Raw genomic sequence first — 71,112 nt, 5'->3', positions numbered from 1 at the left:
AACGACAAGAAGCACGAAAAATACCGTGAATAACTTCATTTCGAGAGTCGATTCCTGAAGATCTCTTTGCGAAAAGTTCGACGCCAAGACCGGTTGCTGTTGCAATCGCAATTGGTCTGAATGCGTGTGTGAAATGGATGCGTCTTTACATAAAAAGAAATTTGAAAGTGTGCCAAATAGATAAACAATCTCAGCTGAGAAATATGACACAACAGAGAGCAAAATTCTGCTCTGTCAAACAAGGTGAAGTTTTGTGATGATATAATCTTTCATCAGCTTAGCGATGAAGATTGTTGTCATGCTCATTCGTTTTTCTTCTTTTCCCTTCCCTTCCCCCCTCCCCCCTCATTCGCTGTTTCGTATGACCTTCAAACTGTCTGGCGGATGTCCTTTTAATAAATGTATGAAATAGCCATTGTTTTGTAGACTCGACGATTGAAAATGTCGTTTTCATTTTTTTTTTAAAAAAAGAAATATTCATTTTAAAACCTTTCTTGTCTACTAATAAAAATTAGGCTCGATTTCCGCCGCCTTCTCAAGCTCGGTCTTTGTTCCTGGCTCATTTTCCCGAAAAGTTTTTTCACGGTTCTCGCCACCATAGCAATCCCGCTTCTCGCCCTTCCTTCTCCCGCTTCCCGCCCCTTTTCTCCCGGTCTCTCTCTCCCAGTTTGCCGCTTTTCTCTTTAAAGGAGAAGTTCACTCCAGAACGGCCATTTATTTTCTTTACGCTAATAAAAAAGTTTATATAAAGATATGTTATTCACCAAAATTTCAGCCTCCAACGTGCGCTATAACCCTACGAAATCTTTCCCAAATCTCGACAACTGAACGCCGCCATCTTGGAGCTGGTTGTGTATGCGTGACGTCAAAGAGCCCAGCCTGAAGTTTGGCGGGAAAATTTAAATACTCGAAACTCCTTGTTTCTTCGTAGTGGCTTTTGTTTGTCAAAATACCTGTTTGTGCAGCTCCATTTTGATCAAACAGAGCTCCAAGAAATACAAAAAAAAACGAGTTTCGACTATTAAAATTTTCCCGCCAAACTTCAGGCTGAGCTCTTTGACGTCACACATACATTACCAGCTCCAAGATGGCGGCGTTCAATTGTCGAGTTTTGGGAAAGATTTTTTAGGGTTATAGCGAACGTTGTAGGCTGAAATTTTGGTGACTAACATATCTTTGTGTAAACTTTTTATTGGCCTAAAGAAAATAAATGGCCATTCTGGAGTGAACTTTGTGGCTCGTGAAAATTAAAATTTTGCCACATAACGCGGTCATTTATCTGCCTTTGAATGACCTCGAAATGTTTAGCCAGAAGTTCTTCAATGGATGGAATTAATCTCAGGATCTAAAATAAGCACCCTTCTGAACTCAACAAGAACAAATGTATCTCCATTGTATCTTCGACGTACAATTATTTTAATTTTGCGGAATTTACTGAGATTTATTTCGTGGGCAACATTTCTATATTGTGATCAACTCTACCACGTAATCACTTCCCACGCCAATTATTTTTTCATCTTGAACACAGATTTGCATACGCATGAGATAGCGATATGCGCGCGCGTGAGATAAATGTACGTGTGCCAAGAAAGTTGAGTATACGCGGGCTTACGCGGGTGTACGCGTCGCGACGTAACGCATTTGTGAGGACAAGATTAGAGCGATTTTCGTATGACCTTCAAAAGCAGTTTCCAAGAGTGTTCGAAAGTTGTTTTTTTTTATTCGCCAATAGTTTTTGAGTTCAGAACAAATTTCCCGCTAATGGCGCGTTGTAGCGCACCTAATAAGGAAATGGTATTGTTCAAAAGACCAATCATAAACGCCGTAAACTGATTGAGCGAGGGGTATTGTAGTTTACGCGGTTTTCACCCGAACTTACAGCAAAACCTCTACTTTCGGCATAGACTTTCAATACAAAATCTATACCTTTTTGCATCGGATAAGCAGCACCGAATTTACGAATTCCCTCTTTCTGGTTTTCTCTCCAGTCTGGCAATTTACCGTCTAGTTTTTATCGCTCGAAGTTGCAAAAAAACAGAAAATCACTCATTTATAGTTCGCTGAGATGCGTTGCGTGTTCGCAAGACCAATAAAAAGCAGCACGCGCTTGTGTCTGTTCGATAAACGAATCAAGCTACAGGATTTTTGTTCGTTTCTTGTTTGCGTTCTGTTTACGCGTAACCATTTCAAGGTCAAACGAAAATCGCTCTAAATGCGCGTGCGTGACGTGACGTGTATGTGCGTGAGAAAACTTATGCGTGTTTGAGTCGCGTGAATGTAATACGCGCGAGGAAACTGTGCGCACGCGTAGGATAGCTGTTTGCGCTGGGGTTTTATCAATTTGGCTCACTAAGGAAGAATTGTTTTTTCCCACTGTTTCTCGGGTGGAGAGGGGACTCTGCCCGCATGAATTTAAAACTTTAATAGCTTCTGTCTATATTTAAACAAATGCCTGAATCTTTTTGAGTTTCTGAATTTTATTTTATGTCAGAATTTTAACATAGCTCGTGAATGCAGATGGATTTCCGCTTGATGTTCCCGCCGCTCAGACACAACAGGCGGTCTGTGTCCGCAGGCTCAGTTTGTCACATATTCAAAATTATTTTGTCGCGCGTTTCCTCAGTTGATCACACCTCACTTTCAACAAAGCTTCAAGAGAGAATGTATTGAAATTTTCAAGTTATTAACCACCGAAGATCTTGTACCTAGCGGAACGACAGCGTTGAACATGAAGTTATCAACCGTGATTTGCGTTGTTCTTGTGGATTTCTTGATCTTTCAGTTTGGAAGTTCACTGTGTGAGGCGCCCTGCGGCACAACAGGAACTGTGCGATCCGACAGAACTGAGTAAGTTTTTATAGAACAAACCATAAAATGAATAGTTTTTAGTAATTCTTTCGTAAGGAAAATAAGCACCAGTTTGTTTTGGGAACCTGTTTGTTGCGCGCGTACAGCTCGCTTTTAACAATTTCGGATTTTTTGCTGATCTTGCAGAATACCCACTACTTCAGAACCAATTCACTTGCATGTATCGCAGGTTTTTGTAGATTTTTGTAGAATAAGACGAACAACAGTAGGAGCAGTAGGAGCACTTTCGTAGGACGGTTGAAAGAAAGCTAAGGGTTGAAAGAAAGTAAGAATGCACATAGACTTTCTCAAAGTCGTTCGCTTCTCGTTTCCGGTTTGGTGGTAGTAGACTTCGACTTGTAAGCAAGTCTAAAATATACATTGCGTCGTGATCTGAGTGGTCTGAAGTGCACATGCTGTAATATCACGGTTACCATATGTGTTGTGTTTTGTTGTTTGCAGATCCATCAGAACCAAAAGTAGTTTCGAAAGCGTTGTTCCACAAAAGGTATGTTTATAATTGTCATTTCTCATAACCGCAAGTAAACTTGTCACCATTAATATTACCCCTGAAAAAATTTATATTTTTCCAATGCAAAAACTACCGCGAAAAGAAAAGACAGAACAGCGCTTTAATTACAATTGTTATAAATGATGGGCTGAACAAATCAACTGAGTTGCTAGTTTTGAGTAATGACTCTCTTTTTCCTGAATATTTGTTTCTGTTTTTGCGCGCGGCACTCATTGAACGAGGTGTTACTTTTTTGAAATAGCTCATAACTCGCGGCGATATACTTGGCGTTTGGGCTTCTGCAGCAAGTCAGAATTAGAAACACTAGAAAAGAGATTTCACACAAGAAAATTTATTATTGTCCTACTACTTTAATGCGCATATATATCAATGCTGATAATTTCTCCGATGATCACTCGTGAACTTTTCGACAAAGCCACAAGAAAAGTTTAAAATATTCCCCAAGTGTCACATACAACAAAAGGCCAATTGTGTAAGACCATTTTTTGACACGTGGTCTGTTATGGAATGTGATAACAAAAATCTCGCGCGCATATAGATAAAGGTCCTTTTGATTAAAATTCATTTTTTTGTTCTAACAAGCATATAAAGGGTAACAAATGGTCTTTGCGAGCATTTGCGAGCATGCGAGCACAGCGTTTTTCTTTGCGAGCACGAGCATTGACAAAAATTAGCCTTGCGAGCAACGAGCATTTTCAAAAAGCTACCCCACTAAAAACCGAGCATGCGAGCACTTGTAAAAACGTGCGAGCACGAGCAAACGAGCACCCACAAAAATTTTGCGAGCATTCCGAGCAAAAGCTCAATTTTGCGAGCACTGCGACATTTTGAGGGACCATTTATGACCCCTATATAACAATCATATTGACTCGAACGTTCCAGGTTGATAATCTGTCGTGGACATCCCTCGCTACCCTTGCGATTACAGGAGCCCTTCGCGGACTACAGGAATGCCAAAAGCTGTTTAACAATGAGATGTGGACTTGTCCATCGAAAGTGTATAAGAAGTTACCAATCTTTGATAACACAACACTTGCTGATGGTAAAGTACAATGTTTCTGCTTGGTGTAGTAAAAAGAGCTAAAGAAATTAAACCAGTCAGTCAGTCAGTAGAATGTTCACAGTCCCCTATTTATCCGTAAAGTCGTAGAGATCGATCGTTAAGTTCGACGGGCCGCCATCTTGGTTCCTGAATCGTTCCTGACCCAAAACGCTAGCGAAAACTGGCACTCTCCCCAGTTTTTGCACGCGTTCAGGAACCAAGATGGCGCCCGCCCAACCCGCGAAAGTTAACAATCGATCTCCACGTCTTCACTGAAGTTATGGATATAGCTCTCAAAATTACACATCTGCATGGATCTCGTTCTATATTTATTCATAGCTTTTAACATATTTCTTTTTCTCGTCTTTTGTGAACAGTTATTAACCATGATCGTGAACACCTAGCGTGGTCTGCCTGTGATCTCACCGGGGGACATTTTTTCTCGGAGTCTTATTTCTTTAAAGTCTATAGCCTGATGTCTTTCTTTTCAACTGAACTCGCTATTTTCGATTTCTTGTAGCTACTCGAGAAACAGCATTTATCCACGCCATTAGTGCTGCCGCCATTACACACGAAATCACGCATCAATGCCGACAGGGAAAAGTCCCCGGATGTCGGTGTATCGAGGTAGACCTGGAAAAACAACGAGAGGAATTTGGTATTTGGGCGCGCCCTGACGGCTGCAGTGATAACATTGAGTTTGGAGAGAGGGAGGTTAGGCGCTTCCTGGACAAAATAGAAAAAGGAAACGACGCTAGGGCAGCTGTTAACAGACATAACGATCAAGTAGGAATACAGGTAACATGATTTATGTTTGGAACATTTCCCACAAAGCGAGTAACGATTCGTGGAAGTGTGGTCAAGGTCCCTACTGCTTAAAAGCCATCCCCTGGTGTGTTGCCATGGTAACCAAATTGTTACGTTCATATTGTGAAACACAACTAGCAGCGTGTTAGTGCAAAACATCAGAGACTTCCGATACAAATTTGCTAAGATATCACTCTCTTCATAGTTTATCAAAATTTGGTCGAGTCTAACCTCGTTCCCATGACTTTTTCCGTGGTAATTTGGAACGGGCGTTCCAAAATATCAAGGGAAAAGCCTTGGGAACGAGGTTGGGTTGAGTCTATGACGTCATCACTTTGCTAATTTGCATATTTTACAAATTTGAATGTCTCTGGAAAGAAAGGAGATATTGAAAAACAATAAACGGCACTCTTCGTTGTCCCGTTAAGTTTTTCAAGGTTTTTTTTTTTTCATTTCTACGTAGTGTCAGCCTTGCAGTTCTTGTCTTTGTATTTTTGTTTTTGGCTAATTAGAGCTGTCGCGGGCTCCTACGTACACCAGTCCGTGTTCCCTTGCTTTCAGTTGTCACTTTACGAAAGGAAAGATGCAAACTTCATCGTAGTAGCACTTTAAAAAAAAACAGTTGATAAACCCATCCAAAACCCTTACGAAGTTGAATGAGCCCAGGGCATTTAAACAGTATTTCACGGTAGGACTGACATGGACGGGTCAAAATTCTGCTTATTATTTGAAATCCATTTCCTTACTATACAATGCAATACTGTATATTATTTAGTTCCTCCTTAAAATTTAATGGTTTTTCAGAAACTAATTTACATAAAATTTACAATGCTGTTATGTAATTAGACTGTTTCATTTTCGCTTTCAGACTAGTAGTATAAGACGGGGGGTTCTGCGCCAGGGCGCATGCGTAAGGGTGTTAGGGGCGTTAGGGGCGTACATGACGTCACAATCCCCCCTGGGGATGACGTAATTTTCCTTTTCGGAGGATGAAATCATCGGGTAAAGGGGTGTATGCGCAAGGGTGTAGGGGCGTTGATGACGTAATGGGTGACCAATTATGGAGGATGACATCATAGTTTAAAAATAGATCGGATGATGTAATTAGATATTTATAGAACATGACATCATGCAATGTTCCCTCCCCCCTCCATTCTGGTTTATTGTCAAAAAATAGTAGATATAAATATTTTGCAAAAATTATGATTTTAGTAAGCGGACTTCATAACATGATAAAATAAACGTATAATTTTATTTTATGGGGAGAAATATCAATGTGACATGTGTATTCTCAATGGAATGTGTCTGTAAACTCAGCAAAGCAAAAATTTTCCTTCCAAAGTTGTGTAGTGAAAATGCGAAAAGTCTTTTCTCGCTATCGATCAGCAAATCGGAAAAAATAAAGCAACGATTCTTGTAATCCTTTCTCGTACGCGTGTATATTGCTCTTTACAAACAAAAAGAATTCAGTTATTAGCACTATTGTTTTTGTTTTTGTTTAATAAACGATCCTTAGTTTACTGACTCCAAAGTGTTTATTTCAAAATATGGCTTACCGGCCTTAATCCCGCTAATTAAAATAAAAGTTTCAACGCTTGACAAGTAAAAATGAGAAGTTCTGTCTACATCCTGAGGTAACTGAGCTTGATATTTAAAAATAGTTGTTTCAAGGCTGTCCTTTGCAAAAACCGCGAGTTTGTCTTTGAACGAGAGCGTAAACGATATTCTGGATGTGGAACACAGAACTCTTTTAAAGTATTCAAATCAGCCCATTAAAAAAGAAATCGAAATGTTAGTAACGACACAGTTCCACAACATTCAACATGAATTCCGCCCGCAAAAGTGTGCCACGCGCTGTTCTTTCTTACCAATATACCGATCATTTTAGGGAAGGCGAGGTGGAATTGTCTAGTACTAATTGCGGGGAAGTAATTATATATTAAAAAAAAAAAACATAATATTGTATATACTTAGCGTACGGGGGTCTGCGACTTTCGATAGTTTTTTTTAAACCTATCGTATTTGCTTCTGTGCCATTTAGCGCATCTGTGACATATTTACCGTCTAATTGTTTGTAACGCCAATTACGGAAACGGAAACAACAGTCTGTGGTGTTGATAAAGTAAAAATTGATCTTTATACTTCGTGTGGCGATTAACCATTGATTTCAGCGTCGTCACTAATATTACTCGTTGGTTGGTCAATAGGGTTGTGATTAACGGATTAATATATGAAATTACTTTTTGAATATCACTTGGTTTCTGTAATCTATAAAACAACTCGTGAAAAATATAATACAGTAAAACTGAATACTAAAATATAATAGTTTTAGAGAAACTTCTCGGAATAACCCTAGTTAAAAAAAAAGTTTGATAAAAACCTTCAAAGATTTTTTTTTTATATGTTGAAAATGTCTTCCTAGAAAAAAAATATTACAATTTTCCATGTTTTTGTCTAAAGGTTAAATTTTAACTTAAAAAAAACTTGGAGAAAGAAAAATGTTGATGTTTTTATTAGGTTGTTTGTTCTAAACAATTTCTTCGTTCTTTAATTGAAGTTTAAAGTACAAATATCCGAACTTTACCACGGAAATCTAAACGACTGGCGTTTTAATCAGTGATTTTTACGAAGAGAGAGGATAAGGTAATTTGATACACGCGTGCTCCCTCTGCGCGTGTTTCCACGCGCGTTCGCAGAGAAACTACAAAGCTAAAATGTCCCGCATGTCTCCTTTTGTCCTTTTTGTCCTTGTTTTGTCCTTTTTGTCCTCATTTTGTCCTTTTTGACCTTATTTTGACCTTTTTGACCTTCAGTAGCGTCTATATAACACAACGATATTAAAAACTCTGTCAGCGTCAATATTCCATGCCGTTAACATGGTTAGAAGAGTTTGTCGAGACTGTCCGGTTCCGGGATGTGGAGCAAAATATCTCGTGAAATTATCTAATCATCTTACTAATGTTCATCAGCTGGATCACAATCAAAGAAGAAAGTGGCTACAGGAAGCAAAACTACAACCTAAAGTTAAAGTAATCGTCTATCAAAACACTGAGAACAAAAAAAATTTAAAGCGTGTTCCATGCCTCCTTCTACCCAACAGCAAGGCACTGACATTAACTACCAGTTATCCACACCAAGAAAATCAAGGGATTTATTGAAAAACAAAAGTAAAGACATTAGAAAAACAGAGAAGACTAGCAAACGGTCTAAAATAACAACACCTCAACGTCCACGGTGGCTTTCTCTGTAATGTTTGTGCATAAATATTTAAAAGTATGCTCTTTGATGACACGTACAGTATAGGCTTAAGTCCGTTTTTGCGATCTTTTTTTGAAGGAATGTAACGTCGATGGCTATTATATTAAGAATAAAAGTGCATTAAGAGAAGAAATTGAGTTATTTTCTTCCGTTTATTTCCTTAAAAAACTCTAATTGCGTACTTACTGAGATATTCAATTAACGTTTCCAGAATTAGGGGTTTCGCACACAAAATCCTTACTAACTTGCTTTTCCCAAGGGTTATTATCAGAGCGAAAAATTCACACTCAAAACCTTACAACACTTTATTTGCATTTCGTTAAAGTAAATTTTCTTACTGTCAAAATGTTCTAAACGTTTTCCATTTTAAAGTTTCGAATAACGTTAAGATCAGAAGATCAAGAAATCATTTAACAATTAATTACAAAGAGAAAAAAATCGTAGATTTACAATTGCGCTTACAATGACCGAACCATTTTAATTTCACTTTGACTTTAACAATATATGTTGAGTCATTACTTAGTAGACCGTATTTTCTCTTTATTTAGTTGGGTGCGAAAACCGTACTTTTATGCAAAACAAATCAGACAGCCAGCTCATTTTCGCTTTTTGTTGATTTAAGAAAACTTTCTTACTGTCGAATGAGTCAAATACATTTCCATGTTAGTTGTACTTATCAATTCAGTTCAGTCGAAGAGTAAACAGCGACAAACAAATCGAATCAAACGTTATAACAAACTACAAAGAATTCGTAGATTTATAATTGGACCTACATTCCAGTTCTTTTTCTATGCTGATTAAAATAATCTTTTCATACCTTAAAGGCGCGTTCCGTTTTCTTCAAGCGCTGCAAAAAAGGAATCAGCAAATTCCATTACCTCTCGCTCTTGCAAATATCTTTACCGCTTTGGAACACTGTCCTGGACAAATTTCGGTAATCTCTTGTCGTAAACTTGGTTTTTCGCTCAGGGCAAACCATTCATTGTATTAAGAAATCTCAACTCGCGATTGTAGAAACTAAACGGATTTTAACAGTGCGCCTACATGTGTTTGAAAGTACAGTAGCTACGCTTTTGTTTAAAGGCAAACACGGTTTCTCAAAGGACATCAAACAATTAGGCGGTCAAATATGTTCACAGATGCGCTTCAATGATTTGGCACAGAAGCTTTATAGATGTTACGTTATAGGTTTAAAAAAAATTGCTATCGAAAGTCGCAGACCCCCGTACGCTCACATTACTATACACATATTAGGTGTTTAGTTTTATTTTTCATAATCATTATAAGTTATCTTGCCCCGCAATTAGTAACTAGACAATTACAACACACTCGCCTTCTCACCTTAAAATGATCGGTATATTGGTAAGAAAGAATAGCGCGTGGCACACTTTTGCGGGCGGAATCTCATGTTGACATGTTGTGGAACTGTGTCGTTACTAACATTTCGATTTCTTTTTTAATGGGCTGATTTGAATACTTTAAAAGAGTTCTGTGTTCCACATCCAGAATATCGTTTACGCTCTCGTTCAAAGACAAACTCGCGGTTTTTGCAAAGGACAGCCTTGAAACAACTATTTTGTAAATATCAAGCTCAGTTACCTCAGGATGTAGACAGAACTTCTCATTTTTACTTGTCAAGCGTTGAAACTTTTATTTTAATTAGCGGGATTAAGGCCGGTAAGCCATATTTTGAAATAAACACTTTGGAGTCAGTAAACTAAGGATCGTTTATTAAACAAAAACAAAAACAATAGTGCTAATAACTGAATTCTTTTTGTTTGTAAAGAGCAATATACACGCGTACGAGAAAGGATTACAAGAATCGTTGCTTTATTTTTTCCGATTTGCTGATCGATAGCGAGAAAAGACTTTTCGCATTTTCACTACACAACTTTGGAAGGAAAATTTTTGCTTTGCTGAGTTTACAGACACATTCCATTGAGAATACACATTGATATTTCTCCCCATAAAATAAAATTATACGTTTATTTTATCATGTTATGAAGTCCGCTTACTAAAATCATAATTTTTGCAAAATATTTATATCTACTATTTTTTGACAATAAACCAGAATGGAGGGGGAGGGAACATTGCATGATGTCATGTTCTATAAATATCTAATTACATCATCCGATCTATTTTTAAACTATGATGTCATCCTCCATAATTGGTCACCCATTACGTCATCAACGCCCCTACACCCTTGCGCATACGCCCCTTTACCCGATGATTTCATCCTCCGAAAAGGAAAATTACGTCATCCCCAGGGGGGATTGTGACGTCATGTACGCCCCTAACGCCCCTAACGCCCTTACGCATGCGCCCTGGCGCAGAACCCCCCGTCTTATACTACTCAGACTGTACGAGCAAGTATAACCAAGAGAGGTCTTGGTATAACGTGTTCCTACAAAATGTCTTTTGGGTGGGATTGCAGTCCAAGCTCTGATAGCCCGATGATACTGTCGCCGTTTGGAGTTGTCGCATCAAAGCTAAAGCAGAAATACCACAATGCCGTGCGAGTGTGGCTTGTGAATAACAAGCTTCAAGAACGAGTCAACAACCAGTTCAGACCTGTCTCCAGCAAGGACCAAAAGCTGGTTTATCTCGACTCCTCCCCAGACTACTGCGTGCGAAATGACGCTGTGGGCTCCCGTGGAATGCTGGGACGGTCGTGTAAAAGCGCTGTCACCACAGACAAATGCAAACGTTTAATTGATCTTTGTAACTCTTGTAATCTGAGAGTTGAAACAGTAGAGTATATCAAGCAGGTTGTGTGCAACTGTAAGTTCGTGTGGTGTTGTACTGTTCAATGCACAAAAACATGCCCAAGAAAGTATTTTGTCACAACATGTACCTCTGAGCTAACTATTGCAGTACGGCCGTAAATATGTCTTTGGAATCTCGCGAACAAAAAACTGACCGCTGAATAACTGTTGAAGTTTATTATTTTCAGATGCGGCTGACCGTATTTGTTAAAAAAATGTTGATTGTTATGAAACAATTGTTTATTTGATTCAGTGTCACATCAAGCTTTATTTTGCTGGAGTGTCTTGTATTAAGTTAAAAACTCATTTCATTATCGGAATAAATGTTGGTTATACGAGGCTGTTTTGAATAACTTGTTTTTTTTTTTTTTCATGTTCGACACTTGCGTAGTGCATAGCTACTGAGGAGGCCGTCTGGAATCTATTTTTTTTTTTTTTTGGAAATTGCGGCATTGTTCGTAATACCACAAGCTACAACGTAAAATATTTTGCTTTTTGATTCGCGTAATAGCGTAACTTGTATAGTGTAACCAGGGTCACTTTAGAACCGAACGGTCAAATGTAGTCACCTTATCTATCCAGCCCATCCTCGGAGACCAGGGGCAGTTAGTGGGGGCGACGAGCAGCTTATCGGGACGACGGGATTTTCGGGCGCCCGAAAATCCCGTCGTCCTGATAAGGTGCTCGTCGCCCCCACTACTAACTGCCCCTGCCATCCGGCCCAGCCTCATGTCTTTTACAAACATACCTTGTTCTGCCGTTTTAAGCAACGAAAGTAACATTTGCTCTACAATATCCGAGATACTTTCGTCCTTTTCCATTTCATTGTGAATATTTCGCGCAAAATAATCCTCAAAATTCGCACCAAAAACAATCAATAAAACTTTGGGACGGGCCATTACAACTCTTCCCCCACCCTCTCCCGGTGAGAAATTTCCCACAATCCTCTCAGCGACAGCTAGTTTCCAGGTTATGCCGCGGATTTCGAAAAAATTTCGTGTCTCGTGACTGACACGAAGCACAGCTTTCCAGCTGTTGAAAGCAGATAATTCTCCACGATTTTATGTAAAATTCTGCTTTTCAATGGAGGAAAGCGTGCCTCTTCTTGATAAAAGCCCTTCTAAGTCTCGCGGGGAGTCAAGATGTTACCTGCCTTGTCGATATGTGCTGGCGATCTTGTCTTGTGCAGGTTTCTGTGTTGTGTATCTGTTGAGAGTGAATTTGAGTATAGCACTGGTCGCTATGGTTAACTCAACTTATGCCAACGCAAAGGCTTCAGCACATGACCCAGAATGCCAAAGAAATACATCAAATACGTCTCCAGAAAAGGTAAGCACATTGGACTTTAACAACATTTCCGCTTTCCTCTTCGTTTCTTTTCTTATATCGAGAAGACTTACCTGTACTGTACTTGCCTGGAACAATGATCCTTCCTGCATGCTTAAGCCTTCTTCTAGTCTTCTCAAGCAGCCAAAACCTCCGAAATACCAAACAAGTGTGCAAATATAAGCTTACATTTTCCTCCATATCCTAACTGACCAAGGCAACTGCCAGATGGATTGTGACTCACTGACTAAAGCAACTGATTGATTGATTGATTGACTGAATGAATACTTGACAGATTGATGGACTGACTGACTGATTGATTGACTGACTGACTGACTGACTGATTGATTTTTTGATCGATCTCGATTGTTCAGTCGATCAATTGATTGACTGATTAAAAACGACCAATCACAGACATCGCATGGACCTATGTTGGGCAATACTATCAGTCTGACATTTTTTTGGTAGAAACCTTAGATGCTTCAGACCTGGGGTTCATGGAAAAATTGTGATAAAAAATTATTTCCTGATTTTAACTCATTAAATAGTATAAATTTGTGTTGTTCAAGCACACATTGTCAGTTAACTACCTGTTTTGTAGATTGGAGAGTTTAAATGGGACCAACAGACTCAAGGTAAAAAAATATATTAAATAACATACTGAAATAGGATTGTTTGTAGCGAAGTTCAACATACAGTCAACTCTCTATAAGACAGACACCGTCGGGATCGCCCCAACTGTCTGTCTTAGGGAGGTGTCCACCTTATAGAGAGTCGAGGTAACGTGACACCAGAAATTTTGAGATGATAAAGCTACATGTAAATATACATGTAGTTATGCACAACGAAGGGACCATCACAAGGTGTCCGTCTTATAGAGGTGTCAGTTAAAGAGGGTTGACTGTATCTCAATAGTCACACTGTGCTTTTCACTCTATCTCAATATCTCAATGTATATTCAACTCTCGCCTTGTGGACATGTCGCCATTATGGACACCCCAATATTACAGTCGGACAGAAGTTGAAGTCCCTATGAGTAAGAATTACTGAAAATTACTCTTGCAACTTTGGACTTCCTTTATTACAGACACCAAATTATGGTCCCAAAGGGGTCTGTTACAACTAAAGGGAGTTGACTGTACATGTAATAAAGAAATAGAAAACGCGCCCGGGTGCATTTTTGAGTTACAGTATATAAGCACGTGGGAATTTTTAAGAACATGAGAGAAGTGCATAAAGAAGCAAGAGGCGCAGCCAAGTGCTTCTTGCACTTCTCAAGTGTTCTTAAAAATTCCCTAGTGCTTATATAACTCAATAATGCACAAGGAGAAAGTTTTTTTTTGTATGAAAATTAATGTTAAAGAAATTGTGCGTGCTAAAACTCGTGATGTAAGCATCATGCATTATAACTCCATAAAGCATGCGCGTGAGTTCGCACGTGAGCATGAGTTTGAATTGACCAATCACAGCATGCGCAATTCCTCAACCATTTTATAATAGACAAAAATGTAGTCTCACTGACAGATGAGAAAACAACAAGGTCAGCTACCTTTACTGTCAAGTGAAAAGTTATTGGTTATTGTTATGATTTGGATGAGTTATTGAGGGCTATAATTTTGATCCAGTACTCTCTTAGTTCCTTGCCCCCTGGTGGGGGATAGGGCCGGACATCAATGTTCGCCATCTGTCCCTATTCTTGGCCACAGCTGCTGCTGCAGCCCACGATGTTAGTCCCAGCTCAGCGCGTTCCTTCTCCACCGTTCTCCGCCATGTTTCCCTTGGCCGTCCTCTGCTTCTTTTCCCGCTTGGTGCCCAGGATAATGCCACGTGTGGGTTTCGGTTTGGTGCCATACGCAGAACATGACCTATCCACTTCCATCGCCTTCGTCGTACTTGTGAACTGATCTTTTCGATTCCTGCTCTTCTCCGAATTTCATCATTAGACACGCGCATGGGCCAATGGACTTTCAAGATTCTCCTTAGGCATTTGTGAAGAAAGGTGTCAAGCCTTTTTTCGTCCGCTTTTGTCATTCTCCAAGTCTCACATCCATATAACAGGACAGAAATGATGTTTGACTTGAAGATCCTCATCTTAGTTTCTCGGCGGAATTCACCTGTTCTCCACACCTTTGAAAGTCGATGAAAAACACTTCTAGCTTTACCTAACCTACTCCGAATGTCCTGTTCGGCACCACCCAAATTGTTAACAGTGGCCCCTAGATAGACAAAGCTGTCTGTATCCTCTACATCAGTGCCGTTTATCTTCATAGGATCTTGTCTTCTTGCATTGAGTCTGAGCACCTTCGTTTTATCGATGTTTATCTTCAAACCCGTACCTTCACTGTTGCTCCCCAGTCTTTCTAACTTCGTTTGTGCTTGCGCCCATGTGCTGGAAATGAGCGCAATGTCATCGGCATAGTCTAAGTCTTCAAGCTGTCTCATCATCTTCCATCGAATCCCCGTATTACCTTGCTCTGTAGTCCTACACATAATCCAGTCTATTACCAACAGGAAGAGAAACCCTGACATTACACAACCTTGTTTTACACCTGCTTTCACGTTAAACCAATCCGATTTGCCTGCTCCATCGATCACTGCACACTTGGTGTTGCTGTAAAACAGTTTGACCATTCTAATGAACTTTGATGGTATTCCATAAGACTGCATTATCCTCCACAGTGTTTCGCGGTGGACACTATCAAATGCTTTCTCATAATCTACAAAACAGGTATACAGACTTGCATTCCATTCCAGCGATTGTTCGATGACATTTCGAAGCACAAAGATGTGTTCAGTCGTGCTTCGCCCCCTTCTGAAACCTGCCTGTTCTTCCCTTAACATCCCATCCACTGCATCGTGCAGTCTAGTAATAATTACTCTTCCCATAACTTTCGCTGGTACAGATAACAACGTTATTCCACGCCAGTTACCACAGTCAGTAAGATTCCCCTTTTTGGGAAGCTTAACGATCAGACCACAATTCCAGTCCTCCGGGATTTCCTCTGTCTCCCACACCGTGCGAAATAGGTCTTCTAGCACGCACGCAGTTGTCTCTATGTCAGCCTTCAATAGCTCTGCTGTGATTGAATCCATTCCAGCTGCTTTGCCATTCTTCATATTCTTCAGAGCCTGCTTTATTTCCTGTCGGGTGATACATTCGTCGCTGACATCTATTTCGTTTGGCTGTCTATCATCAACAACTGCGGGGGCCACTGGATCAGGCCGGTTCAGGACACTGTCGAAATGTTCTTGCCACCTATGTCTGATCTCCTCTTCTGTTGTTAATAGCTTTCCATCCTGGTCTTTCACCATGTTCATTCTTCGTGGCCGGTCGTTGCATAACGTCTTCGTTACCTCATACACCTCTTTGAGGTTGCCATACCTTGCAGCCTCCTCGGCTTCCCTTGCAAGCGCATTTGCCCATTCCCTCTTGTCCGCTCTCAAACTTCTCTTTACTTCCTTGTTCTTGTCATTGTATTCTATTCTCCTTCTATCTCTTATCCTTTCTGATCTTGTCTCCTCCATCTTCTTCTTCAATTTCTTTCTTTCGTCAATTTTTCTCCAACTTGTTGCACTTATCCAAGTTTTGCTCTTCCTTTGTCTATGACCAAGAACTGATTTTGCTGTTTCGCTGTAGGCCTTCTTGATGTTCGACCATTTCTCCTCGACGCTTTCGGCATTCTGGGTGTCATCTTCTCCTGTTTCATCTGACTCAGTTCCTGCCAAGCAGCTAAATCTGTTCTTAAGCTCTAAGACAAACCTTTGTTTAATCTCAGGCACCTTTAACTTGCTCAGCTCATATTTCCGTGCAGTCAGTTCGCCTTGCTTTCTAACCACCCCACTTAGCTTTAATCGAATATTTCCAACAACCAAGTTGTGATCACTTCCTACATCGGCTCCTCTGAAAGCCCTGACGTCCTGTACCGATCTCTTAAATATTCCATTAACAGCTATATGGTCGATTTGATTCCTTGTTCTTCCATCTGGAGAGGTCCAAGTGTACTTATGGATGTCTTTGTGGGGGAACATGGTCGTTGTGATGGCCATGTTGTTGGCCGCACAAAACTCTACGAACCTCTCACCATTATCAGATCTGTCGCTTCCTAAACCGTGCTTACCAACCACTCCGTTTTCGCCCTCCAACTGGTGCCCTAACTTTGCATTCCAGTCGCCCATAGTTATTATGATGTCATGTCGAGGTGTTCTGTCATACACCTGTTGCAGTAGATCATAGAACCCGTCTTTTTCATCGGTGTCAGCGTCATTGGTTGGTGCATAGACTTGAATAATAGTTGTTTTTATGTGCTTGGAGTTGAACCTGGCTGTTATTATTCTATCGCTCACAGGGTTCCAGCTCTCCAAGGCCCTAGATGCCTCCTTGCTCATCATAATGGCCACACCGCTTTGGTGTTGGTTGTCGTTTCTGCCGGCGAATATTATATTCTCTCCTGTTTGTGTCCTAACCTGCCCAGACCCTGTCCATCGACACTCACTGATCCCTAGGATCTCCACCTTGTACTTTGCCATCTCTCTGCAAACCTGAGCAGTCTTTCCGGTGCTGTACATAGTACGCACGTTCCAACATCCCACTCTCACTGTCTTCTTAGGGTGAGTCAACGCCCTTATCCGCATGCAAGTTTCCTTTCGGCTTTCACCTGCATTCCTCATACTGCTGTCCATCAGGATGATGGAGTCGTCTCCCGTAAGACAGCAGGCCGCTGAACTCGCTCCTTGGTAGTTATGGGTACATAAATTTCCGGTTTCCGAAATCAGCTTGGTTTTACGGGATGGGGTGATTGGCCCCATGCCCAACCCCCAACCTGGAGGACCAGGGATTTTCTGTCGGGGTGTCCTTCCCTTAGCCACGGGTACCAGATATTTAAAGGCGCTGGAAGCTCGCCTTTCGCCATTGTCACTCAGCTACATCGTATTACCAGGGTCACCAAACGTGGAGGTGTGACATATGACTTGCTGGCAGAGCCTTTTTGAGACGGTAGGCATTTCTCGGCACTTACGAGAGCTACCTAGTGGCAACAGTAGCTCTCACCGGGACCTTTTACCAGCCTTTGACCCCAATCAATCTGCATAATGACACAATCAAACCAAGAAACTTCATCTTCAAACCAAGAAAGTTTACAAAATTAATCTGAATTTTGATTTCCCTCTGTAGGGTTGATCCTTGGTTCATTTTTCTATGGATATGTCATCACACAAGTCCCTGGTGGATGGTTAGCTGCACGATTTGGTGCAAAGTTTTTATTTGGTTTTGGAGTGCTTTGTACATCAGTACTGACAATGTTTACACCTGCCGCAGCACATCACAGTGTTGGGATGTTAATTCTTGTCAGAATACTAGAGGGCCTTGGAGAGGTCAGTTTTTGTCTGAATTTGCACTTCTATTAAATCCTATTGCTTGTGGCATGCTTAGAAAGCATTTCACTGGTTCCTCATAATATTATTTTACATACATCCCATCACAATTTCTAACTACATGTAGAATGGGATACCTGTCCTGTCTATCACATAAATCTGGAACACACTGGCAAAATAAAAATGTTTCTTAAGTTTATATTTTCACAAATTATCAACACTGTTATTATCGTGGTATTTAAATTATACTAAGTCATTGATGCATTAAAATTGGATGGTCTGTTCTTCTTTATCATCTTTAATTTTCCTGGCAAACATTGTAGATATGTACAACCATCACTGATATCATTAAACTAAATAATTTGAACCCAGGAGTACATGTATGTATCAGTATTGTATCTCATTCTGTTCAGAGGTTCACTGATTTAGTGTGACTGTCCAGGTAAGGGTAGTCACAGAAGTACGGTGAGCAGCATTGTTGATGACTTGGTGTTGTTTTTTTTCCTGCAGGGGGTCACATTCCCAGCCATGCATGCAATGTGGAGTAGCTGGGCTCCGCCTTTAGAGAGAAGCAAACTTTGCACCTTGTCTTATGCAGGTATGCAAGTTTTGCATGAAAGTTTAATTTACATGTATTTACTATAAAAAATATTATGTTCTCATCAAGACTTAATTATTGAGCTGCAGGCACTTTGACAATGTTATAAGTAATAACTAAATTTATCATCAATAAGAGGACAATTACATAAAAAAACTGATGTCAATTTCATTGATTAATGTTTGCCTGTCAGTTCATTCACATTTAAAAGTCTCCAAGAGCCAAACTCCTTAACAATACATGTAACTATGTACATGTACATTCCCAGGGGGGTACTCCGGCTTGGAAATGACGGGGATGATCGAAGGATTTCTTTGGGTTGGAAAATTAGGCAGTATTTTTTTGGGTGACTTGATTTAAATAGGGGATTTTTGGGGGGTATTAAAAACGAACTAAAGTGCCTTGGCACGGCCTTGGAGTATTTATGGTATGATGAATAAACAAGCACGAGCGTTCAATTTTTAATGATTTTCTTTGTGTTATATTATTGCCCCTCCTGGCAATTTAGGAGTAATTTGACAAGGGATTTTTTGGCAGGTTATTTTTGGTCCAGGGATTTTTTTGGGGTTATGTAGGACGACTTAGGGAATTTTTTGGGTCTTGAGTTTTGCCTCCATTCGATCATCCCCGTCATTTACAAGCCGGAGTACCCCCCCCCCCCCCCCTGGGTGTACAGTCATGTATCTTCTGTTTGTTCCTTCAAAGGTCTTCAAATTGGTACAGTTCTCGGCATGCCCATTGCTGGAGTACTGTGTGCATCTGACCTCTGGGGAGGATGGCCGTCTGTATTTTATATTTTTGGTAAGTCTTGTGAACCAAGACAGGGCTTGAGACTAACTTTTTAACTCACTGGTTTACTGGCTAGTGACATGTCAGATTCTACTAGCCAAAAGTAATTTTTCACTAGCCAGGTATATTGATTTCTATCAAGAACAGTTGACTTTTCCGAGTTTTTCACTAGCCAAATGGCTAGTAGGAATGCTAAACCTGGTAGCCAAAACCTAAATTTTAGTAGCCTTTGGCTAGTTGGCTACCGTCAGTCTCGAGCCCTGCAAGACCATGTTTACTTAGGTATGCAGTGCATACAGTCCTTTTCTTGCTTGAAATAATTTCATTGTACATGTAGCACTAATGAAGCACAGGGAAAAGGTTTGCAACAAGCAGGGATGTAGCTAAGAAAACACTAACTAAAGCTAGTTCATTAAAAAGCCCAGCCAGCTTTTCTGGTTTTTATATCCTCAAAATTATCCCAAGTCTTTAAATGTTTAGCTACATCCCTAAACAAAAAGAAATTGTGGTCAAAACTCTTGGTGTTCTTACCAAAAGGTTTGCAAGCATGTTCAAACAGGGCTTGAAAATAGTGCTGTCCAGTCGTTCAGGAAAAATACAGATTTTTGAGAGATTTGTAGATTTTTCTTCAGGGCAAGTAACTTTTCATGGTCATTTGTCTGATGTGCAAGGGCACAGGCAAAGCTGGAATTCGTGTATTCTTCTAGCTCTCAACTCATAACAATAAACAGTATATAAGAGAACTTCAAGCTAAGCACACTGTGTTTAAATACAACATGCACCTTCGTAGATTTATCATTTTATTTAGTGTACCTGTGTAAAAAATATAATGTAAGCTTCAAACACCAGTCATATAACCATAACTTTGTAAAATTAATGAAACATGCAATTTAATTTTGATTTTGATTCCTAGGTGGTGTGGGTGTTATCTGGTTTATCACATGGATGATTTTAACTTATGACAAACCAGCAAACCATCCCAGAATATCTATGAAGGAGAAAGAGTACATTCTGTCAAGCATAGGATCTTCACAGGACAAGAGGACAAGAGTATGACAACTTTTTTACAGTTTTCTTACGTTTTCAGTTTTTTTTTTTTTTGCTTCTCAGAAATTCTCTCTATGACCTGTTCAATTAATTAGCCAGAAGTAATACATTATCCACAATCATCTCTCTCATCTTTCAGGGAAAGTGTCATTCTCATCCTCAGAGCCGCTTATCTCTATTAGCCGGCAAAGCCTGTACATGAGAAACAAGTGTGGACACATTATTTGACTGGCTGGATTTTAACAAAAGAAACAGCCAATCAAATTAACTGTTTTAAAATCCCTTTGTTATATGAGATTGTAAAACAGTTGATATGATTGGCTAGATTTGAAACTAATTTACCGTTATGATTCGATTTAGCGCCCGGGGTGCTTATTTAGTTTTGGCACCGCAAGGGAGGGCGCTTATTCGAGACAGGGCGCTTATTCGGGACAGGGCGCTTATTTTATTTCTTGAGAAAGGACCAAATGTATCTATAACAATAACAGGAACTGTAACAGTTAGAAATTGTTAAAAGTTCAGTTACTTTTAAAATAATTGTTCATTTTAACAGTAAATATATACATTAACTGTACAGTGAAAGGTCAAGAGTTTATCGTCAGTGACTTTAGTAGGGGCAGTTATCCACAATAGGGGCACTCATTAGAATAGAAGTGCTTATGGGGGCGCTTATTGGAATAGGGGTGCTTATTTACAAAAACACATTCGAAGGGGGGCGCTTATTCGGAAGGGGGCGCTTAATTATTGGAAGGAGGGCGCTAAATCGAATCATTACGGTAACTGTGTTTCCAGAGCCCCCGGGGGGGGGGGGACTCCCATATGAAAGTGACAGAGATGCTCGTTGTCTCGCTTAGGGGTATAAATTTCGGACTTTGGGTCTCGCTTAGGGTGTTGTGGGGAAAATGGCAATATTTTTAGCCGCTAGGGTCTCGTTTAGGGTCGCACCTGAAGAAAAATACAAATATAAGTTCTTTTTTCCGAATTTCGGTATCTTTTAGGGGTCTAAAAAAGCTTGAGCCACGCCCAAATTGGTCTCTTTTAGGGGTTCTTTTAAAAATTTCCGACGAGCATCCCCGTCCCTTTAATATGGGAGTCCCCCCCCCCCCCCCCCCGGGCCAGGGCCACTATTCTTGTTCAGGGGCAAGTGGCTCTGGAGACGAGAATGGGGAAGTGCATGCAAGAGGTAAAAGGAAAGGAGTAATGTGAGGGACAGAGTCGACATCTGTCCCCCAAATCTCCTTTCTCCTCCAAATGATATCAAATGACAGATTACATTCAAGCTGGACCAATCAGAATTTAGCATTTCCTCCAGCAATGCAGAACTTACAATGGATCTCATAAATGAAAAGGTTGACCATCTCTACCCAGTCCCATTCATTAATTCCCTGCTTGGCCCAGATCTGTTTACTCACATTTTGCCCAAGTGTAGCTTGGGGAATCTTATGTCATTTCATAAAATGTTGTTGTGCATAGGCTACATAATAGGCCTGACTTATCTGCAGTGGTCACTAATCAGAACATTGTGAATGTGGGAGATAATAGGAAGAGGGAAAGACCTCATATGACAACTGGGCACAAGTCAGTAAAAAACCAACTGATCTAATTCCACATTATTTTTGTTACAGAAATATGACACTCCATGGTTTAAGATTTGGACATCACCAGCTGTGTGGGCCATTATCATAGCACACTTTTGTAACAACTGGGGATTTTACACATTTCTCACATGCTTGCCTTCTTATTTTAAAGAAGTTCTCAATTTTTCACTCTCTCAGGTGAGGCAGCAGTGTTAGGGGGTCACCGTCAGGAATTGTTGTGGGTGCTGGTGGATTGTTGGGATAACTTGAGAAAATCCTTGATCAGGATGGCAACCTTGTTTATTGTGCTGCTACCCAAATAACTTACCGCAAAACCCCATGCCTAAAACAGTCTAGGAGGGAGTAGCAATACAGAACTTGCATCTGCATGTAGTTGCATTATGCTGCAGGAACTAAAATCTCTTCACTAGCTGGTTTTCACTAACAACAGAAACAGAGTTGTAATCAGAAGCACAGAGGGTTATGATTTAGTGCAAATCAAACCAACAGAGTCGTCAGCAGAGTTTCCGATTTTGCCTATGACTCTGTCACTTAACAGGGCTGCTACTGGTCAGGAAATGATCAGGGAAAAATAAAATTCTTCAAGATTAAGGTCAGGGAATTTTATTTTGAGTCAGGGAAAATTGACATTTTGAAGAAATGTCAGGGAAAATTTAATAAAACCTGCTGATTTTATACAATTGATGGCTCGAAGAAAAATTTCAAGTCAATGTGATCTAAGGAATGTTTTTTTAAGCGGAGGCTGGAGGCCGCTACTATAATTATCTGGCATTTTGTGTTTATTTGGTCAGGGAAAGTTTATTTTTATCAGGGAAAAGTCAGGGAATTTTGAATTTTGTGATCCAATGAAAACTAGATTGTTGCAGTAGCAAGCAGAAAGGAAGTGCTATATTCAGAGGGCCTGCAAGGCTGCAAATAATTTTTTCACTTGAAAGGACATATGTCCTGCTAAGACACCATCTTGGTCAAACAAAACAAAATTGTGGTCGGACAGATTTTTATTCATTGTTGGTGTAAAATGATGTACATGCACGATCAAAAAATTGTCCTGACATCATGTCCTACTACACTTGGGATTTCGTCGGACATTAGCAAATTTTGGTTGTCCAATGACCCAACTGTTATTTGCAGCCCTGGCCTGAGAAGTAACATTTTGATTGGTTTGCTCTTCTGCTTGCTACTCTGACAATCTAGTTTTCACTTGATCATAAGTGATGGAGGTTTCCTGTTTATTGTGACAAGCAAAATATGTTTTTGTTTCAGAATGGTTTTGTGTCAGCCATCCCATTCTTACTGTGTTACATCATTGGTGTTAGTGGTGGCCAAGTGGCGGACTGGCTACGTTATAACAACTATTTAGGAACTGGAGAAGTTAGAAAAGTTTTCGCTACAGGGGGTGAGTTTATGATTACTTCTATTGCTACTCTTCATCTTGAAATTCTCATATGAAAGGGACAAGGATGCTCTCAGACAATTAAGATGGTTTCCGCCCAACGTTCGAGCAATACAGGCAAAAATAAAGTTACCTAAAAGGCCTCTTAGCATGACAACAGTTTAAGTACAGCTAACAAAATAATACCTGCCAAAAATTTAGCACTCAAGCTGACCCCGCAAGAGAAAAATGGATTTGAAATTGTCTATATTTCAGTTAAAACGGACGTTTCACGCCAGTTCAAAACAAAATGGCGCGCGTTTTAATCATTTTACGATGTTTGACTTTGAGTAGATTTTTGGTACTTAATTTTTGCACTCATTGCTCGAACTTTCAGCGGAATCCGTCTTAAACCCCCAAAAGAAGACCCATGTATGCGTGGCTCAAGCATTTTTTTTACCCCCAAAAGGATCATCATTTCAGCCTAGTCTGCTGACACTGTGTGAGGTTTGCAACCAACCCTAACTGAGACGTTGAAAGCTAACAATTTTGACATTTTGCCTGAACACCAAAATCCGTAATTTACACCCCTAAGCAAGACAACGAGGGGGGGGGGGGGGGGGACTCCTCCCTACAATGGGGACTCCTTATGTACATAGGTTCAAATTATTCTCCATCTTATTATTTCGGTAGGGTTCCTTATCCCTTGCTGTCTTATGGTGGCAACAAGCTATATTGGATGCAACAACACGACTCTAGCTGTTGTTCTGTTTTCACTGGCGCTGGGGATGTCTGCTCTTAATATGGCTTCCTACAATGTCAACCATCTGGATATTGCCCCTAGATATGCGGGGGTTCTTATGGGGATCACCAACACCGCGGCTACAATCCCTGGGATTGTTGGACCCTATGTCGCGGGGTATCTAACAGACAATGAGGTAATGTATACGTCAATTGATGAATCAGCAAACGAACGAACGAACTTTATAAACATGCTAAAAGTGTTTAACATAACTAAGAATAAAAATAACTACGATGCTATTGTACATGGAAGCCATAGCAGTATCTATTTACAGTATCAAAATAATTAAGAGTTGCAGTAGGTGGCAGTCCTTGCATCCATCTTTCAGAAAGCTCGATATTTTGTACTCGACTTTTGTGCTCAATGTTCTTTCCGGTTCATAATTTCCTCTTATAATCAAAACCTCGAGATTATTCGACTTTGTGAGAAGTATTGAGGAGACTTTTAACCTTGGACTTCAAAGGAAGATAGATAAAATCAATAATAGAACTTGAAACAACATGAAAACTTCTTTTCACTCTCGGCACAGACACTTTTAGCGTTCGGGAGAACGTTTTGTCTTATTAGACGTTAACTAATAACACGGTGGGACAAGAAATAGCTCTTACAGAAAATTTAATGCTGCATGATTAACAAACAATCGTGACAAGAGCGTAACTAGACTAAATACTTAGTGAATCAAGTTTACCCAATGACTCAATAATTTTCAAACACCCTACAAGCATCTGTAAATTGATATGCAATGTCATGGTGGACTTAGTGGAAATTATGTCAAAAGGCAAATGTACATAAATATTAAAAACTGTACGGTGTAGTTTTAATGACGTTTACATTGCCCAGCCGCCGGCCTGAGGAGCAACTTTGCTTGAATCTTCTTTGCTATTTTGAGTTTCGGAGAAAAGATAGTGTTGTGATATTGAATAAGTTTGCATATTTAAGTTTTACACGTGACTAAGATTGTTATGTAACCGCGCCTCGCTCTCGCGGGGTCTTGTTCGTCAGCCATTAAAAAGTTGTTGTGTTAGCTTGATCTTGGCGTCTTTACGTTGATCGTAACATGGTGTCAGACGCGGGATTTTAACCCAACTGTTCAGAATAACTTCGTAGCTTCGAAGTCTTCAAGTCCAGCGCTTCGTCCGCGATTGGTAGGCTCTTGTGAAGTCTATAGTTTGCGTTCGAGTTTGCTTTGGTTCGTTGCACGTGGCATTACAAGAATCATGGCTGCTGTCAGTACTACAGCGAAAATTCCCTCGCCGCTGAATCTCACTGACCGTTTGCATCGAGGAGAAAATTGGAAATCGTTTCGACGTGAATGGAAGTTTTACGAGCTAGCGGCTGACATTCATAAGAAACAAGAAGAAGTTCGGGTGGCTTCGCTGTTGAATGTGATCGGTAAAGAAGGAATGGACATGTACGACACCTTCCAATGGGCTAATGCTTCGGACGCTCTGAAGATTGATAAGGTTCTTGAAAAGTTCGAAGAGCGTTGTGTCCCTGCACGGAACGAAACCTATGAAAGATATGTTTTCTTCAAACGTGAGCAATTGTCCAGTGAGTCGCTTGATAATTACATAACTGCATTGATGAAGCTTTCAGAATCGTGTGGTTTTGGCGCGTTACGAGAATCGCTGGTTCGAGACCGCTTAATTCTCGGTGTGAAGGATGATAGAGTTCGTGAAAAGCTTCTTGGAAAGCGAGACCTCGATCTCGATAAAGCCATCGAAACTATCAAGGCAAGTCAAGTTACTCACGAGCGAGCGACCGAAATTTCAGAAGAATCTTCAGGACACGAAGATATTAATCGAGTGAGTCACAAACCTCCGTTTAAAAACAAGCGCCGGAAAACGCCGCCTCCCAAGCCTCCGTCGCCAAACAAGGGACCTCCCAAGCTGAAAGAGTGTTTGTTTTGTGGTGGTAAACATGCACTGGAAAGGAAATTGTGCCCGGCCTCTGGTCAGAAATGTAAGAAGTGTGGTAAACAAGGTCATTTTGCAGTCAAGTGTCATGGCAACTCAGAAGGTGCGAAAGTTCACATGGTCGAAGAAGAATTTTACATTCATAGCATCAGTGGTCAAGATCAAGCTCTCGTTTCATTAACTGTCAATGATTCAGCATCAGTGACATTTCAAATTGATACAGGTTCTACTGCAAATATTTTGCCACTGCAGGATTACATCAGGGCAACAAACGATCACAGCAAAGCTAAAATTGTCCCCAAGGACATTACACTGGTTATGCATGATCTCTCGAAGCGAAAGGCACTTGGTTTTGCAAGGTTGAAAGTGGAACATAATGGTAGTAAGCATGAACTGAATTTTGTCATTGTCGACCAGATGGTCACACCGTTGCTTGGTTTGCAGTCATCAAAGGGGATGGGTCTTATCAAGATTATGGTCTCTAGTGCTGATACCCCTATCAATAATGTAGTTGAAGCCCCAAAACAAGATCCAGCAGTTTCTGAGGATGTCACCAATGATCCTGTGCTTAGTCCTTTTGTTGATGTGTTCCAAGGCATTGGCTGTTTACCCGGGGAATACAACATCCAGCTGAGTAAAGATGTTCACCCTGTTGTTCACCCCCCACGAAGAGTGCCTGTTCCTAAGAAAGAGGCCATGAAGACCGAGCTTGACAAGATGGTTGCCAAGGAAATTATTACTCCAGTTACAGAGCCAACTGACTGGGTGTCGAGTGTCTTAGCAGTCCCCAAGAAGGATGGATCGGTTCGCATTTGTCTGGATCCCAAAGATTTGAACACTGCCATTAAGCGCTCTCATTACCCTTTACCGACAGTTGAAGATGTCACAACTCGTCTCACAAATGCCAAAGTGTTCAGTGTGTTTGATGCGAAAAGTGGATTTTGGCAAGTGAAACTAACTGAGCAATCAAGCTTTTACACCACTTTTAACACCCCCTTTGGCCGCTTTCGTTGGCTGAGAATGCCATTTGGCATAAGTTCTGCGCCCGAGATATGGCAGCGGAAGATGCATGAAGCAATTGAGGGTCTCCAAGGAGTGGAAGTTATCGCCGATGATTTCCTGGTTTGTGGATTTGGAGACACTGTCGATGAAGCAGTAAAGGATCATGATCAGAATTTAACGGCTTTCCTTCAAAGATGCCGTAAGTTGAATCTGACACTTAATCTTCAGAAGGTTAAGCTTCGCCTATCAGAAGTACCATTCATGGGTCATCTACTCACAGCTGATGGTGTGGTAACCGACCCAAACAAAGTTCGTGCCATACGTGACATGCCAACCCCGACAGATGTCAAATCCCTGAAGCGATTCCTTGGCATGGTTACTTACTTGGCTAAGTTCTTACCAAACCTGTCCAGTGTCTGCGAGCCGTTGAGACGACTGGAGCTTAAGAATACTGAATGGTGTTGGCTGCCTGTTCATGATGAAGCTGTCCAGAGTATCAAGAATCTTGTTTGTAAAGCTCCAGTGTTGAAGTTTTGCGATGTCAATCAGGAAGTCACAATCGAAAGTGACGCATCACTTTCTGGACTTGGCGCCTCCCTACTTCAGGAGGGTCAGCCAGTTGCATTTGCCTCTAGAGCCCTAACTCCAGCAGAAGGTCGTTACGCGCAGATTGAAAAGGAGCTTCTCTCAGTCGTGTTTGCCTGTGAGCGATTTGATACGTACCTGTTTGGTCGAGATGTGGTACACGTTAAAACAGATCATCAGCCCCTAGAAGCTATCTTCAGGAAGGACCTTGGCTCTGCTCCCAAGCGTCTCCAGCGGATGCTGCTGCGTCTACAGCGATACAACCTTGATGTAAAGTACCAAAAAGGAAGCTCGATGGTTATGTCAGATCCCCTGTCCCGAGCCTATCTAGATGAACCTCCCACTCAGACCGAGTACTGTAGTGAGTTAGAGGCGATAGTACTTACAGAGGATCTTCCCATTTCAGAAGCACGACTATTGGAATTCAAAGAAGGCACAGCCTCAGATGAAAACCTTCAAACCCTTATGTCAGTTGTCCTAGAAGGTTGGCCTAGCACTCCCGATGAAGTTCCAGCAGAGGTCAAGCCATATTTTCAGTTTCGAGATGAAATCACAGCTCAAAATGGTTTGCTGTTCAAGGCTGAGCGTCTTATTGTACCTGCCAAGCTAAGAAAGGAAATGATGGAAATGGTTCATTCGTCTCATCTCGGTATCGAGGGATGTCTTAGACGAGCTAGAGAGGTGTTTTACTGGCCACGTATGAATGCTGAGTTGAAAGATTTCATTCTCAAGTGTGATATTTGCAACTCCTTCAAGCCAGAGCAGCCTCGAGAACCGCTAATGCCCCATGAAATTCCATCAAGGCCTTGGCAAAAAGTTGGCACAGATATGTTCTTCTTTGATGGGCGTCAGTACCTGATTACAGTTGATTATTACTCCTCTTTCTTCGAGGTTGACAAGCTTGAAAAGACAGACTCCAGAACAGTTATTGCAAAGTTGAAAATGCATTTTAGTCGTCATGGAATTCCGGAGGTTGTAATCTCCGACAACGGACCACAGTATCATTCCGCTGAGTTTGCAAAGTTTGCAAATGACTGGCACTTTCAACACATCACCTCCTCTCCGCGCTATCCCCAAAGTAATGGAAAGGTCGAGAGTGCTGTGAAAATCTGTGAAAACCTAATGAAGAAGGCAGCGTGTGGAAAGTTTGACCCGTACCTTGCTCTTCTAGACTACCGCAACACGCCCACAGAAATTGGTTCATCCCCAGCACAAAGGCTGTTCAGCAGAAGAACACGCAATTTGTTACCCCTGTCAAGTAAACAACTACAGCCTAACACACTTCCCCCACAAGCTGTCCAAGACAAGCTGATTAACTCTAAACAAAAGCAGGCTTTCTACTACAACCTGAAAGGAAAAGCATTGCCTGAGTTGCAACCTGGACAGACAGTCAGGATGAAGAAGCCAAAAGAATCTACTTGGACAGAAGCTGTTTGCAAGAAAATGATTGGCCCACGTTCCTATGTTGTTGTATCGGGTGGCCAAACGTACAGGCGAAATCGCCGACAGCTGCGATCAGTGCCACAATCAGTTTCTCCAGCTATTGTGCAACCAGCATTTGAGCCACTGCGATCATTGCCACAAGCAGATTCCCCATCTGTTGTGAAACCTGCAGCTGAACCTCTGCCTGTTGAGAAACCTTCAGCTGAACCTCCGCCTGTTGTGAAACCTGCAGCAGAGCATGTGGAACTTGCATCCAATCCGACTGTTACAAGGAGTGGTCGTATTGTGAAACCACCAGCCCGTTTTCAGGACTTTACTACTTAGACCTGTTAGACATTTTTATTTGGAACTCTGATTCATTGCTGAACATGTACACTGTTGTTGTTTTTATTACTAAGGAACTCAGTCGTTTTTTGTGCGAGAACTTTGTGAAAGACACTTTCTTTACAAAGGGGAAGATGTTGTGATATTGAATAAGTTTGCATATTTAAGTTTTACACGTGACTAAGATTGTTATGTAACCGCGCCTCGCTCTCGCGGGGTCTTGTTCGTCAGCCATTAAAAAGTTGTTGTGTTAGCTTGATCTTGGCGTCTTTACGTTGATCGTAACAGATAGCAGATTTTTGTAGTGTTACATGTACCTTTAGTGGGACACCTCCTGATGTCTACATGAGGGTGAATCATAATTTATAAGCGCGTACATCTTCTACTGGGAGCGATACATGGGAAGACTCTTTAAAAGACCCTGTAAACTTATGTTACTATTTTTTCGGAACACCTTTGTGGACTTGTCACTTTCAGATGATAACTTCATTATACTCTTTTTGCCCATACTGTTCTTAATACTTAAACTCCAGATTAAAAACCTGTGGGTTTATCGACGTCAAAGAAGCTGTAGGAAAAGCTTATGGGCTGATCCTTTTGGCGTGATTTCCTTATTAGTGCGAGCTAAATTTATACTGACAAATGTAGAAATATGACGAATTAATATTACCTGTAACATCTAGTAGCTGTAAGCGGAATAAATCGAATGTTCGAATTTATAAAACGTCAAATGTACGCCGACCGTTGACAGCCATACACGTATTTTAATTTGTGATTGAAAACTGCGTTGTTTAAAGTAGGTTTCCATACGTTTTTGTCAAACTTGGCGCGATAACTAAAAATTATTCAAGGGTGCAAATAATAGCTTGATGAGCCGGACAAAAATACGTGGCTTTAAGCTTAGATTTCCCGGTTAAAAAAATATGCGTGGTCTTACATTGTAACTCTTTCTTGTGAATAAGATCAACAGCAGCCAGCTATCAAACAAAGAAAACAAAAGCCGTTGAAATTAATCTTTGTTTTTACATATCCCTGTTGTTTGCTCTTTCGAGTTATGATATTTATTTGTAGATGGGGTTAACAAGTTGGTGGTTGATGGTAATACATGGAGCTTATAACTTGTGTTTAATAAACAAATGAACACTGCTTTTTTTTTGCAATTGATCGCATTTTGTGTATCGATGACCATAGTATTAATAAAATACTCGCACGTAAAGAGCTAATTTGTCGGGATTATAGTCAAGAAAAAGAGAGTAACTTTATAATCTGGTTAACTACAGGAAATGTTAAACCAATTTAAGTCAGGTAGATTGCATAAAATAAGATTATTCTGTGGTGAAGAAAAGACGTGATTTTATACACGACCCATTCACAGCAAATAAAGTGGTCTGATTGGCAAAATTCAAGATGGCGTTTTTTTGCAAAGAAACCTAGAAAGAGGACTGGGACCCAGCTGGCGAGCAGCTTGTCCCAGTTTCCACTTCCTTACTCTAGTCCCAGCCCAACCTTTTTTGACAATGAAGACCCGGTGGAGACTAGAATGGATACCAAAATCAGAAATCCGCTGGAAAAATGGAACCCATTTCTGCATATTGTGCTACCCTTACTATAATAAAAAAAAAAAAAAAAAAAAAAAAATTTTTTTTTTTCCCCTCATTATCAAAAAAAAAAAAATATTTTATTATATAAAATAAAAAAAAAATTAAAAAAAAAAAAAAAAAATAAAAAAAAAAAAAAAAAAAAAACAAAAAAAAAAAAAAAAAAAACAATCTATTTATCCTAACCCTTACTAAGAAATAAAAGCTAGCCGCAAGCAAACCAAAGTGGAACTAACCGCAAGCACACCGGAATGAAACCTAATCGCAAGCAAACCTAAGTGCTACTAACCGCAAGCACACCGGAGTCCTTGGGTTCCAGTCTCCCAGCGGATTTGTGATTTTAGAGTATCCATTCTAGTCACGACCATGAAGACCCTGGATACAAGACAAACTAATCCGAGTTCCCGCTCTTTGGCTTTTCTTCGGACAAGGCTGTTGCATTCTTACCCGATTTTCGTTTTTCATTTCAGCCCACAAGGGGTCAGTGGCAGAAAGTGTTTTACATATCTGCCGGTGTGTATCTAGTTGGTTGGATCAGTTATCTACTCATCGGAACTGGGAAACAACAATCGTGGAATACGCCATTTGAAGACCTGTTAAAGCCTATTGACATTCCCAGAGAACCAAGGAAGCCTGTAATGGCGGACATTCTGTCGATAAACCATCCAGACTATCAAGACACAGATACATCACAGTCTGGAGCTGAATGTTAAAGATGACTTCCAGTCCGTACTGCGCAATCTCCGCCTGCAATGTTTGTGAGTCTCACAAACAGAAGAATGTTTACAAGCAAAAATAAAAATTCCGGGACAAAACTTACCTTTTTCTTCATTATTAACGCCAGATATCCTTGCAAAACAATAATAACGAGTAAAAGAAGCTGGACGGTATTTCAAACGGACGTTTTAGCTCATCGTGAATTCTTGAACGAAACGATCCGTAATGGCGAACTAAAAAACTTCATGTACGCTATCACCGAAATGTAACGTTTCGACGAATTCAAAACAAAAATGAAAACAAACCCTGAGTCTGCGCAGTACGGACTGGAAATCATCTTAAAGAAGAAAATAGTAACAGTGAAACCCTTTCTACCTTGAACACTAAAAAAAAATATTTGGAATTTTTGTAAACGAAGATATGACCGTGACGGTTGTGTTTGCGATTGGTAGAGCATAGCACCGGTAATACGAAGGTCTTGGGTTCAAAAAAAATGTAACAAACACTAAACTGCGATCGGGCGTTTGTTTGATTAAGTGTTTGTTTTGTCTGGTTTGTTCTTAGATGTAGAGAGGGAGGGCATGATTCTGGACTCGAGAGACAATGTTTCGTTATATTTTTCAACACCTTGAATTTCATCAAACTACTCCGCTGCCCGTCGTAATTTTAACTCGATTTTCGGTGTTTATAAATGAGAAGAAATGCTGTTTCTCTTGCTTGATATTTTTGATATTTCTTAAATCTAAGACCTTCACGTTGCCGTATTGTTTTACCAGCTAAGCTAGGAATCTCATACATTGACTCCAACGTTTCCAAAAGGTGACTAACATTAAATGTTTTACTGAGATTTCAACTTGCTTTAAAAATGGTAGCTACATGCACAACATTCAAAAAATAATTCTAGTGTGCCTCACTGTAAAGCCCGGGCCAAACGAGGATGAGAGTTAATGAGAGTTCAAATTCTCACTCTCGTTTGGCATGGAACTCTCATGCGCTCTCATCGACTTTGAACGTGCTCAATTTTTTTGTGAGAGTCAATGAGAGTTTGACAGACTCTAGTTCGCGTTTGGCCCAAGTTGATAGTCGACGAGAGTTGACGAAAACTCTCATAAGAGTCAGCTCTCGTCAACTCTCATCCTCGTTTGGCCCGGGCTTAACATTGGCTGAACGGGGAAATAATACTCATATTAATAACAAGGACAACAGCGAAGTCATTAATAATATTTATTGAGGGCAATATAATAGAAATATAGAGTAGTGGTACTCTGGACAAAATATGCATTTCTAAACAATACCTAACATGTTTTACAACAAATAAAACTGCTGGAGCGATCTGTGGTCATAGCTTAAAATATAAAAACGGTTTAAACAGATCTCTAAATATAAAAGGATACTCTAAATTTTCGATCGCCTTCTGCGGTCTTCTTCAGAGAATGATGGATTTTGCAAGGTTCGCAGAATTCTAATAAGTCGCGTTACAACAAACAACTAATTTTCTATGACTTTTTGGAAGAAAAACAACAACAAAAGAAACACGAACAAAAGCGAAATTGAGAGTTAAAATAAATGGAATGGAACTTTATGTTAAGATATTTGTAAGTTATTATAAAAAAAAGAAAGTTTTATTGATTACTAAAGATTTTAATGGTTACTGGGGCAAAATTACAGTGTTCGACTCAAGGAAGGGAAACGACCTTTGCTTCGGGTTATCGGGACGTTCGAGAAACCGAAGATTCGAGAAATCAGGATTCCATGCTGTAGGAAAAATTATGTCAAATTTCTTGTGCTTGTGTTAATGTTTTGGTTCGGGCTTGTGTCGTCCCGGTTTACAAGTAGGTTTGGGGAGCTTTGCAGTTGTAAACCAGGTTTAAATTATGGTCACAAAACCTTGAAATGTGATCTGAATACAATGGAACTGGTGGCGTGAATAGTCAATACGAACTGGACTTACTAAATGAAGCACGGATTACTATTATCCAATCATTCTGCTTTTTAAGTCCTACAAGGACTCCAGAATCTTTAAATGTTTCCAGTTTATTTGTTTCTTTGTTTGTTTTAGTATTTATTTATTTACTTATTTTTGCAAACTATGAGCAACTTTTATAATCGCTATTTATGACCGCCAAACGCTTATAATCCAAAGCGTTGTGCAAATTTTCAACCACTGATCAACACGCCAATCACAGCGGCCTTAACCGAAGCCGGTCTTGCAAAGAAGCTTCAAGAAGCGGCAACAGATGCAACATAGGTAATTCAATTTTATTTTAAAATCTTTCGTAATCCTGACAACCGCAAAAAGTACTTGCCGATTTCACATTCTAATCCGCTGTTCTAAAAACATTGACTCACCAAGTTGTCCCCAGGCCACTTTGCCAAGGGCTAAAAAATTTCCACGCACTTTAATGAGGCTCTGAATGGGGTTTAGTGTTATTTGCCCATAATTTTTAGTGTTTGCTGTTACATTGGCCATTTTTTTAATGTTTACTGTTTTCGGAAAATACTGTTAAGTGTTTGGAGGTTTTTTCATGAAAAATTTTAGCATTGTAGACTCTTATCTGCTCTTAAAAAATCGGATAAAATCACTCATGAACTTAGAGAAAATTTTCGGATTTCTCCTCGGAAATCTTCGGTAGTCTTCACAAATCTTCGGTAGCCTTTAGAAATCTTCGGCAGTCTTCGGAAATCTTCCGAACTGATCGAAAATCGTCGAAAAATGGCTTAAAACGTCTTCATATGCTAACCAAAATAATACTGTATTGGCCTTTTTGGAGCGGTTTTTGTTTCTTTTTTGAGAAAATTTACTGTTAATGTTAGAATGCCTGAAATTTTTAGTACTGTTTCATGTTACAGAGCCAAAAAATTAAGTGTTTAGTGTTATCGAGGTACCCCCATTCAGACCCTCTCTAATCACTGTTCATAAGAACTAAAGTTTATATCTCAGATATAATTCAAGGTTAGATGAGGAAAGAATAGTTTTGCCAAATTATCAAGGAAAAACAGCGGTTTAATAAGTTAATTGAAAGCTGTTGAAAGCTGCTTAGAATCAATGGATGGAGTAAAAAAGCTACATAGCTTGTGGGGTCGTGTGTAAATACCGCGGAAATCACGTCTTAGAGGCTTCAACTTATGACAATTTTCACCCCTAGAGGAATGGAGCCTACGGCCCCATGAATATAGGCCTCAGGCCCAAAAGTATTTGGACTACCACTTTCAAACTCCTGCCTAAACGCCTAGTACCCCCCCCCCCCCCTTCCTCCTCCTCCTCCTCCTAAAACTGGGGCCGGGGATAGATAGCAAACAAAACTATTGGTAAACAGCCACCCCCCTTTGAAAAATACTAGTTCCGCCCTTTTTTATACGTGCCTTCTCCCACGGCCCCTATCTATCAATTTAATTTTCACTCACTTAAAGCAATGTTTAATCGCGTTATCTAATCCAATAAGTTTTTACCGTGTGGTTTTGCTCTATATCTAGACTTATTTTTTAGTTCACAATATAATAACAAGGAACTAAATGAGCATGTCCGGTCTTGATATGGCCTTTTGTCAATCCTTATCAAAATAAAAACCTTCCCAGAAGTAGTAAAACTGCAATATGTCCATCTCAATTTGAGACAAAGATGTTTCACAAGCATCATGCATATTTTAAGGCATACTTTTTTGTGAGGTGCCATACTATATAACTTACATGTATATTTAGAAATAATCTCCACCCACCCTCTGGCGTTAACAACCTCTTACAAAAAGGGGAGGTAGATGTAATTAGTTTTTTAGCAATAAGCACAGCAGTTATACTTGACCGGGTCGGCCATATTACCCTGAGCGGAAGCCAAATAAGAGATTGCGCTGAGAGGGGCTATTATGATAATTTGATGTGTACGTGAAGGTATGGTTTTGATTAAGAACTGTTTTGTGCAGAAATTAGTGAATGGACTATGACCCTGGAGCAGATTGATGAAAATGAAAATTAGTAGTGTGGAGTGTCGCGTGTCTGGATGTCACTGTTCGACGGGCCAGTGGCTATTTTGTGGAATACATGCGCGCGTATTATGATGTGAAAGACACATAAAAATATTGAAATTTCGGCTTAGAGTTTCTGTTATAACTATTATTGGAAAGTAGTGACACTAAGAACAATATGACATTGAACACGGCCTAATACGATTTTCATTATTGGTTTTTATTTTCTGGTCTCACCGAAATGCAAACCACATCGACCTGAATAAGACTAAATTAAAAACCAACAGAAATAGCACTAACGGACCGCAAATGTGGTTCTCAACAAGCCCGACTATTTCCCTCAAAAAAGGACCTGTTAATTGTGTAGAACTGTACTTGAATTTAAGTCCAACGCCTTATTCCTAAAGCAAATAACTTTAATTTGTACAATTTCCCAGGCACAGACGCTAATGCGTGGTACGTGTAAATCAGGCTTTGCGCAATAACTCACCGATATTTTCCGCAGGAAGTAAACTTAAATTTTCCCCCCGCAAGTTTCTCGTAATTTCATCATACGCGCGCTTAGCCTAAAAATAGTAGCGAATTTTGTACTGAAAAACCGGTACTTGATATCGTCCGAAACAGTTTGAAATGGCTTTATAGTGATTTCAGACAGAAAGGAGATATCAAATTTGGCGTCAGGTATGACCACAGGCTGAAAAACAATTCCATATTTTGGTCTGAAAAAGGTTCAAGGTTTAGAGAATCGTCCGGCAAATTCACCGGGTACCTACCCCACCCCTTCTCGATCATTCTGTGGTCCAGCGCGTGTTTTCTGCCTTCCTATCTCAGAATCGTGACTTCACTAGATCCATTTTAATACTAAATGTTGTCGAAACCCAGACGAAGATCTATATTTTTATATTTCTTTAATCCGAAACGTCATCGGTTCTGAAAACAAGATTAAGACACTCAACAAAGCGAAAACAATTTTAAGAAATTAAAGAACTTGCAAATTATCCGCCGTTATCTTATTCATCTACTTTGTCAGCCTTGCTCGCACTGACAACATGGCATGTTAGAACAAATTTAATTTGACTTAGAAATACAGTAAAGGAAATAAAAGCCGTCCTTATTGAAGTACTTAGCGGTTTCCACTTTCAGTAGAACTTTCATCTAATATAAATATAACCGAAGAGCTTTGACTAAATTTTGAATTGATGCCACCCTAGATATGGAACTGTAATCATGTATTAATTTCGTTAATTGGAAAAGAAATGTTCTTCATCTAGAAGTACATATAGTATTTAATACCATTTTCTATATAACGATGCCCCCTGACCTAGAAATCGATTGATACTTGGCAAGGAAAACGGATTTTGAAGTGTATCTTGCAATGCCATTACATCTTCCTTAGTTGTCAACAGAGGAGATTGTTGCAGTTGTAACGCACTGGCAACAAGGAAGCATGTCAACAACGTTTAACTTAATTTAATCTTTGAAAACTCGGGTCGCAATGTTTAAAATTCAGTGGAAAGACATTACTGGAAGCCTGCGTTCAACGTAAATTGACTCTAAATTGACGCAATTAAACAAAGAAGGGAAACGGCTAACTTCTGTGAAACTTAAAACTTGTTTGGCTTTGTGACAATGGACGCACTAAGCAGCTCAGACCAGGCTTAGCTCCTTAGCTGACAAACAAACTTTTGAAAAAAATCAATTTGTTGAAGTTTGCCAGAAACACATACTTTGGCTTCCTTTCTCGAAAATAACTGCTACTTAAAAATATGACTTAAAAACGAAAGATTTGATCGATGCTGTTTATGTAATGTTCAATTTAAGTGCTTCTATCGACGTCTTGGGGTAGAAAAGAAGTTAATAAGAAAGTACGTTATTGTTCTCCAGCAAAGATGACCTTCGTTCAATGAACTTCTTGAGGGGGAGTTGTTCGAAAGGAAGAAACTAAATATGCACTTAAGTGGTGTTTTCAGATAACGTCCAATCTCCAACAACGAAAAATAACCACAAAAAGAATGCTTTAGGAGAAGCCTGCACATGATCACGTAGATAGACAGTTTTGTTTTCCAATTTCCGATCTTATAATTATCAACTGTGCCACGAGACTATAAAGCCTTTAAAGAGTAGGATTTACCTCAATTATTAGATAACTGCCGCTGGTTGCAGATTTAAAAAAAAAAAACAGTAATTAATTCGCATAGATATTCAATTGCAATTGCAATTTCAAGACACACTAACGAGAGCAAGGGTAGCGAACACTGAGGTAAGTGCTCTTTTTATTCAATGCACCCAAAGGATGGTACATCATTATTTTACTGAAAGTCACTGTGCCTTTATAAAAGTGTTGCCCTTAATTCCATTCAAGGTCAGACCAGTCAGATAACTATCTATCTTTCGCGAGTTACGCTGACAGAAGTTGCTTTTCCTGTATAATACATCTACTTAGACCTGCAAATGATATCAGCCCGAAATGTCCTCAAATTAGTGATCTATTTTATACGTAACTTCAATCGTGTTTAGTTCATGAACCTCGTTTTAAAAGCGACAAAACCGATTGCGTAGGTGTACGTATTAAAAAGATGTCAGGTGTAAGTCATGTTCACTTAAGTAGTGCAGCAACTCTCGTAAGCTTAGCTTGTAATTCTACTGGTCCTGTAGTGTAGCAGTTGCTATTGTTTTAGGGGCAAGTTGTTCCTGCTATTTGTTGTACTGTTCTCTCGAAGTGAGCCATTCATGTAAGACCTTACGAGAGTTGTCAATATTTCACATCGGGGCTTTGTACGATCAAATTGGAATGGTTCATCTTGGTCCCTCCGACAACAAGTTAGCAAAGTTCATTTGAAATCATCTGTTCGGCACCTCGACACCGCTACATGATCTCGAGAGGACCGTCTAATCTCTAGCGTACGCCGTAATATTCATCATCCTAGGCGGAATATCGTCGGTATTCCGTCAGAGGTATATTGGTCTCTTCGGATTTTAAGTGAATTGTCTATAAATTGGCAAACTTTCTGAAACTCAGTGAGGAATACATTTCAGTTCCCCCGCATTCCAGGATATGTTCTTGTTTTGTTTTGTTTCTTTATTGTTTAGTTCTTTTACACAGGATTCTCCGGGGATGAATAATTTTTAACTTGCATAAAAAAAGGTTCGAGTTCCTTTTTCAATCATTAAAAGGAATGAAACTAAAAAGAATCAGAAAACAGAGCTACAAATGAATGAAATAAAAAAAAAAACAACATTTGGTTTTACTCGTAATATGAAAGTTGAACTTTTAGGAGACACTATTTATTTGTTTGTTTGACGTACTAGCAGTGTTTTATAACCGGCTTCGGTAACAAAACTTATCACTGACGTCACTAGACCAGTATATCGACCGGCTGACATGATTTATTTCAAGTTAATTAAGGCCAAGCTAATGAAGAGAGCTCACTCTTTTCTCCAACTAAAAACCAATTACAAAGACGTGCTCTCTTCAATTAGGGGAAGATCTAGATTTATTCTAAACCGGAAGCCGAGGTTTTGACACAGCGGGACGGTGTTAAAATCCCTTTATCAATCAGCACAGTTAACCTCACGTAACAAGCCGATAAAATAACGCGCTGTATCGCGGTTAATATTTCATCAAAGACCTCTAAGTTTACTATGATACCAAATTAGATACACAACTGTTCTTCACAGTTGCTATGGCAACTTGGCACGCTTCCTATAAATGTTGCACTCTTTTTGGCAGAAGTTGCCATTTATCAGTTTAAGCGTCCTCGAGATGGCAACCCTTCCGAGTTAAAACAACTTGACGTTTTGTTTCTTTTTAAACGTATTTCCTGAACTGCTCAGAGTTCGGATAAAGGTCACACCACTCAACAATTCTGACATTGCAGTGGTAGAGCTATTAAATGGTGTTAAAATCCAAAGAAACCTCGCGATGTGATTCGAAACTGTAAGGAAAACACAGAACTCGTTTGAAAACCTAAAACTGCTTGATTTAACGCTTTTGGATATCCAATGCGCACTTGTTTGTGAAAGAGCGATTTTCAATTGAGTGTCAACAAATGTAATCACTGTGGCAAATCACAAAGGTCACCGAGAATCTAGTGAACCAATCAAAACTCGAAGCAAATATGGCGCGAAGCACGGGAAAACGTGTGTGAGCGAATCACGATTGCTCTTGGCCTTACTTCTGATTGGTTAAGATAGTGGCGCGCGCGAGTTTTTTAAACCAATCGGAAAGTGTCGTAATACAAAGTTAAAGCAAATGCAAATTACCTTCGATATTCAAGTGGAAATCGCACTAACCAGTAAAAGCATTGCCAGTTCTCCGATCCTGTAATACTGCAGCTGACTTCTATCATTGCCATATAGTGCTAGTCAAGTACTGTCTTCATATAATATATAGCTGACATTGTTTATACACAGTATACCTTATATGGCGAGATGTCACGTGACTAGGAACAGCGCATAATTGTGGGCGTGGTGTCAACTGAACACAGCAACCAAGATGCCTAGGGGGAAGGGGGATGGGACTAGCTATAGGACTCCTACTGAGAGGGATGTGGATGTTCGTGGTCTTGCTTAGAGGAGTAAATTACGATTTGGTCTCAGAGTGTTCAGGACAGGACGCCAACATATTTCGCCGTCGAGTTTTCGTTTAGGGCCGCATGTCAATGAACACGCCACTGATCATACTGTGTTGGCGGTCTACAGACTTATCAGGCATGGGAGATGATATCTTTATAAGTCAAGAAATACTGAGTAAAACCCAGATTACTATTAATTCAAATTTTTCGTCAAGCATCCTCGTCCTTTTCATATCAGCTTTTCCATTCCCCGGGCCAAGATATTCGTGTTCGTGTTTTGGTCGTTTTTTTGAAATTTAAAGTTATAAAAAATTGTGATGTGTTACTGAACAAGCAAGAGGCACAAAATATAAGTTTAAGAATCATCTGTCATTACTGAGAGAAGAGCTTCCGGCTTTCCAGATTTTGTAATCAAGGGTGCATTTTCACTATTGTCTGTTGTCGTCGTCTACAAGGAAATTGATGAATAAAGCCGAGTGGGTTTTTATTGCATAATCAAAAGAGAAAGAGATAAAATACTACAGACACACTGATGACTGAAGTATAATCTGTAGCTATGCTTCGATAACTAAAAACGGCAAAATGGAAGCTATTTATAAAAATAGATGGAACACGGTAGTTTAGAGCGATTCTCAGTGATCTTTAATAGCTAACGTGCGGATATATAAGAAAAAAATATATTTTTTTAAATAATACGCAATAAAAATGCTAAAAATTGTCCAAAACTTAACATCGGCTGAGTACATACATACATACATACATACATACATACATACATACATACATACATACATACATACATACATACATACATACATACATACATACATACATACATACATACATACATACATACATACATACATACATACATACATACATACATACATACATACATACATACAATACTTTATTTAATAAGTAGGTCTAAAATACAGGCAGCTAAAAGCTGATGTGGACCTACATTAAATTCTAAATAACAATTAATAATAAATCTAAATCTAAAACCTAACAAAATAAAAAATATATATATTAAAATTTACAATAACGTCAGAAATAGATAAAAAATAAAGTAATTTTTTAAAAATTTACTATAATAGAGTTTTAATAAACAAAGTTGGCAGTGTCTTTATTTGATCCAGATTGTCCATTGAAAGTAATTTTGTCTAAAATATTAGAGTTTTCTTTAAGAGCAGATTTAAAAGAACCTAGATTGGGTTTGTTTTTCAAGTGCAGGGACAGATTCCAAAGAATTGACGCACGGTGTGAGAATGAATAACGGAGAAAGTCAGTATTAGGACGTTTAATTAAGAGTTTCAGGTTGTCTCTATGATTTCTTTATAAAAAGTGTCTTGTAAATAGAGAGTTAATGCCAGCTGGAGCTTTCTTGTTAGTTAGAGCTCGACTCAGTTAGTTCAATGTCAAGTAATGTGCACTGAGATTTCACGAACCATACTCTAGCATTTGGCTTTTGATATTCTGATTTTTCTGTTTTGTTTATAATTAAAGGGATTGTGTCACGGCTAAGTTAATTTTATGTTATGAAATTTTGCCAAACACCTGCTATGAAACTAAATGTTTGCAAAGAAATTAATTCTATGATTCTAAATGACAAAACCATAGCTTCACTGCAGCCAAATGTGTTTCCCGGCGTTATAATTTAAAGTTACAAGCAAACAAGATTAACTTTGAAAACTGTTCCGCCGGACCATTTTTCAAAAACCCATATCGCAATCCGTTTCAATCTTCGTCACTTTTGGCCATCCGTACCCTCTTTTGCATTTGGTGTGTTATTTAAATATCCCTTCACTGTTTTAAGAGGTTATTTTATATATTTAAACAAATTTGGTGGTCAATTCCTATGCCTAAGTTTGGCTAAAATCCGTGACACGGTCCCTTTAACTATTAAACCATTATTTCAAGGTTTGGTTGGACTTTGACACCGTGTGCAGTTCTGTGTAACAAAATCACCCAAATTAGCAAGCGTGATCTGTTCCGGCTTTTTACAGGAACAATTCTGCTTACATCTAATCACGTGACTTGTTTGCCGGTCAGGATCACCAACGGCTGCATTGCATTAGTCTTCTCAAAGAGATGCACCTAATCTCAAAATGTCACCTATTTCTAGAAGAATGTCATAAAGGAATTAGAAACAAGCTAGCCGTGAAGATAACAAACCTTAAGTGTAATGACTGCTTCCTGCGCATGCGCTAGTGTACTTACTTGACCTAATTCTTCTCTCCCGCTAGGAAAAAGGCCATCTACATGAGCTAGAGTTCACAAAACGTTTTTTTTTTTTAATTTTTTATAAGTTACACAGAGATTTTTTATTGTTTACCAAGCAATCTTGTTGCTAAATCGCATTAATTCTGCTGGGGAGCACAGCATAAATATGGGCGGCTGCTGAAAACCTGCGAAAAGCCTAATTTATCTATTACTTTAGAACATTTATCAACGCAGGAGTCAAGAATGGAATGTTTTCACCCTTTTAATTAACTAGAAATGCTTTTACGAACTCCGACTCTTGTACAACAAAAGCAGCCATAGTTTTTAGTCTAACAAAATCACTCGAAACCAAAAGAGCGTCGTGCAAGGTCGTTCTCAGGACTCACCAGGGGCGTGATATACAAAGTCCTAGTGACCAGTAACCATTGTCAAAAGGCCGCTAAAAACATGCAAACACGGCGACTAAGTTGTTGTATCCTGTTTTAAGGTTTTATACCTTTTTTTAACTCCAGCATGTACCTTATCACATAGATATATAGTTTTAATCTTCCACTTAACGGCTTTCCTTAATCAGGATTCAAGTTCTTCAGTTCAACAGAAGAAACATTCATTGTCTATTCAGGGTCTATTCATTGCTTGTGATAAGCTTCTTGTAATGGGGCAGGCACTTGAGATAATGAGCTCAACAGCAACAACGTTAAGAGATTATATAAATCAAAATCGTTGACAACAGTTAGTTGAACAGAAGTGGACATAGCATTTTTAAAATAGCTTCCACCCTTTTTCGTTTCAGTCTATTAACCTCACTTGTTTTTGTTTATTGCTTAGAACGAGATCAACAACAAAACACAGCACACTGGTCAAGCACAAGGTCCTTTAACAACATCTTTTGACGAGGTATGAGATGCATGTGATCAATGTGAATAATCTCTAGTAAGGTAATCTCTAGTAAGGTAAGGTATTATAGTCAATTGTTTGCTGGTATTATGCATTGTCAAATAGCAAATATAGCGTTTCAATAAGCAGAGCTTAACTGCAGCGTCGCGAAGCTTTAGACATCTCTAACTAAAATAATTGGCTTAAATTAACTTGATTATCACAAGAAATAGACAGATATGTAATAATTATACTTGACCAGAATGAAGGCAGTGGCAAAGATACAAAGTGGCATCCATAGCGATTTAAGACATAAGCTATTTAGGGAGCAAGCCATGGGCGTCTAAAAGACCTGAAATTCGTTTTAAGCTTGTTTAGGTAAGTTAGCTTCCAACAGCACCGTTAGTGAACGATCGAGTGTTCGTATGATAATTTAATTCTCAGACGGTATTTCACGAGTGAAAATGGCAAACTCCTTGGCGAAGCTTGATTACTCTGAAAAGGGTGTAAAATAATAGAGCGGAACAAGGACACAATATCAACCTTTCGAAACATATATATTAACGGTATTAAACGAGTCTTGGAGTTCTCAACAACTAAAGTACTGTACTGGGCTTTGTAAATCCTACCATCCTTTACTAAGTAAGTTTATAAACTTACGGGTAGTTGCATGTTTTAACTCTCTTTTAAAATTGGTGTTGAACCCTTTAAAGTAAATGACTGTCTGAAATTGATTTAAAAATCATTAGACCTTATCAAGGCGCAGAACGAAGTATTCAGTTTTATTTAGGCCAAAATGGGTCTACGGTATTGGAAAAAAGCACAGTAGAAATCGTTTGAGCCCTGAGGAACAAGCCCTTGGCTACCGATCGTTCTATAATTTATAAAAAAAGGAAACTGAAAGAACGTGACACATGACAATATAATTGCTTATCTACTGGTCAAGCTATTTTTGGCACTAGTTATTGCCCAACTAGTTTATCACGTGACTCGCTTGCCTTGATATATACAAATTTAAATACTATTTTGCGCATGCGTAGTTGTGTCCACTTCAGAGAAAATGGTAGCTGGTTTTCCAGAGTTGTCGGAGGACGATTTGAAATTTATACCAGGCCAAAAATTGTCGAATAACAAACCAATTATTAAACTCGATTATCGCAAAATATCGTGATTTGTCGGTGGTGAGCAGATTTTAAAGCGATAAACGATTGGGCTGGCTACACTGCCTAACGAACTGAAGAGACCAACGCCGAAGTTAACTTTCAAGCAAAACTTGAGAATTTTTTTAACTAAATTGCTTTTTATCTTAGTTTTGAAAGGTTTTTTACTATCTTAGTTTTTTAACAATTTCATCATTTTAAACATTTCTAGATTGCCGATTTCAATTTTCAATTTTAATTTTTAGTGTCAATTTATAGATTTTCGTTTTTAGAGGACCCTCCTGAAAACCATTTTCAGTGATTGGAGGCCTCCTCGTTAAAGATTTGTTATTATTATTTATTAATTAGATCAATTACATATGTGAGGCAAATTAGTGATCTGCTCGTCACTGATAAATCACGATATTTTGCTTAACCCCGTCCAACAATTGTCAATTCTTGTGCAATATTTTTTCACACGCATCATCCATACTTCTTAAACAAGTGGTGATACTCTGCAGTCCACGTCGATCTATCTAGCATTTTTATCATTTCAAACAGTTATTTCATGACTAAACCAATAACGAAAATCAGCCAATGAGAGTGTGAAATTGCCATACCAATATCGTCGAAGTATTTTGCTTCAATAAGGGGTCCACCTCCCACTCCAATGTACAAAGAAGTCAATTAATGCCCGTCAGAGAAGACGGATGCTAAGCTAATGAGTAACAGAATCGCTCAAGTTACTGTGACCTGGTCCGGCCCTTGAAACTGAAATAATCTTAAACCACAAAGAAAACTATTCAGACGCGTAATCCCACAAAAAATCCACTCACTACAAACTTTGCATTGTCATTGGTACGTAATATAATTAAGAATGCAAGCGCTGTATTCCCACTGTGTGTGAGAAGAGGCAAACGGCTGAGCAGGCGAAGGAGTCGAGTGTTCTCATCACTACACACCGCGCTGGTAAGAAATTTGGTGTTAATTTGATTTCAAAGGGCCTTTAGCAACATGGTGGGTGGGAACAAGATTTACATGTGTGTTAAACTGGACTGCCTTCCGTGAATATGTGCTAAAATCCACTCAGGCCTAGGTATTCACATCCTTGTGGTTTTACGGAGCAACACCCAAGAGCATTTGTGTAGTATTGGCTGGGTTTAGACGTTCTACAGATAGAGTTCGGACAAACAGATACAAAAGCAGGGTTATCTCGTTAGTCTAACGAAGGGTAGAACGGAAAAAACACAAAGATCATTTTTAAAATCCTTCTTTGGGAAGCAATCATTATAAATATCTCGAGATTAGCTTAGCTGCAATGTATCTTACATCGAAGCAGATCGATGTCGAACAGTGTCCCATTCGCGAACATAACATGCAAAAATTGAATCGTGTGACATTCTCTAGTAGTTTACGTCCACAAGTTGGAAATGGAATCACTATTTCTACATTAAGAAGAACTGGATTTGAATCTAAGATTTCCTTCCATACTTAACAAAGTAATGATTCGCAGCACGCCTAACTTACAAAGCATAACAGATCTCTATTGTAACAGGTACAAGGATCAATGCATTTTTTTGTTAAAATAAAAAACAAAGTTCTTGAAACTTATCTATCAAGTCATGTGTTTTTGGAAAGTTAAAATTTCTCGGGTTTCTTTTAATCCTTAAATTAAGGTTAATCGCTATTAATCCTTCCAGCAAAGTTATTTCTCAATTAGGTTGGAACGAAGAGAAGCCAGTTCAACGGTCGACGAGGTGACTGTCAAAATTGATCGAATTTTAACAATTTATGGTATTTTACGAAACACAGATTATTTTGCGGTCAATGGTAGTTTGGCAATGTGGCAAATGATTGCACTTCAATACTCGAGTTAAATAGTCCAAATTTTCAGTCAATGCAATTTTATGTTTATTGGAATACTTTTTAAACAACATGCATTGTTTTAGAAGTCACAATAAAAAGCAAGGGACCGCGGACGAAAATGCTGCTAGTGTACGTAGGAGCTGGCGACAGCTCTAATCAGCCAAAAATAAAAATACAGAGACAAGATAAGCAAGGCTGACACTACGTAGAAATGAAAAAACCACGAGCACTTTATAGACAACTGTCTTTGCGCTGGTTGTTCTATTTTGTGCGGCATACACTCTGCTAAAGAGACCCAATCAGGTCGAAACAGCTGTCCAGAGTTTGCATTTTTGACTTTCAGTTTGGACTCTATCATGTCGTTGTCCCGTTAAGGTTTTTTCATTTCTACGTAGTGTCAGCCTTGCTTATCCTGTCTCTGTATTGTTTTAGACCATTGCAGACAAAGGTCTTTTCTGTTCTCCAGTTATATCGCGTAGTGATTCGCTTTCTTTTATAGATTTTTCATTGATCAAGTAATGTTTTTCCTGTTTTGAGGCTTAAAAGGAGGATTACTAAAAAACAGCTTGATATTAAGGCGAGGACATTTCATTTTTCACCTACCATTAATGATGCAAGTTAGAAATCTATAAAATGAAACTTTGGTGGGGTTTTTATTGTTGTCCACACCTTTTTAGATGAGGCTAGAATGTTGGTCTAACTTGTACGAGGAAGTTGAAAAAAAAAACTGCGTCAATTTAACCGAAATATTACGTTTTGCAGAAAATTCTAGAATAAAAGGTAAGCCATATATGTACAACTGAAATTTATCCATACCTCTTTATATTAATCCCAAATTAAACATGAAAAACCACTTGGCCAACATATGTCAAAATGAGAATACGTAATAAAACTAATAACGGAGGCTTTCGTTATACAATTTAGAATAAAAATCAGCGAAAATAAATGACGTTTCGATGAATCGCGGTTCATCATTATCAAATTCTAAAAAAGTCAGATTCTGATGAGTTCAATATATATAAAGAGTGCGTGTGAAAATAAAATTTATGCAACGAGATTTTCACACGCACTCTTAATATATATTGAACTCATCAGAATCTGACTTTTTTAGAATTTGATAATGATGAACCGCGATTCATCGAAACGTCATTTATTTTCGCTGATTTGTAATAAAACTAACCAGAATTATTGTACATTCAGAAAATTCTAGCATAATCAAAGACGGGTTTCTCAAATTTAAAAGCCTAAAACGCAACTTAAAAAGAAAGCACTAAGTTATTTGATAATATATACTTTGCCGAGTTTGAGGTTCAAAAGAGATAAAAATATAATTTTCATACTCTTTACCGTTTGCAAGAAACACGTCTTTATTTCAAAGGTTGTGCGGTCAGCGTTTTTAGAAGCTCTGGCGGCACTGAGCAGGCGACGGCACGAAACAAGGCGAGTGGTTTGCCTGTTTAATTGACGGGGGTGTATAAAGAATTTCATAGAGGTCAGATTAGTTAAATTTAATCCGTCAAAATAGGCCGCTGATGCTAGCTATAAAGTAACCTACATCCATTAAGAATGGTTTTTAGTGTAGTCCGACCGAGTGTCACAAAAACAGCTGGGTAGAATCACGTACAATCTGTGCCAGAGTTTAACAGCTTGAATCAATTTTACCGATATTCAGGTATGTTTTTCTCAAGAACTAGTTAGAATTGTATTTTACACTAACTTGTGTAATTATTACAGACCAGGGAATTGAAGCATGGTTAAAATAGAAACTGATGCATTACTACCTATTTTAAAAGTATGTCTGAAATACTGTTCAATCAACTGACTAAACTAGGGATTTCAAGCAGCTACTACGACATTGAGGAAAAACCGCGTCTCGATTTAAAAAACAAGTTTCATTAAATCTACAAATCTCTAGGTCTGTTCAGTTTGTCTATAGGTGTTGAAACTATTCTCAGCTGAATATGTAAAGACAGCATTCAATCCAAAGCAAAAATACTGAAAATTCGACGTCGCGTAAGCGTTGTTCAAGGAGAAACGCGATTTTGGTTATTTCACATTGTTGTTTGCACAGGACAGCTATGAAATACACCAGGATGTATCGTGCACGTGCAAACTGGACACTGCCATTTAGCAACGTTCTCGCTGTTATTGCCGTTGTGGTTTTTCTTTACTCTCCATTGTTAATGGGAGCTAAACGGGAAGTCAATTATATATTTCTTTCTTTGCGCAGTTAGGTCGTGTAATCTAAAGTTCAAATTATCATTTCGCGAATACTGTTGAGTCGTTTTAGCAAGCTTAATAATTTTTTGTCAAATTGGTCACAAAAGTCATTTACGATCCGTATTTGATACCTTTTTAACACTTGTAAACGAACGCTCTTTTGACAAAAAAAAAAACAAAGAAAAACAATAAAGCACTCATTTGTAAAATCAATCTAGCTATATTTTCCAAACTTCCGTTTAGAATTTGGCGTTGCCCGGTTAGATCCAGGATCAGGAAATCCACAGCAAAAACAACAAATCAAATCTGCTCAAAAAGCCAAGCGGGTGAATTTTGAGTTACTGTAGTTTCAATGTGCACGTATTTTTCTCATTTAGCTAATCTTTATTTAAGAAGTCGAGAGATTTATTCATTAAAGCTCATTAAAACCTTTTAATTGGATAAAGTACACCCTAATGGAGAAAGCGCTATTATAACATATTATTTTGCAATTTTTAACTAAATGTAAGTGTATTCACGTTTACGTCTTTCATGTTGAACCATAGGTTAGGTTTCTGTTTGTTGTTTCATGTTTACCTCCCAACAAGTAAATTTTCAGTACGTCACCTCAGCCGATTTGATTTACAGTTGAATCCTGATAACTCCAACCTTCAAAGATGAAAAAGGATTGAGTTGTCGGAGGCTCGAGCCGTTATCGAGGGTTACATTAGTATGAAGAAAAAGACCTGAAGAGAAATTGTAAAAGGTTCGAGCTAACGGGAGATTTGAGTTATTGAGGGTTCGAGTTATCGGATTTCAACTGTACTTGCTACAGGACTCGATTTGAAAGCAAACTGAACACCTTTTACAATACAAATAACAAACAGATACATGCTGGTCTGTATTACAGTATTATGTCAATTATATTCAAATCCCTTTACTAGCCAGTTCTTGGCTTTATCGCATTTCCGAAAGATCTGGTTAAGGTAGACGGTTTTTTTTTCGGTAGTTTGACTCTAAATGTGTTATTTCGTGTTTTAGCCCAATGGTTAAAAGAACCACTCCTTCGGTTAGTTATGAAAGATTGTGGTCTACCGTCGCAGGTGTGTTTTTCACTGAAATTCATACGCGCGCTTTCTAAAACAATCTTCAAAAGGCTGCGGTACATCTGCTGTTCAAAAGCTTACTAAGTTTAGTTCCCGTTGAATTATTGTTTTAACGCCGCAATCTGGTAAACGCCCAAACTATCCAAGACTCAATCAATTGAGACCATTGAGTATCTAGTTTAGTCGCTCAAGCGAAATGTCTGTCGTTAACTGTTGAGTTGTTAGTCAACCACCGGCAGAGTGTCAGTCAGGATTTGGTCCCTTTTAACAGTACTTTATTTATATATTTTATTTTCAAGAATCATTCAATAGATCATTTTACACTTCTGTGACACGTAACGGAGCCTCTGTTTGAAAGCGAAGTTCTGGTTGGCCTTATGATAACTAGTTTGGTGTAGTTAGCATGATAACAAGATCATTTACATTTGTAAAGAAGCAAGGTTTGTATCGCAAGAAAGTCAAATCTAGCCTTGCTTCTGCTTTAAGGCCTGTCCACTAATCACACAACTGTTGAGCTATTAAAACCACTACGTATCTAATTCAGTCGCTCATGATCAAGCGAAATAACTGTCTATAACTGTTCTTCGTCGGCTACAAAATGACAGCTCCTTTTACCAGCATTTTCTTCTGTCTCCGAGACGTATCTCAAACAGGTTTAAAACTCTCTGAAAATTTAGGTGTTACTCAGACAAAATGTGACAGGAACTGAAGCCATTTATTCCGTCTCGTCGGGTTTCACAGAAATTCATAACCTCTAAAAGAATCTTCGTGCTCTTTCAAGAACGTTGTTCTGTTCGTTCACGTCAAACTAATCCTTTTTAATGACAGTGTGATTTATTTCATGCAGTGGAGGATTACCGCCACACAGAAATTAAGGTTGGAAATCCACTGATGCAGAAATATTGAGGAGTATCTCACTGGATGAACGCTGAACGAATATGAACGTAACTAAGCTCCGTTTGTCCCAATTTACTTTCAGTTTCTTTCCCGCCTGAAAGCTCAGCTCAATCAGAAATATAGAATAAAAGGCTCGTCCGCCGTTCGTGACAAACCAAACTATAAATGTAAGATATTTTACGTGGTATACCAGTAGACAAAGTATGAGCGGGTTTGAGAGGTAATCATAGATAAAATCGATAACAAATCGATAAGAATTATAGAGTTTTGACAAAAAACAGCACATACAGGGTTACCACAGGTCAGGAAATGGTCAGGGAAAACTAAAATTAATTCTTGAAGGTCAGGAAAAAGTCAGGAAATTTTATTTTTAAGTCAGGAGAATTGACATTTTAAAGAAAAGTCAAGAAAAGTTGAAATTCAGAACACCACTTATACGATTGAAGACTGGAAGGAACATTTCTGGTCAATGTGTTCTAAAGTCAACGTGATTTTTCAGCGGCTGGAGGCCGCTACTGTATCTGACATTTTGTATTTATTGGGCCAGGGAAAGTGGGTTTTTATCAAGGAAAAGAAGAGAAAAAGTCATGTATGTCGCAGCCATGATGTTACTCGTCTTTGAAAGGCAATCACTAGCACTCTTAACACACACTTTAGTATCCAGACACTTTCATGAAATTTTTCATTAATAAGATTTGCTGTCAGACATGTCTGACCAAAAAATCTCGACACACGGATTACTCTTAACTTTCGAGTTCATGGCATTTTCTATCGTATTCAGGGTGCTTTTCAAGGGTTTGTTCAAGGGCCTCAATTGGGAATTAGCTTTGAGCTTAGCTTTGGGCGTCGGACTCTTATGACCATACAATCAATCGCTTGTTGTCGGTTAAAGATTGAATGTTCACCCTTTTACCATTGACGATCTTAACTTAAAAGAAGCCTTTTCATTGAGACCCTCTTGGTCAGTGAGTAAGACACTACCTCTCTGGAACCTCTATTTTCATTCGTCCGCTGTAAACACTACCTCTATTGTTATTCAGGGCTAGGGGCATTGTTGTCACCTGTTATCTATTGTTTTAAGAACCAATGAAGTTAACCCGGCATAACTTTTGGAAATGACGTTAATTGCCGAATGAGGTTAAACTGAGAGATTTTCTCTCTTATTTTCCCAATTTTCTCTCTTATTTTCCCAATTTCCTACCTCCAGAGTCATAAGAAAGCAGATACGAAATTATTGTTGCATGACATGCATGCATGCGTTTATTTAACGCGGCAAGAGCCTAAGGTGGTCCTAGGCAGAGTGATTTTCTTGTAAATCCGCCAGGAAGTTATTAAATTTATATAAGAGTCTTCAGATCAGACTGGTTATGGATCATGAAGGAACGTCAAATTCCGGTCCGAAAACGCCTAGATCTGTACTCCAACTTTGCAATTTTTTCTCCAGACAAGCATCAAGGACAGTTTGACACACAAGCAAACTCTTCCAGGCTATTAGCTAGTTTATCATTGATCATGAAAAAGTTTCATGGAATGGACCAGCGCTATTTTAGAGTAAGTTTCGAATCACTTGATACATGCTTGTGTTTCCGTAACTCGGATATAGACTACTGAGTAGTTTCCATAGTTTTCGTCTGTCGTTTCATCTTCTCTATCATTTGTTGTTTAGGCGTCTATATATCCTTGTTGAGCTCCGTGTGTAGAACAGCTCTCTCAAGTCTACATATCATAGAAAAAATTCTAAAGAACTGTTTGGATGCAGGGACCACGCAACGAAAATTAATACTACTTGGCTTGCTGCTGCCGGGTCTTTTGTTAAAAAATGCGCGTACCAGACATCACTCTAAAGCGGCCTTCGCATGACAAACTAAAGACGGTAAACTCGTGTTGGCAAACTCAAGTAGGTGTGTGTGAACGACGCAACAACAGTTCGCAAACAAGTTGGCAAACTGTTGGCGAGAATAAAGACAAGTTCTATTTAAGGCAACAGTTGGCCAGCTTAAGGCCGCTTAAGTGTTAATAAAATTAACCAGATTGATTGCGAGGCTGGTACAGCAGCAGGAGTCTTCCCCAGGGCCAGTAACAGTAAGAACTATACTGCCTTCAAAGCTTAGTACTTCATGGTTATCAGGTGTTGGCAGTAGCTGCGCATACGTACTGAAAAGTTAAAGCCAGCCCGCAACTGATGATGACTGTATTCCTTCTCAGTAAACGGTCCAAGCAATAAGATTCCATAAGTGTGCCCCGCCGTGAGACTCAAGCCCAGGGCCTTTCGATGGTGGACTCGAATGCCTGAAAGCAAAATACGGCCCTGGGCACAAGATTAATCTTACAAAGCGGAAGGCGTTGGAGCGCCCTCTTTCACTCTCGCCTCCCCTACCCCTGCCTTGCTGAAATTCCTTTTTTATTTATACATAATTTTTATGGTTCATTTTTCGCATCACTGTAACAGGTCGGTTTTGCATATTATTATATTTTGAATACTATTCTAGATCTTTCTACTCAGTTTTCACAAACATTTACATGTAAAAATTGACATATCAATGCTAATAGTGTTCTAATTACAAATTGATGTAAATTGTAGGGCGGCAGGAGTTTTGAAAGCCCAATTTTCAAAACGAATCTATAACAAAGTAAATCAAGGCAGAAATCAAAACAAAAACAACTCCCGATACGTTTGATAAACATCAAGATTTCAATGCTACCCAACGTATTCTAACATTTGGTAAAAAAAAATTATCGTATCATGAATTTGGACAGCAGCCATTTCAGGAACTTAATGGACTCTTAATCGTTAGTTAAAATACGATAAGATAAGTTTGTTTTTCAAAGTACTCAGTCATCCGTATTACCACAGGAACCCGCAATTTCAAGGGCCATTTATCAAATTTGAAAGCCTTTGGCTAGCAAAGTTTTGCTGTCCTTCTAAATTGAGAAACCTTTTAAAAAGATCTTGAGATTTTATCTGTGAACTGTATACTGGTTCAGCCTTGTGGGTGCTTTTTGTCGTTGCTTTCTTGAAATACTCAGTTCTTACTGATTTAGAGAGCCCTACGGCGACAAAAGAGCTTCATACGTCATTGTAGACCGCAAAAATACAAAGCCATATCAAATAAATCCCAGGAATAAATTGTTTTGTTCCCCTTGGTCCTATTAACTGTTTGCCGTTGCTTCTTCAGCTCGAACAAGTTTTAGATTTTCTGATACAAGTAATAATTAAAGAAGCGAACACTTCCCTTCACGTGTAACGTTCGGCTTCCAGTACGCGTGCATGCTGAGGTGTGGTCAAGTCTTTTATTGCGTGCTCTTGATTAATGAGTTTAATTTTTTTTTAGTCCAAAGGCCATCAGAACTGCAGTACATAGCAACCAGTACAATTAACCTTCCCCCCCAGACTGTTGACGGCTATTTACTGCTATACAACTTCTTAGCGATGAAGCTCTCCACAATCTTTTCCATGGTAATTGTCGTCTTGGCTTGTGCGCAGAAAGGAAATGGCCAAAAAAGGTAAGAACTGACCATCATTACATAAAGTGCTTTATGTCGGCAATGAATCTTTCTTTTTGCTCAAGAAACTGTTAGGCACCTTACAGAAAAAGTGTTACGAAAGGTAGTTCTATGCAGCTTGCCTTGCATACTGCCCTTTATTCTGAAAGCAAAGGGTTTTATGTGCAGCACTTCAAAATGGAAAATCTTTTAACGTTTACGCAACCGTTATGAAAACCGAATCTATAAAGTTCTACCGTTTACAATGATCTCGACAGCGATCGAACCCTGAAAAATCTGTTCACGGCTATTGACTGCTTTGTGTCGCGGCAACTAAAAAGGAACACACACTCGGACAATTTAAATGAAACATTGCCTTTAATTTATGGCGATACTTGTCAATAACTCTTCTTTAGCCATTGACTGATGAAACTGCAATAGACTCCATAACAAACGAGGTCTAATTCACTTAAACATAGTTGGTAACAGGTTCTGTTTAGTCCCCTTTTGCTTCCTGACCATGTGGATGCTTCAAAAACTGTGGAATGTTTGCATTTTGGAAAAAGAAGACGTTGGATAATAAATCTCTCGTTAGACATTATAGTGTGTCGGCTTTTGTATTTTGACTTGCTTTTCAGGCTCGCCAAGATACTGCAAGATTCGTAAACATATACAGCGATTACACACACTAAAGTTTTTAATAACGTTAACATTTGGGTTTTGGGGTTAATAATAGTTCCATAATATAAGTTCTCATTTTTGGATACGGTTAATTAATCGAGTCCCTTTCTTCGACAGATCGTTTATAGTACCAAGCACGGCTGAACAAAAGGTTTGTAATTTGCAGTTTATGCTGAAGTAAATATATTTTTAAGACCTCTTTTAAGTTAACTGTTCCTCTTTAATGGCCCACCTTACTATTCAATTTTTTGATAGCGAGAGAAGAAGGCGCATAGTAAGCGACCCCAGAGCACTAGGCCTGCCAATCAAAGTTATATTGCATAACTAACGGTTGAAAATTACGTGTAAAATCGCACAACTCGCTAAAAACACGTGTATTATTTTTAAATCAGATTGACATTGTCGACTATTTTTTTTTGACGGACCAAATACATGTGTTCTTAGCTTAGTTATGTAATTTTACATTTTACACTTAGCGAGTTATGTAATTTTACATTTTACACTTAGTTAAATAACTTAATTTGCTTTTTGAAGAAAATCTGTAAACTATTTTCATATAAGTCATTTTGGGTTTTAAAGTTTTCACTCGCCGCCATTTTGGAATTTATGACGTCACGCTGTTGCAAAATCTTGGGGGTTACAAACGGTATTTCACTGATAACCATAACAAACTGCATGTCTTCATAAGACGAAGTGCAGAAAATTATGAACGACGTGCAGGGAAATTAGTTGTTTCTAGTTGTTGGTTACAAATCAATACTGATTTCAATATGCTTTCTTGCAGGCGTATCCTTTACTGACAAGCATTGTGAAAGCAGGAGGGCATCGCGGTCTAGAGGAATGCCAGAAACAGTTTAAGAACGAGGTCTGGAACTGTACGATTGATAACAAGAATGTGCTGAAAGAGTTGCCTATCTTTTTTAAAACGACCTTGCCCTACGGTAAGTATTTAGCTCTTCATTCTATGGCCGAAGAATTCTGTTTTATACTTTTAACATAAAACATCTGTAATCCTTCTTGTGCTTTGTTTCTTTGTTTTGTTAATGCTTTCGTTATTTGTGGTTTGTTTTTGTAGCAGATTTCTTGTATTTTTTGAACTTACGAACCCAGTAAATCTTCCATCAACACGACTCACCCAAAAAAACACTGGCAAAAATCAAAAGCATTGCGTACTTGGTTATTAACCGGGGCCGTAACCAGACCTTTGGCATAGACGAGGCAAAATCTTTCTAGGAGGTTCTGGGAGCATGCCCGGCCCTTCCACAAAAAATTGAAGAACTAGAAGCTCTGTGAAACTCTTTCTTAAACATTTTTCATAAGGTTTTTTTGGAATAAAATTAATCTTGTTCAACTGGGGATTATTTTCCCAACAAAACATATTTTTGTTTTTAATTTTGGGTTAAAATCTAGACGAGGCAAGTGCCTCGTCTTGGCTCTTGCTAATTACGGCCCTGATTAACCACTGCTAATTTACAGTAGAGTTGTGTTGTGGGTACTGTACCAAAATCTTCAATTTCAAAGCCTAAAAATCAGCGGATGCTTTTCACCTCCCCATAACCCCCAATCCGCTGGGACACTTCATTCTAATCAGATACTAATCTATTATTGCAGCTACTCGAGAAACAGCTCTTTTACACGCTATTAGCGCTGCCGCAATCACACACGAAATAACGGTGCAGTGCAGAGAAAATAAAATACCCGGATGTCGATGCGTCGAATTGAAGAACAGACAGCCAAAAGGTGGCAATGGAGACTGGCAGTGGGGAGGCTGCAGTGATAACATCTGGTTCGGTGAAAACATGACAAGAAGCTTCATCGATAGTCTGGAACAAGAGGATAACCCGCGGAGAGTAGTCAATCTACATAATAATGATTTAGGAAGAAAGGTAGGGGTTAAGAATTTCTATTCCTCTCTAGAGCGACTTCCGATTGAATCTTATAAAACTAAAACCAAAGTTATCACTCTGGCCAATAACAAAGGACCTGCACACTTCAGTGAACCAATCAAAACTCGAAGCAAATACATGTGGCCGGCACGAAGCGCAGGAAAACGCGTTCGAGCGAATCACGATTGGTTTTGGTTTTACTCCTGATTGATTGAGAAAGTGGCGCGAGAGTTTTTAAACCAATCACCAAGTGTAGTAATGCAAAACCAAAGTGAACGCAAATTACTTTCGATACTCGAGTGGAAATCCTTCTAACTAGGCATCCATTATTTGGAAATAGTAATTGCAATCAAATCGAATGTTCAAGGTGTGTACTTGTTCGCCGGACTTGATCACGGATCTAGAAATGAAACGTTTTAGTATTCTGGATTTATTTTGCTAATACAAAGGGGTTGGTAACCTAAAAAGAAAACTCGGGAACGATTTGCGATTCACCATTAGAGCGGTTTTCACTTGAGTGTCGAAAGTAAATTGCGTTTGCTTTGGTTTTGCATTGCTATGCTTAGTGATTGGCTTAAAACTCTCGCGCCACTTTCTCAGCCAATCAGAACTAAAACCAAAACCAATCGTGACTCGCTCGCGCACGTTTTCCCGCGCTTCGTGCCGGCTACATGTATTTGCTTGGAAATTTGATTGGTTTACTGGTTTGTCTGTGTTCTTTGTGATTGGCTAGAGTAATTACTTTGGTTTTGGTTTTAAGAAACTCAATTGAAACCTTCTCTATCCCATTTCTAGTAGATGTAGCATAACCCTAGCGGTCAAGGCTCGATTATGACGTAACATCATGCTTAAACGACGTCGTCTCTTGTAGAATCTGCCATCCTGGATTATCACGGAGTTAACGACTTAGTAAAAAATCGCCAATATTCTTTGAAATAATTAAGCGTACAGACCCCTTTCCCAAGTCCAAACATCCCTAAACAAACAATAACTAAACCATCTACTTATGCTTCATTTGTTGTCAAAACAGGTTGTCAAATTAAAAGTGAAGAGAGAATGCAAGTGCCATGGCGTCACCGGAAGTTGTAATTTTAAAACTTGCTGGAAATCACTGGCACCATTCAGTGTGGTTGGAGCGGAGCTGAAAAAGAAATATCGTCAGGCTGAGGGAGTTACTCTCGTCGATGACGTGCTGCGAGGGCAAGACAATAAACCAGTCACAAGGAGAGACAAAAAACTGGTTTTCCTTGATTCATCCCCTGACTACTGCGTGCGAAACAAGACTGCTGGCTCGCTAGGCTTGCTGGGAAGGACATGCAGGAGTGATGACGTAAGCACAAGCAAATGCAAATCGCTTTGCGACTCGTGTAATCTGGGACACAAGACAGAGGAACAAAAAAAGGATGTCAAGTGTCGATGTAAATTCGTGTGGTGCTGTAGCGTTAAATGTGAAACGTGCACTAAAAAGTATTCTCTGACAACTTGTACACGGCGATAAAATGCCTTCAGTCGCAAACCAACAAGGTTCGCTTCTGTTCTGGGTGTCTAAGGTTTCTCTCGCCCTTACGCAAGCGGTGAGACCGTAGGCTGAGACAAATCTTTGCCACTCACACTAAGAGTAGTCAGATGGAAGCCAAAACTAAAGAAAGGCGTTGGCGGTTTTGGTTAAAAATCATCCGTCTTAAGTAAACTTGGGATTTCTTTTTATACGTGTGTTCTTCTGGCCATGAAATAACACTAGGTGTTTTTGCTAAGGTTTCTTTATCCTTAGAGACCTCAATATCTTTAACATTCCCTCGTGCTAAGGACGTGTCTTGCGGTCTCCATGGATACACAGCGTAGTAAACACTTGTGAATTTAAGTTAATTTTACATAGACCCTTTCCGTAAATGGCGCCCAAATTTGAATAACAATACTTTGTACATCCTTAGCCTCATGTGGATGTTTATAGACAAAGGATTTTTTACGTGAATGTGAGGCTTAGGATGTATATGTATTGTTATTCAAATGCACACGCCATTTATGCAAAGGGTCTATTGGAAGGTAAGGAAGTGTTTATTTTAAGAATTTCGGCACAGTGGACTCAGTAAAGAGCAAAACAAACAAAAGTTAAACTACATATTAAATTTGGGGCAAGTTGCACGTGGTAACATTTTTCTTCAAGCATAGCTTTTCGGCCTGGTTGAAGGAAGTGATAAAATTTTAACCTGTGAAAAGGCTACGTATCCGAAATTGAGACATGTACAACAGAAATTGGTGATAAAAGTAGAATACTCGTTAGAAGGTCGCAAACTGCATTGCGCCATACCACAATAAATTAAAACTGACACGTACCTTCTTATGATAAACTGATTTTAGTAGGTTTAAGAGAATATCGCTCTTGATCAGCTTGAAAATGTATGCACATACTGTAGTACCCACTCTTCCAAGAGGAGAACTTTAAGTGACACTTGGTTTAACCCAAGGGTGACCAACATTAAATTTCTCCTCACAACTTCAATACTTTACCAAGAGGAAAGGTAATGAGAATTAAAAAATGATCAATAAAGGGAAATTGCTTTGATCTTTAAACAAATTCTCCCAACTTAAACTGTAAGGAAATGTATGGAGATCAGTCAGGAGAATTTGTTTGTGGAAGTTGAGGCATTAAGGGTTAAACTACTTAAACTGAAGGGGTTATCCTGATAAAGTTATTGTTTTAGCCAGTATCTGAGTACGTTTGTACTTTAATCCCCAGGGGGGGTACTTGCAGTATACATGACGGGGAGATCCGACGTATTTTTTTGGGTCGAAAATTTACACCCTTGGTATTTTTTTAGGTCAAGGGATCTATCATGTATTTTTTTAGGTCTTAAAGTCTGTTTGATTAAATAAATTAGTATCGAGGTGCTAGGTCTTGTACTTTTTGGGGTAGAAAATTTTGATGCCAGGTATTTTTTTGGGTGTAAAATTTCAGGCTCACCTTTTTTTTTTGGGTTCGCAATATGAAGCTCCGTTGGACCCCCCCCCCCCCCGTCATGTATACTGCAAGTACCCCCCCCCCGGGCTTTAATCACAGCTTATGTACTATATATAAGTTGCGTGTAATCATGATTTTAGACATGATTGTTGCCACTTGAAGCAAGCTATATGATAACCTACTTTTACCAGAATGTTGAGTTTCACGAGAACATCAGTGTTGCGATAAACTACTACGAATCTGGAGAGCGGCGAACGCTCGAAAAATCAGCTTTTTGAAATTTCCATTACCGTTGATTTACTGCTATCTTCTTCAGGTTTCTTCAGAACGTTTGTCAAACACTGCATTTTCAGCAAAGATAATAAAAAGCCTATAAGTTAAAACTGTCTTGTTAATGTTAGTGTCGGTGGGGAAACTATATTTTAATAAAACGTATATTATATTAGAACTTATTTAACATTTCAGTACTTCATATTTTTTTAACTTATGTTAAGTTATTGTATATTTGTTTGTAAGCAAAGGAACAGTGGTCGAGATCGCGTCAGTGATAAAAATCATGTTTAAATGTAACAATAAGTTAAATTGCTGCTTAAATGCTAGCAATTTGCATTGCATGATGAGTTCAAAATAGCTGACATTCAGTAATATATTTGTACATTTCAAGTCATGTCAGAGTTTCCAAGAATAAACAGTGTGATGTTTCTCTATTCTTTCTTTGCACCCCGAATTCTTCCCGGTTTCCATAGTTTTCATTTGTCATTTCTTCTCCTCTATCGTGTTGCTTAGGTATATCTAACATTGTTGAGCTCTGTGTGTAGCTGTGTGTTGAACAGCTCTCTCTCAAGTCTCCGCAAAAACTATAATGCCTTCAAAGCTTACAGTAGTTAGTACTTCATGGTTATTAGATGTTGACAGTAGCTGCGTACTGGCAAGCGGAACTCAACACACAGTTGATACTGTATTTATTCCCAGTAAACGGTATAAACAATAAGATTCCATAAAACCATAACCCTACCGTGATTGTTTTGATCCCTCGCCGTGAGCCTCATGCCCAGGGTGTTTCCACGGTGGACTCGAACGCCCGAAAGCAGTAAGGCCCTGGACACGAGATTGATCTCTCGAAGCGGAAGACGTTGGCGCGCCCTCTTTCCTTCCCCCTACCATTTTCCCCTACCCTACCCCTGTCTTGTTGTTATTCCTTTTTTTATTTGTATATATTTTTTATGTTTTAATTTTCGCATCACTGTAACAGATCGGTTTTGCATATTACTATATTTTGAATACTATTCTAGATCTTTCTACCTCAGTTTTCACGGATATTTGCACGTTAACTGAATTGACATATCAACGCTAATAGGGTTTCAAATTGATGTAAATTATAGGGCGTTTGGAATTTTGAAAGCAAATATATATTTTTTTTAAAAAAAAAAAAACGACCTGCATAGCAAAATAAAACAAGGCAGAGGACAAAATAACTCCTGACGCGTTTGATAACTTTCAAGGCTACAATGTTATCCAACGTATTCTTAGATTTGGTAAAATGTTGCATCGTATTATTTTAGACAGCAACTATTCCAGGAACTTTATAGACTATTTAGCTTCAGTTAAGATATGATAAGATAAGGTTGTTTTTCAAAGTACTCAGCCATCCGTACATCCACAGGAACCTACAATTTCAAGGGCCATAAATCAAATTTGGAAGCTTTTGGCTAGTAAAGATTTGCTCTCCTGCTGAAAGAAACCTTTACACAGTTTTTAAACTTTTATCCAATCTGTGAAATGGTTACTGATTTAGCCTTGTGGGCGTTTTGGAGCTTTTTCTCGCTGCTTTCTATAAATACTCAGTACTTATTTAAAGGACCCCAAGGCGACAAAAGAGCTACGTACGTCATCGCAGACCGCAGATGTACAAAGGATGATCAATTATTTCCCAGGAATAAATTGCTTTGTTCCTTTTCGGTCCTAAAATCAGCTTTTCTTGTTTTCTTTATTTCGTACAAGTTTTAGATTTTATGTTAAAAGTGATTAAAAAAGCGAACACTTCTTCGCACGTGTAATGTTCGGTTTCCTGTACGCGTGCATCCTGAGGCGTCGTCTAGTCTTCTCGTTACGGGCTATTGATAAATGAGTTTATCCCCCAAAAAAAAAAAAAAAAAAAAAAAAAAAAAAAAATAAAAACCCCCCCCCCAAAAAAAACAAAACAAAAACCAACCTCATCCAATAATTCTTATTAAATTAGCTGTCCAAAGGCCATCAAAACAGCAGTACATAGCAACCAGTACAATTCACTTACCCCAGACTGTTGACTGCTGTTTACTGCTAAACAACTTCTTAGCAATGAAGCTTTCCACAATTTCTTCCGTGATAATCATCATGTTGGCTCGCACACGGAGTGGAAATGGCCAAAAAAGGTAAGAGCTGACTATTTACTATTACACATAGTGCTTCTATGTCAGCTATAAAACTTTCTTTTTGCTCGAGAAAATTGTAAGGTATCTAACAGAAAAACTTAATGACGGTGTTTACTGTTGCAGAAGGTAATTTGGTGCAGTTTATCTTGCTATTGACCTTTATTCTGAAAGCAAAGGGTTTTGTGTGCAAGTCACTTCAAAAAGAAAATCGTTTTGGCTTTTTAAGCAACCTGAAAGCAAAGGGTTTGTGTGCAAGTCACTTCAAAAAAAGAAAGTCGTTCCAGCGATTACGCAACAGGTGCGAAACTGGGACAAAGTTCTACTTTTCACAACGGTTTCAGCTACGGAGAACTTGCGAAATCTGTTGATCCCAGTTCGTGGTATAATATACTAAGCAGTACCGTCTGATCGACTGCCTTGTGTTGCAAAAAGGTACACACACTCGAACAAGTTGAACGAAACGCGTGAATTTATAGCCATACTTCCCCATATCTCGTCTTTAATGATTTACTGATGCAACTGGTAGCATAACAAACGAGGTCTCATTCACTTGAACAAAGTTGGTTACTTTGTTTGACTAAGGTCAATATTTTTTAATATGTGATTGAATCGATTACAAATAGTTACAAAGAAGTGATCTAACTCTCGTGAACTATTGAAATAACTCATCAGTAAACAACCACGTTCTAATATTACACTGTCTTCTATGGTAATAATATATTTTTAGGTTATTAACTGTTCCTTTAATTCCAATCTTTTGGTTTAGTAACTTAAACAAGTCCCTTTTGTCGACAGATCTTTGATACCACCGGGCACTGTTGAACGAAAGGTTTGTAATTTGCGGCTTATGATAAAGTTAATACATTTTTAAGTTGTTTTTCTTTAATGGCTTCCCTAACAATTCAAATTTTTGATAGCGACAGAGGAGAGAGTGCACCAGTGACCCAGAGCATCCGTTTTGTCAATCAAAGTTTTATTACGTAACTAATGTTGAAAGTCAGTGCCACGCGTAAAGTTACATAACTCGCTAGGCCTAAGAACACGTGTGTTAATAAAACCAGTTAGACATCGTCGGCTATAACCCCGATAATCAAAGTCCACCGTTGGAACAAAATGTCTTTAAATTGTTGGAAATATTGTCAAGACATAAATTAAATGCTGTTTAAAGGAAAACTGTTCATTATTATCATGTCCGCCATTTTGGGTTTTGAACGTGCCACACTGTCGCTAACACTGTTGAAAAATCCTGGTGGGTATTAATGGCATTTCACTGATCAACATAAAAGGAACGACCTCATATCGCCCAAGGCTTTTATTTTAATTTTTTTATTATTTTATTATGTCTACATGAGACGTTAAATAGCGGTGTGCGGGAAATTAATTTTTCTAGTTGTTGGTTACAAATCGATACTGATTTGAATGAACGTACTTTTATTCGCAGGTTCCTTTATTAACAAGCATCGTGGAGGCAGGCGGCCATCGCGGTCTAGAGGAATGTCAGAAACAGTTTAAAAACGAGATCTGGAACTGTGCGATTGAAAACAACAACGTGCTAGGAGAGTTGTCTACCTTGACTTACGGTAAGAATGCAAATATTTATTCTTTGTAAGGTTGGCCACAAGTAGCTCGAGAACTTTTTGGCAACTTGACATATTTGGAGCGACGTTTTTTATCCATTTTGAGAGTTCGTAGCATCTGTTAGTTTTTAAATTGGTCTTACCGTATTCGAAAGATTTCCTAATGTTTGTCGAAAGCCACATAAACATTTCTGAATTTTTGGGTAATATTTCGAAGGTTAAAGAAGACTTCCAAGGAAGATCCGATGATCTGTCAACTACATATCGACAAATTTTGGCTCATTCAGCATAAAAAATATTGCAGAACGGTCAGGCAAACGTGACGTCTTCGTTACCTTTACATGTGAAACGGAAGATAAAGTATGTTCCGTTGAAAGTATACTTAGATAAGGGCAAATGAGGTGAATTTGGCAAATCCTGTTGCGATAAAATTGCACCAGAAAATAGTTAGAAATCTTATTTTTCTAATTAAGCATTAATTAAATGGAAAGAGCGTGCAGTCAGTCAGTCACTCAATCCCTCTTCGTGCCCTGTGGCACATAAGGCCTTTACAAAAGATCGTCACTTGCTTCGGTCCTGAGCCCTCTGCCCTGTTGTTCCGAAAGAAAGATGGTTTTCTTTTAGTTCCTTTTGCATTGGCCTCCATGTCTCCTTTGGGTGGCCGAGATGACTCTTTCCCTCAGGTGTCCAGTGAAGTGCTGTTGTGGTAATTGTGGAAGATGACATTCATATCACGCGCATGGCCCACCCACCTTCATTGCATTTCTTTACTTGTAGTGCTATTGGCTGCGCATTAGATGTTCTCAGCAGGTCTTTGTTGCTGGTAATATTGGGCCAGAAAAATCCTTCGAATGCGACGGAGGGATTTTTTCTGTTGAACTTCCAACTCCAATCTTCCAGCATTCCGAACCATCTAAAAGCACACTCAGAACATTGCTCTTAAAACTCCTGAGTTTGGTATACAGACTGATCTTCTTGGATTTCCAGATCTTATGTAAGGTGGTAAAAGCCTGGTTGGCCTTTCTGATCCTCTTTTTCACGTCCTTTTCGCCCATCTGTTCTTACCTTGCTTCCTAGATAAGTAAATTCATCAACCTCCTGTACTTTTGTTATTTTGATGATTAGTCCCATCTACCATTCTTCAGGTGAGCTTTCCTTTGGGCCATATCTTCTAGACGATATTCCAAAGGATAAAAGGGATTTCCTGTTTTTCCTCCCCAAGCATTTCGGGGAGAATTCCGTCTTCCTCGGGTGCTTCCCATTTTTGAGCTTTACATCTCCCCCCACTTCAATAATATCATCTGAACAAACATCCAGGACCGATGGATATGGCCTATTCAAGATGTGTTCAAAATGATCTTTCTATCTTGCACTTTGTTCTGTGATAAAATAACCATCCCATCTGTTGTTTTTAGGGGCCTGGAGAGATTTGTTCCATAGTCTCATTTTGGCAGCTTCTTGGCGATCTGATAAAGAGCCTTCATATCTTTGAGCTCGAGGTTGGCAGCTTTCTCTGCTTCCATGTCAGGTCTCTCTATCAGGTCTTGCGCTCTATTTCACTTCTTCAGTGTCTTTCTCTCTGTATTTGTGAATAATTCTTTCACAAAGCCGTGCTGATTTGGCAAAAGTCAGTCACTTCGTCAGCTGGTTCTTTCTCTTATCCACTTAAGTCTAAGTGAACTCAGAGGTCCATTCCTTTTTCTCTTAATTCGTCTATTTTAGCCAAAGGTTTCTTTTCTAGCATCTTCCATACCTTTAGGTCACGAATGGTCATTTCCTTTTGATCTTCCAGAATGCTAAAACTTTTCTTTAACGAGACAATAAAGTTTCTCTTGACTTCGGGTTGGTTTAGTTTAGGGACATGATTTCTCTTTTCTGTAGTCTCAGTTTCAGCGACAATGTTGCTACAACATGGCTGTGATCACTTTATTGCTCAAAATGCCCAATCCATGTTTTCCCCATGGTCTTTTCTCAGTCATTGTTGTTGCTTCCACCCTGGCATTTAGATAACCAAGAACGAGTAAGACATCATGCTTTAGCACTACGTCAAGTTCTGTTGCTTGTAGGATCTTGTAGGCTTTCGTGTAAATGTGTTTTTTGCATCTTCCTCTGCATCTTCTGTTGGTGCGTAGGCTATGATGATGCCAGACAATTTGGCGAATTTGGAGTTAAATCATGCATGCAACAGCCTATTGCTGATTGACTTCCATTTCAGTAGCGTGTCGCAATGATCTTTTCTAACATTAATTTGACCCCTTCATGTTGGTAGTCGTCCTGCCTGCCTGACCATATAGTCGTTTCACCTCTGGCTAGCATTCGTTTTCCAGCCCCTGTTCATCTTGCTTCAGTCTGTTATTCGCAAAAGTGATATCAAATAGCAGTGCATCTGTCTCGCTGTCTGTTCGAGATTGCCTGTCTGATACAGGGTTCCCACCTTCTAACATACAATTTTGATGTTGGGTTTTGGTGTTAGGAGATCCAGTTTCGGGGTAGAGAGTTCCGGATGGCTTCAATCTCACACCATCATTCTCCCAGTTCTCTGGCTTGCACCAATGCAAGTTGCGTCTCTTGTTCTAGTTTCTGTAGCAAGGCACTTTGCAGGATGGGGTTGCTAGCCTCGCATGTCCCGGCAAGATAGGGCCAGATAATCCATCCAGGCGGAGATATAAAAAAGAGCAATTTTGCAAAGACAAAACAAACAAACAAAAGCAACTACTTGGTATTTTTTGGAGCAACATTTTGACAAATTTTAGACACCTTTTTGAAAAATTTCGAAGATTTTGTCGACAGCCTTAATTCTATTCCGGAAGAATTCTGCATTATAGACAACTTTTTTAAACACAAAAACACCTGTATTCCTTCATGTCCTTGGTTAATTTTTAATTTCCTGAACTAACAGACCCAGGAAAATCGTCTAACACAAGTCACCCAAAACTCGCTGGCAAAAATGGAGGGTATTACTTGGTTAATTAAACCAGTGTTCGTTAACAGCAGTGTTATGGTATCAAAACCCTCATTTTCAAAGCCAAAAAAGAGCGGATCCTTCTCACTTCCCCTTAACTCTCCTATCCCCAGTGACATTTCTAAATAGATAGTGCTGTATTGTTGCAGCTACTCGAGAAACAGCTCTTTTGCACGCCATTACCGCTGCCGCCATCACACATGAAATTACGCTACAGTGCAGAGAGAATAAAATACCGGGATGTCGGTGTGTTGAATTGAAGAACAGACAGCAAAAAAGCGGCACTGAGTACTGGCAGTGGGGAGGCTGCAGTGATAACATCTGGTACGGTGAGAACATGACACGAAGCTTCATAGATAGTCTGGAGCAAGGAGATAACGCGCGGAAAGTAGTCAATCTGCATAATTATGACGTAGGAAGAAAGGTAGGTGCTAGATTTTTTTTGGATATTTGAGAATTTGGAAATAGTTATTGCAATCAACTGGAACAAATTTTCAGTGGTTTGCCAATTGATCAACGATCCAGAAATGACGTCATTGCACTTTGGACTGGCTACTAAGGGCTGGATATATACAAAACAAAGCCTGGAAAAAACATTGTGATGCATTATTATCCAGGTTGAGTGAGAGTAACTGGTCAACATTGTCCTGGTTCTATCGCTACATACTTTGGAGTGGTCATGACTGATCAGTTATGACGTCACATCACTGCTAAAACGACGTCATTTTTTAGAATACGCCTTCTTGGATTTCTATTGCATGAAATAAAACATTTTTATATCACGATGAAGAAGTGTGCCCACCCCTTCTCCCAGTCCAAACAGCTTTCACTAAACAGCACCAAAAACGTTATGCTGCCTTTTCTTTAAGCGTCATTTTGGCCACGAGCTTAAATGTTTGAATATGCTGTTTGCTTTGCGAGACATCATCGTGACACTTTGTCTTCTTGTTCCCCGAAACGCGTGATGTGGCAACGGTGATTCGGGGGACAAGTAAGTTCAAAGTAAGGAACTTGATATAGTGTACGGGTTATTGTGCAGTTTATTTGCGTCAGTTCTCTGACCTGGGGCCCGTTTCTCGAAAGCCCCGTTAACTTTTCGGGCCCGTAAAACCATTTTTAGTTATCTGTATCTTAAAAACAGATAACTAAATGTAGGGAGTCTCTGGAGTCTCTGTTCATATTAAAAATATCATGGAATTAAACAGCTCTGTGATCAGAAGGTTTGAGATTTCGCTATGGTTTTCTGGGTGCGAAAACTTTTCGGGACGTTCGAGAAACGGCCCCCTGGCGTCATTTAGATTTACTACACCGTGCTGACGAGTTCCAATAAGAACGAAACAGCTGTCCACGGCTGCAACTTGACTTTATGGGTTCTAGTCGTGTTTGTGTCTCGCAAAGACTACTTTTCACGCAGTATTAGCCTTGCTGTATTGTTTGTTATGTTATTTCATTTCTTTGGATAAAAATGAACCATTCGCTTATGTGTCGCTTTTATTAAACAGGTTGTTAAATTAACCATGCAGAGAGAATGCTTGTGTCATGGTGTCACCGGAAGTTGTAATTTCAAAACTTGCTGGAAATCGCTGGCACCATTCAGTGTGGTTGGTGCGGTAACGAAAGAGATGTATCACCACGCTGAGAAAGTTACCGTCTTCGATGACGTGCTGCGAGGGCAAGACAATAAACAAGTCACAAGGAGAGACAAAAAACTGGTTTTTCTTGATTCTTCCCCTGACTACTGCGTGCGAAACAAGACTGCTGGCTCGCTGGGCTTGCTGGGAAGGACCTGCAGGAGTGATGATGTAAGCACGGGCACATGCAAATCGCTTTGCGACTCGTGTAATCTGGGACACAAGACAGAGGAACACACAAAGACCGTCAGATGTAGGTGTAAGCTTGTATGGTGCTGTAGCGTTGAATGTAAAACGTGCACTAAAAATTATTCTCTAACAACTTGTACACCGCGATAGGTGTTAAAGGTTTTTCTTACCGACACACGAGCAGTAAGACTGCAAACCTAAAAAAATCCCTGCTATTGAAAATAGTCATATGCCAAAACTTTAGAAAAGCGTTGTTAATTTGGTTATTAATAATGTGTCTAACTTAATTTAAACTCAGGGATTCTCTATATACAATTTTTATTATCATTATTATTATTCTCTATATACATGTGTGTACTTTTGGCCATGAAATAACACTAGGTAGTTTTCGTTAAGGTTTTTTGTATCACCGAAGACCCCAATATGTTTAACATTCTCTCGTGTCAAGCACGTGCCTTGCGGTCTCAATGGATACATAGCGTAGTGAACGCACGAGAATTCGATTTAACTGTACATTGGGAGGTATAAGGAAGTGTTTATTTTAAAAATTTCGGCACAGTGGAGACAGTAGAGAGCATAACAAATAAGAGTTGAACTCCAGATTAAATTTAGAGCAAAGTGCACGAAGCAATATTTCCCTTCAGACATAGATTTTTGAGGCTGCATATCCGAAATTGAGACATGTAACCGGTAACGAGCTTAGAGTACTAGTTAGCAACCAATCACAACCTGTATGGCACCCTGCCACAGTTTACCAATTGTAAACTGATATCTTTCTATAATTATAAGCATAGGCGTACGGGCACCTTCGGACCTGGGGGGGGGGGGGCGGAGACCTTATTGCCCGAAAAAAAAGGCATGGGTTGAAAGCCGAATAAAGAGGCCAAAAAAATGGACAACAAACCGTGCATTGAAATAGTTGTGTACAAACCTTGCCTGCTTGTTTAAAGGAAACAATAGTTCTTTTATTAATTTCGCGGCGTTGCCCGAAGGTGTCAATGCACTGAATCCTTTTTCTTCGGAAATATTTTATTTATCTAGTTCAGCGAGAATTAAAGTATTTTGGGGGAGCCAATTTACGTCGTTCTTGCCCCATTTGAAAGCTAAACACAAGCGTGTGAAACATTCAGGGATGAATGAGTTAAACATTTTGTTGAAAGTTTTAAGCCAGCCCTGGCAACTTCGTTACCATTTGGGTCAAAAGCATTAGCTTCATCACATTTGTAACCGTATAGCAGCTTTGATTCAAGGTTACACTGAATCCATCGCGCGTAAATGCTCAAGCTATGGACAAGCTGATTGCAACTGAATCAAACTGTGGGGTCATGCAGAATTTGCAAGAAAAATCGAACATGATTATAGCAATTTGCAAGAGGAAACACAAGCAGACGAGTGTGGACTTTTGAACCACAACGTTCGGTATATTTCCAACACTTTTTCTGTTGATGTTATTTATTCGTTTTGAAAGTAATTTTGAGATTTGTTGGCTTATTTTCTATTTTTTCTCTAGGCTTGTTGCCCGAATTCTGAGTATTTTGCCCGAGAAAATTTCGGCACTGGGGGGGCTGCAGCCCCCCTCGCCCCCCCGCCTCGTACGCCTATGATTATAAGCAGGTAGTTTTTTAAGAGTATAAAACCTGATAACCTCGAAAGTGTATGCACGTCGCACGGATTCTTCCAGATGAGAATCTACTGTAAGGGGCTAACCCGAGGAAAAAAGTTTTATTTATCCAGCATGTTAGTACAGTAGAACCCCGATAATTCGAACTCGGATAACTCGAACAACCCCGCTAACTCGAACACACTTCCATTTCCCTTGGATTTGAACTCACTTTTCAGTCATTTTTACTCGGTTAACTCGAACTCGGATAACTCGAAAACCCCGCTAACTCGAACTAAATTTCGTTTCCCTTGATCAAAATTTGGGTCAAATTTACCCCGATAACTTGAATCCCGGTTCTTGCAACTCACCACGGTTAGCCATTTACTAGAGCAACAAAACAGATCACGTATTTGACAGCCTTTTCCACTCTTATCCTAAGAATTTATGATCGTGTTAGAGTTTCTGATGAGATAAGTTTAATTTGCACTGCACTGTATACTGAAGTGCTGTAAAATCAGTAAACTATCAGTTATTAACTTGGCAAATTAAATATTCAATCTACCCCGATAACTCGAAACCCCGCTAACTCGAACGGTTTTTCGTTTCCCTTCAGAGTTCGAGTTACCGTTCTACTGTATTTAAAACTGACACAGCCAATCTACCGGTGTGTGCAATCCTCGGCTGTCTTGGAACACTTGTTGAATTTTATAATAACGTAGTACTTTTGCACTTGAATGTCGTGTTTCACAGAACGGGTGAATTTGAAGGGCTAAGCTCGACTGATAAGTTATGTGAATTTGTCATTACCGTTGACTTAACCCTTCAATTCTCTGTTTTTTCACCATGTCACGTGTCCCATGAACTTTTATCGAGCACTGCTGATTTAGCCCAGATACTGAATTAATGTTAGTAATAACAGTCGGTAGGAAAACTAAATTTTAATATTACGTATATAGCAGTAACCATTTTAACATTTCAGTTAGTAGAAAAAGGAATTATGAACTTCTGTCAGCACTAATATCTTAAAAATATATCAAGTTACTGTGTAGTGGTTTGTAAGCCAAGAAACGGCCGTCGAGATCGACTTCGTAACAATAATCATGTTCAAATGTAACAATAAGTTAGGTTGCTAGTTACCCAAATAGGCTTT

General features: G+C 39.1%; 5 protein-coding genes across 9 annotated transcripts in view; 4 read left to right on the top strand and 1 right to left on the bottom strand.

The window, feature by feature from the left end:
• Positions 1-197, bottom strand: part of LOC144665178 (protein Wnt-8a-like) — a 14,450-nt gene extending 14,253 nt beyond the window's left edge. For both annotated transcript variants that reach the window (XR_013572898.1, XM_078526349.1), the window contains exon 1: positions 1-197. This exon is cut by the window's left edge and continues 86 nt beyond it. Coding sequence is in view for 1 of the 2 variants with exons in the window: in XM_078526349.1 (XP_078382475.1) it covers positions 1-39 (39 nt within the window). In the remaining variant the exon portion in view is untranslated.
• A 2,488-nt stretch (positions 198-2,685) lies between these two features.
• LOC144666026 (protein Wnt-8a-like) lies at positions 2,686-11,465 on the top strand. The gene is made up of 5 exons (XM_078527377.1): positions 2,686-2,847; positions 3,310-3,355; positions 4,262-4,421; positions 4,942-5,219; positions 10,844-11,465. The coding sequence occupies exons 1-5, from the start codon at positions 2,729-2,731 to the stop codon at positions 11,369-11,371; spliced, it is 1,131 nt and encodes a 376-aa protein (XP_078383503.1). The 5' UTR covers positions 2,686-2,728; the 3' UTR covers positions 11,372-11,465.
• Positions 11,466-12,246: 781 nt separating this feature from the next.
• LOC144665537 (sialin-like) lies at positions 12,247-33,070 on the top strand. Its single transcript, XM_078526773.1, has 10 exons — positions 12,247-12,580; positions 13,179-13,212; positions 17,748-17,947; positions 18,458-18,545; positions 19,251-19,346; positions 20,248-20,384; positions 22,007-22,156; positions 23,243-23,375; positions 24,045-24,289; positions 31,492-33,070. Exons 1-10 carry the CDS (start codon positions 12,335-12,337, stop codon positions 31,732-31,734), a joined length of 1,572 nt encoding a protein of 523 aa, XP_078382899.1. The 5' UTR covers positions 12,247-12,334; the 3' UTR covers positions 31,735-33,070.
• A 4,758-nt stretch (positions 33,071-37,828) lies between these two features.
• On the top strand, positions 37,829-59,972 carry LOC144665532 (protein Wnt-8b-like). 4 transcript variants are annotated; one of them, XM_078526764.1, is made up of 7 exons: positions 37,829-37,957; positions 43,326-43,394; positions 53,913-54,084; positions 54,862-54,895; positions 55,529-55,685; positions 56,356-56,630; positions 57,661-59,972. In XM_078526764.1, exons 3-7 carry the CDS (start codon positions 54,011-54,013, stop codon positions 58,126-58,128), a joined length of 1,008 nt encoding a protein of 335 aa, XP_078382890.1. In that variant the 5' UTR covers positions 37,829-37,957; positions 43,326-43,394; positions 53,913-54,010; the 3' UTR covers positions 58,129-59,972. The 4 variants fall into 4 exon arrangements, with proteins under 4 accessions (XP_078382890.1, XP_078382893.1, XP_078382891.1 ...); XM_078526767.1 differs by lacking the exons at positions 37,829-37,957; positions 43,326-43,394 and adding an exon at positions 45,366-45,481; XM_078526765.1 differs by lacking the exons at positions 37,829-37,957; positions 43,326-43,394 and adding an exon at positions 47,912-48,050.
• A 1,931-nt stretch (positions 59,973-61,903) lies between these two features.
• Positions 61,904-68,645, top strand: LOC144665555 (protein Wnt-8b-like). The gene is made up of 5 exons (XM_078526806.1): positions 61,904-62,000; positions 62,796-62,829; positions 63,442-63,580; positions 66,689-66,963; positions 68,042-68,645. The coding sequence occupies exons 1-5, from the start codon at positions 61,927-61,929 to the stop codon at positions 68,507-68,509; spliced, it is 990 nt and encodes a 329-aa protein (XP_078382932.1). The 5' UTR covers positions 61,904-61,926; the 3' UTR covers positions 68,510-68,645.
• Positions 68,646-71,112: the final 2,467 nt, after the last annotated feature.

Source organism: Oculina patagonica, chromosome 9, assembly GCF_052425735.1.
Source record: "Oculina patagonica isolate OP01 chromosome 9, crgOcupat, whole genome shotgun sequence".
In the NCBI taxonomy this organism is placed as follows: Eukaryota; Metazoa; Cnidaria; class Anthozoa; order Scleractinia; family Oculinidae; genus Oculina; species Oculina patagonica.
This window is presented reverse-complemented; position numbering and strand designations above follow the sequence as displayed.

Coding starts and splice junctions, on each gene's coding strand:
- LOC144665555 (XM_078526806.1), top strand. CDS start 61,927: ATGAAGCTTTCCACAATTTCTTCCGTGATAATCATCATGTTGGCTCGC. Junction 63,581..66,688: donor GTTGTCTACCTTGACTTACG/GTAAGAATGCAA, acceptor GTATTGTTGCAG/CTACTCGAGAAACAGCTCTT. Junction 66,964..68,041: donor ATTATGACGTAGGAAGAAAG/GTAGGTGCTAGA, acceptor TTTATTAAACAG/GTTGTTAAATTAACCATGCA.
- LOC144665537 (XM_078526773.1), top strand. CDS start 12,335: ATGGAGGAAAGCGTGCCTCTTCTTGATAAAAGCCCTTCTAAGTCTCGC. Junction 18,546..19,250: donor TTGCACCTTGTCTTATGCAG/GTATGCAAGTTT, acceptor GTTCCTTCAAAG/GTCTTCAAATTGGTACAGTT. Junction 22,157..23,242: donor TCAATTTTTCACTCTCTCAG/GTGAGGCAGCAG, acceptor TTTTTGTTTCAG/AATGGTTTTGTGTCAGCCAT.
- LOC144666026 (XM_078527377.1), top strand. CDS start 2,729: ATGAAGTTATCAACCGTGATTTGCGTTGTTCTTGTGGATTTCTTGATC. Junction 3,356..4,261: donor AAAGCGTTGTTCCACAAAAG/GTATGTTTATAA, acceptor CGAACGTTCCAG/GTTGATAATCTGTCGTGGAC. Junction 4,422..4,941: donor TAACACAACACTTGCTGATG/GTAAAGTACAAT, acceptor GATTTCTTGTAG/CTACTCGAGAAACAGCATTT.
- LOC144665532 (XM_078526764.1), top strand. CDS start 54,011: ATGAAGCTCTCCACAATCTTTTCCATGGTAATTGTCGTCTTGGCTTGT. Junction 54,896..55,528: donor CAAGCACGGCTGAACAAAAG/GTTTGTAATTTG, acceptor GCTTTCTTGCAG/GCGTATCCTTTACTGACAAG. Junction 55,686..56,355: donor TAAAACGACCTTGCCCTACG/GTAAGTATTTAG, acceptor CTATTATTGCAG/CTACTCGAGAAACAGCTCTT.